This window comes from Oncorhynchus mykiss, chromosome 23 (genome assembly GCF_013265735.2).
Source record: "Oncorhynchus mykiss isolate Arlee chromosome 23, USDA_OmykA_1.1, whole genome shotgun sequence".
Taxonomy (NCBI): domain Eukaryota; kingdom Metazoa; phylum Chordata; class Actinopteri; order Salmoniformes; family Salmonidae; genus Oncorhynchus; species Oncorhynchus mykiss.
In genome coordinates this window covers 48,030,206-48,102,294 of record NC_048587.1, presented here as the reverse complement: position 1 = coordinate 48,102,294, position 72,089 = coordinate 48,030,206, and the positions used below count along the sequence as shown (strand labels likewise).

General features: G+C 43.5%; 2 protein-coding genes across 2 annotated transcripts; one reads left to right on the top strand and one right to left on the bottom strand.

Annotated features, from left to right (window-relative positions):
• Positions 1–13,282: 13,282 nt before the first annotated feature.
• On the bottom strand, positions 13,283–17,557 carry LOC110502895 (forkhead box protein J1-B). The gene is made up of 3 exons (XM_036960653.1): positions 17,270–17,557; positions 16,360–17,000; positions 13,283–15,394 (listed from the first exon to the last, which is right to left on the bottom strand). Exons 2-3 carry the CDS (start codon positions 16,927–16,929, stop codon positions 14,552–14,554), a joined length of 1,413 nt encoding a protein of 470 aa, XP_036816548.1. The 5' UTR covers positions 16,930–17,000; positions 17,270–17,557; the 3' UTR covers positions 13,283–14,551.
• A 5,252-nt stretch (positions 17,558–22,809) lies between these two features.
• Positions 22,810–61,707, top strand: LOC110502894 (UBA-like domain-containing protein 1). Its single transcript, XM_021581241.2, has 3 exons — positions 22,810–23,118; positions 23,762–23,821; positions 59,458–61,707. Exons 1-3 carry the CDS (start codon positions 23,011–23,013, stop codon positions 59,782–59,784), a joined length of 495 nt encoding a protein of 164 aa, XP_021436916.1. The 5' UTR covers positions 22,810–23,010; the 3' UTR covers positions 59,785–61,707.
• The last annotated feature ends 10,382 nt before the right edge of the window (positions 61,708–72,089 follow it).

Genomic DNA, 72,089 nt, shown 5'->3' with positions numbered 1-72,089 from the left:
CAGCCAGCAAGTTGTCCAGCCTGATGGATATGTCGATCAGTTGGTCCAGAGTGAGGGTGGTGTCTCAATAAGCTAGCTCCCTGCGGACGTCCTCTCGCAGGCTACACCTATAGTGATCTATCTACTCCAGCACGGAATCCTGTGCGCTCCTCGTCTTCTGCCTCAGATGGAACAGTCGTTCACCCGCCACTCTGCCCTCTGGTGGGTGATCGAACATAGCCCGGAAGCGGGTGAACTCTGGGTAATGGTCCCTCGCCGAATCTGGACCCTCCCAGACCGCGTGGCCCACGAGGACGTTGACACTCTCCCCTCCCGAGGGAGTCGGGTGAACGGTCGCCAGGCAAAGCTCCAGCTGGAGCAGGAACCCCTTGCACCCGGAAGCCATCCCATTGTACTCTCTCAGGAGAGCGAGCCGAATCCTGCTGGGGCCGGACGCCGCCGGAGAAGGTGGAGGTGCAGGCTGGAGAGTGGCTGAAGACGGGGTAGGGAGGCTGCTCCTCTCCCATCTCTCAATTCTCGCCAACACTTGATCCATGGCTGTCCCCAGGCGTTGTAGCACGGCTGTATGCTGGAGGACATTATTATGGATTATGGAACTAAACTGGCTGTTCAGGGAAGAGAAGGGAGGGGGGAGGTTATGGAACTAAACTGGCTGCTCAGGGGACAGAATGGGGGGAGGGTCTATGGAACTTAAATTGCTGCTCTAAACACACTGCAAAATTCCAAACACACTGCACCATTCCAAACACACTGCCCCATTCCAAACACACTGCCCCATGCCAAACACACTGCCCCCTGCCTAACACACTGCCCCATGACAAACACACTGCCCCATTCCAAACACACTGCCCCATTCCAAACACACTGCCCCATGACAAACACACTGCACCATGACAAACACACTGCCCCATGGCAAACACACTGCCCCATTTCAAACACACTTCCCCATTCCAAACACACTGCTCCATTCAAAACACTGCACCATTCCGAACACACTGCCCCATGCAAAACACACCGCACCATGCCAAACACACTGTCCCATGCAAAACACACCGCACCATGCCAAACACACTGTCCCATGCCAAACACACTGTCCCATGCAAAACACACCGCACCATGCCAAACACACTGTCCCATGCCAAACACACTGTCCCATGCAAAACACACCGCACCATGCCAAACACACTGTCCCATGCAAAACACACCGCACCATGCCAAACACACTGTCCCATGCAAAACACACCGCACCATGCCAAACACACTGTCCCATGCAAAACACACCGCACCATGCCAAACACACTGTCCCATGCAAAACACACCGCACCATGCCAAACACACTGTCCCATGCAAAACACACCGCAACATGCCAAACACACTGTCCCATGCAAAACACACCACACCATGCCAAACACACTGCACCACGTAATTTAGTGTGGCGGCAGAAGTCGTTTCTGATGAATATACAACACATTGGTATATCCATCCATGGTGGATATATTGTCATGGTGGATATTGTCACGGCGGATATTGTCACGGCGGATATTACCACGGCGGAGAGTACCTCAGTGGATATTACCACGGTGGAGATTATCACGGTGGATATTATCACGGTGGAGATTATCACGGTGGATATTACCACGGTGGAGATTATCACGGTGGATATTACCACGGTGGAGATTATCACGGTGGATATTACCACGGTGGATATTATCACGGTGGATATTACCACGGTGGAGATTATCACGGTGGATATTACCACGGCGGAGAGTACCACAGTGGATATTACCACGGTGGAGATTATCACGGTGGATATTACCACGGCGGAGATTACCATGGCGGATATTACCACGGTGGAGATTACCACGGTGGAGATTACCACGGCGGAGATTACCACGGCGGAGATTACCACGGTGGAGATTACCACGGCGGAGAGTACCACGGTGGAGATTATCACGGCGGAGATTACCACGGCGGAGATTACCACGGTGGAGATTACCACGGCGGATATTACCACGGCGGAGAGTACCACGGTGGATATTACCACGGTGGAGATTACCACGGTGGAGATTATCACGGTGGAGATTACCACGGTGGAGATTATCACGGTGGATATTACCACGGTGGAGATTATCACGGTGGATATTACCACGGTGGAGATTACCACTGTGTCACGTTCTGACCTTTATTTTCCTTTGTTTTGTCTTTATTTAGTATGGTCAGGGCGTTGGGGTGGGCAGTCTATGTTTTGTGTTTCTATGTTTAGGTTTCTGTTTTGGCCTAGTATGGTTCTCAATCAGAGGCAGGTGTCGTTAGTTGTTTCACTGTTGGTTTGTGGGTGTTTGTTTCTGTGTCTGTCACCACACGAGACTGTTTCGGTTTGGTTTTCGTTCATGTTCACGTTTATTGTTTTGTATTTCTTAGTGTGTTCAGTTTATGTTTTATAATAAATGATATGGACACTTACCACGCTGCGTTTTGGTCCGATCCCTGCTACACATCCTCTTCAGACGAAGAGGAGGAAATCTGCCGTTACACACGGTGGATATTACCATGGTGGATATTACCATAGTGGATATTACCATGGTGGATATTACCATGGTGGAGATTATCACGGTGGATATTATCACGGTGGATATTATCACGGTGGATATTGTCACGGTGGATATTGTCATGGTGGATGTTATCATGGTGGAGATTATCACGGTGGATATTACCACGGTGGATATTACCACGGTGGATATTATCACGGTGGATATTACCACGGTGGAAGTTATCACGGTGGACATTACCACGGCGGAGATTACCACAGTGGATATTACCACGGTGGAGATTATCACGGTGGATATTACCACGGCGGAGATTACCATGGCGGATATTACCACGGTGGAGATTACCACGGTGGAGATTACCACGGCGGAGATTACCACGGTGGATATTATCACGGTGGAGATTACCACGGCGGAGATTACCATGGCGGATATTACCACGGTGGATATTATCACGGTGGAGATTACCACGGCGGAGAGTACCACGGTGGATATTATCACGGTGGATATTACCACGGCGGAGAGTACCACAGTGGATATTACCATGGTGGAGATTATCACGGTGGATATTACCACGGCGGAGATTACCATGGCGGAGATTACCACGGTGGAGATTACCACGGTGGAGATTACCACGGCGGAGAGTACCACAGTGGATATTATCACGGCGGAGATTACCACGGCGGAGATTACCACGGTGGAGATTACCACGGTGGAGATTACCACGGCGGATATTACCACGGCGGAGTGTACCACGGTGGATATTATCACGGTGGAGATTACCACGGTGGAGATTACCACGGTGGAGATTATCACGGTGGATATTACCACGGTGGAGATTACCACTGTGTCACGTTCTGACCTTTATTTTCCTTTGTTTTGTCTTTATTTAGTATGGTCAGGGCGTTGGGGTGGGCAGTCTATGTTTTGTGTTTCTATGTTTAGGTTTCTGTTTTGGCCTAGTATGGTTCTCAATCAGAGGCAGCTGTCATTAGTTGTTTCACTGTTGGTTTGTGGGTGTTTGTTTCTGTGTCTGTCACCACACGGGACTGTTTCGGTTTGGTTTTCGTTCATGTTCACATTTATTGTTTTGTATTTCTTAGTGTTCAGTTTATGTTTTATAATAAATGATATGGACACTTACCACGCTGCGTTTTGGTCCGATCCCTGCTACACATCCTCTTCAGACGAAGAGGAGGAAATCTGCCGTTACACACGGTGGATATTACCATGGTGGATATTACCATAGTGGATATTTCCATGGTGGATATTACCATGGTGGAGATTATCACGGTGGATACTATCACGGTGGATATTATCACGGTGGATATTGTCACGGTGGATATTGTCACGGTGGATATTATCACGGTGGAGATTATCACGGTGGATATTATCACGGTGGATATTATCACGGTGGATATTATCACGGTGGATATTGTCACGGTGGAGATTGTCACGGTGGAGATTATCACGGTGGATATTATCACGGTGGATATTATCACGGTGGATATTGTCACGGTGGAGATTGTCACGGTGGATATTGTCACGGTGGATATTGTCACGGTGGATATTCTCACGGTGAATATTATCACGGTGGAGATTATCACGGTGGATATTATCACGGTGGATATTATCACGGTGGATATTATCACGGTGGATATTGTCACGGTGGATATTGTCACGGTGGATATTGTCACGGTGGAGATTGTCACGTTGGAGATTATCACGGTGGATATTATCACGGTGGATATTATCATGGTGGATATTATCATGGTGGATATTGTCATGGTGGAGATTGTCATGGTGGATATTGTCATGGTTGAGGTTGTCACAACAAAGATATGAATGCTTAATAGTTCTTGAGACTCTCGGAAAAAGTATTTTTCAGTAGAATGTGTGTGTGTGTGTGTGTGTGTGTGTGCGTGTGTGTGTGTGAGGGGAGGGCAGGGCAGGTAAGGGGAGGGTTAGTGCAGGTGAAGGGAGTGGGGGCATAATGAGGGGAGTTAGATTAGGTGAGGAGAGTAGGGTAGGTGAGGGGAGGGCATCGTGAGGGAAGTTTGGGCAGGTGGGGGAGGGGAGGGGAGTGTTAGGGCATGGGGATGTTCTGGTCTCCATCCCAGATACCTCTGCTACGGTCTGAATGGATCCTCTTTAAGCCGTCTGCATGCTTCCTATCCAAAACAGTTTGTGCATTATGATGATATTTTGTCACGTTTTTGTTCGTTTTGTTGTTCAGCAAGGGTTTTCTCGACTGTTTGTAGAACGATATTTTATCCTGAGGCATGCCGAAGTTCGTTGATTGGTCAACAGTAGGGATTCTTCAATTAAGTGTTTGTTGTCATTCAACGCATTTTTTCACTTGAGAAATACTGCATCAAGAGGGCTGGGAGGTGGAACGAACAGAACCCTATCTGGACGCCTGCGAGCAGCCAGCAAGTTGTCCAGCCTGATGGATATGTCGATCAGTTGGTCCAGAGTGAGGGTGGTGTCTCAATAAGCTAGCTCCCTGCGGACGTCCTCTCGCAGGCTACACCTATAGTGATCTATCTACTCCAGCACGGAATCCTGTGCGCTCCTCGTCTTCTGCCTCAGATGGAACAGTCGTTCACCCGCCACTCTGCCCTCTGGTGGGTGATCGAACATAGCCCGGAAGCGGGTGAACTCTGGGTAATGGTCCCTCGCCGAATCTGGACCCTCCCAGACCGCGTGGCCCACGAGGACGTTGACACTCTCCCCTCCCGAGGGAGTCGGGTGAACGGTCGCCAGGCAAAGCTCCAGCTGGAGCAGGAACCCCTTGCACCCGGAAGCCATCCCATTGTACTCTCTCAGGAGAGCGAGCCGAATCCTGCTGGGGCCGGACGCCGCCGGAGAAGGTGGAGGTGCAGGCTGGAGAGTGGCTGAAGACGGGGTAGGGAGGCTGCTCCTCTCCCATCTCTCAATTCTCGCCAACACTTGATCCATGGCTGTCCCCAGGCGTTGTAGCACGGCTGTATGCTGGAGGACATTATTATGGATTATGGAACTAAACTGGCTGTTCAGGGAAGAGAAGGGAGGGGGGAGGTTATGGAACTAAACTGGCTGCTCAGGGGACAGAATGGGGGGAGGGTCTATGGAACTTAAATTGCTGCTCTAAACACACTGCAAAATTCCAAACACACTGCACCATTCCAAACACACTGCCCCATTCCAAACACACTGCCCCATGCCAAACACACTGCCCCCTGCCTAACACACTGCCCCATGACAAACACACTGCCCCATTCCAAACACACTGCCCCATGACAAACACACTGCACCATGACAAACACACTGCCCCATGGCAAACACACTGCCCCATTTCAAACACACTTCCCCATTCCAAACACACTGCTCCATTCAAAACACTGCACCATTCCGAACACACTGCCCCATGCAAAACACACCGCACCATGCCAAACACACTGTCCCATGCAAAACACACCGCACCATGCCAAACACACTGTCCCATGCCAAACACACTGTCCCATGCAAAACACACCGCACCATGCCAAACACACTGTCCCATGCCAAACACACTGTCCCATGCAAAACACACCGCACCATGCCAAACACACTGTCCCATGCAAAACACACCGCACCATGCCAAACACACTGTCCCATGCAAAACACACCGCACCATGCCAAACACACTGTCCCATGCAAAACACACCGCACCATGCCAAACACACTGTCCCATGCAAAACACACCGCACCATGCCAAACACACTGTCCCATGCAAAACACACCGCAACATGCCAAACACACTGTCCCATGCAAAACACACCACACCATGCCAAACACACTGCACCACGTAATTTAGTGTGGCGGCAGAAGTCGTTTCTGATGAATATACAACACATTGGTATATCCATCCATGGTGGATATATTGTCATGGTGGATATTGTCACGGCGGATATTGTCACGGCGGATATTACCACGGCGGAGAGTACCTCAGTGGATATTACCACGGTGGAGATTATCACGGTGGATATTATCACGGTGGAGATTATCACGGTGGATATTACCACGGTGGAGATTATCACGGTGGATATTACCACGGTGGAGATTATCACGGTGGATATTACCACGGTGGATATTATCACGGTGGATATTACCACGGTGGAGATTATCACGGTGGATATTACCACGGCGGAGAGTACCACAGTGGATATTACCACGGTGGAGATTATCACGGTGGATATTACCACGGCGGAGATTACCATGGCGGATATTACCACGGTGGACATTACCACGGTGGAGATTACCACGGCGGAGATTACCACGGCGGAGATTACCACGGTGGAGATTACCACGGCGGAGAGTACCACGGTGGAGATTATCACGGCGGAGATTACCACGGCGGAGATTACCACGGTGGAGATTACCACGGCGGATATTACCACGGCGGAGAGTACCACGGTGGATATTACCACGGTGGAGATTACCACGGTGGAGATTATCACGGTGGAGATTACCACGGTGGAGATTATCACGGTGGATATTACCACGGTGGAGATTATCACGGTGGATATTACCACGGTGGAGATTACCACTGTGTCACGTTCTGACCTTTATTTTCCTTTGTTTTGTCTTTATTTAGTATGGTCAGGGCGTTGGGGTGGGCAGTCTATGTTTTGTGTTTCTATGTTTAGGTTTCTGTTTTGGCCTAGTATGGTTCTCAATCAGAGGCAGGTGTCGTTAGTTGTTTCACTGTTGGTTTGTGGGTGTTTGTTTCTGTGTCTGTCACCACACGAGACTGTTTCGGTTTGGTTTTCGTTCATGTTCACGTTTATTGTTTTGTATTTCTTAGTGTGTTCAGTTTATGTTTTATAATAAATGATATGGACACTTACCACGCTGCGTTTTGGTCCGATCCCTGCTACACATCCTCTTCAGACGAAGAGGAGGAAATCTGCCGTTACACACGGTGGATATTACCATGGTGGATATTACCATAGTGGATATTACCATGGTGGATATTACCATGGTGGAGATTATCACGGTGGATATTATCACGGTGGATATTATCACGGTGGATATTGTCACGGTGGATATTGTCATGGTGGATGTTATCATGGTGGAGATTATCACGGTGGATATTACCACGGTGGATATTACCACGGTGGATATTATCACGGTGGATATTACCACGGTGGAAGTTATCACGGTGGACATTACCACGGCGGAGATTACCACAGTGGATATTACCACGGTGGAGATTATCACGGTGGATATTACCACGGCGGAGATTACCATGGCGGATATTACCACGGTGGAGATTACCACGGTGGAGATTACCACGGCGGAGATTACCACGGTGGATATTATCACGGTGGAGATTACCACGGCGGAGAGTACCACGGTGGATATTATCACGGTGGATATTACCACGGCGGAGAGTACCACAGTGGATATTACCACGGTGGAGATTATCACGGTGGATATTACCACGGCGGAGATTACCATGGCGGATATTAACACGGTGGAGATTACCACGGTGGAGATTACCACGGCGGAGATTACCACGGTGGATATTACCACGGTGGAGATTACCACGGCGGAGAGTACCACGGTGGATATTATCACGGCGGAGATTACCACGGCAGAGATTACCACGGTGGAGATTACCACGGTGGAGATTACCACGGTGGAGATTACCACGGCGGATATTACCCCGGCGGAGAGTACCACAGTGGATATTACCACGGTGGAGATTATCACGGTGGATATTACCACGGCGGAGATTACCATGGCGGATATTACCACGGTGGATATTATCACGGTGGAGATTACCACGGCGGAGAGTACCACGGTGGATATTATCACGGTGGATATTACCACGGCGGAGAGTACCACAGTGGATATTACCACGGTGGAGATTATCACGGTGGATATTACCACGGCGGAGATTACCATGGCGGAGATTACCACGGTGGAGATTACCACGGTGGAGATTACCACGGCGGAGAGTACCACAGTGGATATTATCACGGCGGAGATTACCACGGCGGAGATTACCACGGTGGAGATTACCACGGTGGAGATTACCACGGCGGATATTACCACGGCGGAGTGTACCACGGTGGATATTATCACGGTGGAGATTACCACGGTGGAGATTACCACGGTGGAGATTATCACGGTGGATATTACCACGGTGGAGATTACCACTGTGTCACGTTCTGACCTTTATTTTCCTTTGTTTTGTCTTTATTTAGTATGGTCAGGGCGTTGGGGTGGGCAGTCTATGTTTTGTGTTTCTATGTTTAGGTTTCTGTTTTGGCCTAGTATGGTTCTCAATCAGAGGCAGCTGTCATTAGTTGTTTCACTGTTGGTTTGTGGGTGTTTGTTTCTGTGTCTGTCACCACACGGGACTGTTTCGGTTTGGTTTTCGTTCATGTTCACATTTATTGTTTTGTATTTCTTAGTGTTCAGTTTATGTTTTATAATAAATGATATGGACACTTACCACGCTGCGTTTTGGTCCGATCCCTGCTACACATCCTCTTCAGACGAAGAGGAGGAAATCTGCCGTTACACACGGTGGATATTACCATGGTGGATATTACCATAGTGGATATTTCCATGGTGGATATTACCATGGTGGAGATTATCACGGTGGATACTATCACGGTGGATATTATCACGGTGGATATTGTCACGGTGGATATTGTCACGGTGGATATTATCACGGTGGAGATTATCACGGTGGATATTATCACGGTGGATATTATCACGGTGGATATTATCACGGTGGATATTGTCACGGTGGAGATTGTCACGGTGGAGATTATCACGGTGGATATTATCACGGTGGATATTATCACGGTGGATATTGTCACGGTGGAGATTGTCACGGTGGATATTGTCACGGTGGATATTGTCACGGTGGATATTCTCACTTTGAATATTATCACGGTGGAGATTATCACGGTGGATATTATCACGGTGGATATTATCACGGTGGATATTATCACGGTGGATATTATCACGGTGGATATTGTCACGGTGGATATTGTCACGGTGGATATTGTCACGGTGGAGATTGTCACGTTGGAGATTATCACGGTGGATATTATCACGGTGGATATTATCATGGTGGATATTATCATGGTGGATATTGTCATGGTGGAGATTGTCATGGTGGATATTGTCATGGTTGAGGTTGTCACAACAAAGATATGAATGCTTAATAGTTCTTGAGACTCTCGGAAAAAGTATTTTTCAGTAGAATGTGTGTGTGTGTGTGTGTGTGTGTGTGCGTGTGTGTGTGTGAGGGGAGGGCAGGGCAGGTAAGGGGAGGGTTAGTGCAGGTGAAGGGAGTGGGGGCATAATGAGGGGAGTTAGATTAGGTGAGGAGAGTAGGGTAGGTGAGGGGAGGGCATCGTGAGGGAAGTTTGGGCAGGTGGGGGAGGGGAGGGGAGTGTTAGGGCATGGGGATGTTCTGGTCTCCATCCCAGATACCTCTGCTACGGTCTGAATGGATCCTCTTTAAGCCGTCTGCATGCTTCCTATCCAAAACAGTTTGTGCATTATGATGATATTTTGTCACGTTTTTGTTCGTTTTGTTGTTCAGCAAGGGTTTTCTCGACTGTTTGTAGAACGATATTTTATCCTGAGGCATGCCGAAGTTCGTTGATTGGTCAACAGTAGGGATTCTTCAATTAAGTGTTTGTTGTCATTCAACGCATTTTTTCACTTGAGAAATACTGCATCAAACATCAAATTTAGATGTAAAATTACGTGACTAAGCAGCTAAAATGTCAAAATTAATAACAGATTCATTCAGACTATTTTGAGGAAGCATATACTGGCTGCAGCGTCTCAAGAGGGACAAACAGTACTATTGCCGCTTTTTTCTAGTTTTTCAAGCGAACGTTTAAGGGCGTATGCGAGGCACAGACGTTCACTTCGCCTAGCCGAGTTCTGCTAGGAGCAAACCGAACCTAGTATGCAGACGCCACCATGTCCCTAATTGTCTCCTGGCTAGGGGAGGAGGGGTGGGGGGTGCATGAGTAAATTAAATTAGCACATCAAAAACAAATGAAAATGTGTGTGTACATGTGCGTGTGTGCATGTGTGTGTGGGGGGAGGCACACACACACAACTTATAAGGTACAGCCACTGTTAATCATAGCCACATAGACATAATGGTTAATTGCTGGGGGAAAGCTTCTGGGTTTAGCTTAACAATAACATCACTAAACCCCATTCAACACAGGCTGCTGAGAGCTTTTACATGTAAAGTGTTCTGAACAGACGGACATATTGACACACGTAGCAGGCACACACACACACACACACACACACACACACACACACACACACACACACACACACGAACACAAACAATGTAAACCATTGTATCACTGGTACATAGTACACTGAGAAGCACAAGGATGAAAAGAGCAAATATTGTCAAATGGAACAGACCCTCAAATGGAACCTGATTTACATGTCATGCATAAACATCAACATTTTAGAAAGGTCATTGAGGTGTATTTCCTTAGCCACTCCCCTTCCACTCCTCAGATTCCCTTCTCATGTCCTCTATGTGTTATAGGGGTCTGTATGCACCCCGCTAATCAGGGTTTGGCCATAACCCCCCCCCCCCCCCACACACATACACACACACACACACACACACAGTGATAAAGTTGCGTAGCATAAGCCCACTGTGACAGGCCGGTCTTGTTCCTGGTCCTGTAGTCACAGCGTCTGCATTCTGAGCAGCGCTGGTCTTAGAGACAGAGTGAATAGAGCTGCAGGGACCTGCCCCATGGAGATAAGGTTATCTATTCAACCATGGGGACAAGATTTAAACCTCACATACAAACACATTTACAAACAAACACACATGCACACACACACACGCATACACACACAGAGACACACATGCACACAGAAAGACAGAAAGACAGACACACACACACACCGGGTGACACAGAGACACACAGGCACACAGAAAGACATACACACACACACTGACTCTCCTCAATGTGCCCCTCAACAACAAGCGTTAGTGATCCCTTGACTTGACAATGATATTAGGCACACTGTCAAACAGTAACAACAAGAAGCTGGTCTCCTTTTTTTGAGACTGGAACATAACAACTGGTACAGGCTGGTACAGAGCTGATGAACCATAGTGTTCATCAGCTCTCAGGATGAATATGGAAACAAGTAGCGTCACAATTCTGTCTCTGTGCATTGTCCCTGCTGTTTCTAGGAATCTGAGTTATTTGGTCGATCCCAAGAGATCTTTACTCCTGACCTCCAACCCCATGGAGGGAGAACCAATGGGATAATCCTCATTTTTATCCCCTTTTGCTGCCTTTTTCAATTAAAAAGAGATTTGAAGGGAGAAAATCATGTTTGTATTTATTACACAGATGTAATATCCTTGAAACCTGTTACTCTTAGTTCAAACCAACCTGGTTTGAGAGAATTTTCTCTGGATAGAGACTTGATCAAGACAAATGCTTCAGACCCTTAATCTTTCAAGTAAAAGGGGCATGTCAAGAGACAGCAAAATGAGACAACTGGAAATAGAAAATAATATTAATGCCGTTCTTCATGCTCCAACCCCACAATATGCTCCTGTACTACCTTGAACAAGTACACTTCAGCACATGGCGTATCCAACCTCTAACAGGTGAATGAAACACTCTGTGCCCGTGGCATGCCCATGCTTGCCCGGCATCCCCCCAATCTTTGACCCTCTCTTCCCTCTCACTCTCTATTCCACCAACTCATACCCTCTCTCTTGTGATGTTGAGAGACCAGGTTAGTCTAAGAGACCAGGCTTGTCTGAGAGACCAGGTTAGTCTGATAGACCAGGTTAGTCTGAAAGACCAGGCTAGTCTCAGAGACCAGGCTAGTCTGAGAGACCAGGTTAGTCTGAGAGACCAGGTTAGTCTGAGAGACGAGGCTAGTCTGAGAGAACAGGTTAGTCTGAGAGACCAGACTAATCTGAAAGACCAGGTTAGTCTAAGAGACCAGGCTTGTCTGAGAGACCAGGTTAGTCTGAGAGACCAGACTAATCTGAAAGACCAGTTTAGTTTGAGAGACCAGGTTAGTCTGAGAGACCAGGCTAGTCTGAGAGACCAGGCTAGTCTGAGAGACCAGGTTAGTCTAAGAGACCAGGCTTGTCTGAGAGACCAGGTTAGTCTGGGAGATCAGGTTAGTCTGAGAGACCAGGCTTGTCTGAGAGACCAGGCTAGTCTGAGAGACCAGGTTAGTCTGAAAGACCAGGCTAGTCTGAGAGACCAGGCTAGTCTGAGAGACCAGGTTAGTCTGAATGATGAGGCTAGTCTGAGAGACGAGTCTGAGAGACCAGGTTAGTCTAAGAGACCAGGCTTGTCTGAGAGACGAGTCTGAGAGACCAGGTTAGTCTAAGAGACCAGGCTTGTCTGAGAGACCAGGTTAGTCTGAGAGACCAGGCTAATCTGAAAGACCAGGTTAGTCTGAGAGAGCAGGTTAGTCTGGGAGACCAGATTAGTCTGAGAGACCAGGCTAATCTGAAAGACCAGGTTAGTCTGAGAGACCAGGTTAGTCTGAGAGACCAGGTTAGTCTGAGAGACCAGGCTAGTCTGAGAGACCAGGCTAGTCTGAGAGACCAGGTTAGTCTAAGAGATCAGGCTTGTCTGAGAGACGAGTCTGAGAGACCAGGTTAGTCTGAGAGACCAGGCTAATCTGAAAGACCAGGTTAGTCGGAGAGAGCAGGTTAGTCTGGGAGACCAGGTTAGTCTGAGAGACCAGGCTAATCTGAAAGACCAGGTTAGTCTGAGAGACCAGGTTAGTCTGAAAGACCAGGTTAGTCTGGGAGACCAGGTTAGTCTGGGAGACCAGGCTAGTCTGGGCCTGACTATGAGTGAGATATATTGTCTTCCCAACTATGAACAAGCTGTTCTTGACCCTTATTGACCAATGGATTGCATCTTTGACTTTCATATGCAGTATGGCAAACGAATGAGATAAAACATCTAAATTGCCATTTATTGCATTGAGGCATGATTGCATTTTGAACAATTTATGAATTACACCAGAATTACATTGAAGACATTGTATCAAGTTTGAGCTGAACTTCACGATTGACTCAAGAAGTACAAGCATTTCATTGGTTCATCAGTTTTCCCAAACAAGATACATTTTAAAATAAATCATCCTTTTAAAAACATACAAAATGATAGTAACTTGAAGTAATCAATCAGAAATCAATATCACTAAAAGGAAGCCGATCACCCCAGAGAGAGAATTTAGATTTCCTCAGTATATCAATGGGTAGCCTAAACCTGAACATACTCATCGACAGAGTTCAATCAAATGCAAGATTGGCAGAATAAATCATGGAAAACTTGAACAAAAGCATCTGTGCCTGCCAAGGCTGTGGTATTGTTGTCAAACAATGGAGTGTTCAATCTGTGTCATTGCATGTTTTATGGAACAAGGGCAAATAGCATTCTGACGGACAGTAGAGCATTAGAAATTGAAATGTTTTCTATCCTCAAACATACCCATTGTCTCTCATGCTTGGATATTCTGATTGAGGCATTTCAGTTCATTTATGTCCCTCTCTCCACTTTGCCATGGCCTAGGACTCAAAAGACTAGTGCCCAGCCAGACTCTTATCATAGACTCTAATGGATATATATTAAATTGACTACTTGAAAAGCATATTGAAATCTGATCTCTAGGTCCGACTACGACCCAACACCATAAGTGCATCTCAACTTCATTGACTCCTCTAGTCCTCCAGTCTGTGATCAAACCAGAAACATAGATCATCTTAAAGTCCTAAACATACAGTATAGATCTCTCAAAACATGATGACTTTATGATGCTAATGTAGCAAAATAACAGTCTGTATGTAGGTCTCCTGGCCCACTGGTGATGCCTGACTTTCCTGTCCCAGCATTCACTGTAAGAAAGCCGTGGCTAGGGCCTGAATCCCTTGGTTAATGGCTGGCGCAACAGTAGTTGGTCTGTCACAGGTAGGCCTCAGCCCTCTCCCAGGGTTGTATCTCTGAGAAGAATCCTTCACACAGCCCAAAGCCCTGATCCAGAGGGATAGCCTGAGCCTCCTCCTTCATCTCCTCCCAGGGATGCACCTCCTGCTGCTCTGGAAACAGAGTCACCTCCTCGAACTGGTGCAGGTGGCTCTGTAACAACTGATCCTGGCTCAGCTGTTGCTGTTGAACATGATGGTCCTCCATGTTACTGCTGTCATATCCCACTGAGCCACTCAGCTCCATGTAGTCGTAAGAGTAGTGGGTCTGCTGGGTCTGGTTGTCCCCCTCTCCACACCACCTTCCCAGCCCAGCGGAGTGCCTCCCCTGCAGGGTCAGGTCCAGAGAGCAGCCCAGGGAACTCAGAGCAGTGTCGATGTCCAGTTCTTCGAACATACTGCAGTTACCACTGAGGACGTCATCAAACACAGACACCAGGTCAAAATCTCCCCTCAGAACTATATCTGCGTTGTGGGCCTCCATGGCTAACAGCGGGGATTTGTGGGTCCGCGCCATCTTGCCGTGTTGCCTTGGAGAAGGTTGTTTTCGCTTACCGCTGGCTCCAGCTCCTAGGTAGTGGTAGCCATCTTGGCTCCCCTGAGTGCCTCTATGGTAGTCAGTTTCCTGGTTGTGCAGGAGCTTGCTCTGCCTGTTGGTGTTGTAAAGGTTGGAGGACATTCTCCTTCTCTTGAAGACTCCGTTAACGAACATGTCAGCGTACTGAGGGTCGATCTGCCAGAAGCCTCCTTTCCCTGGTTCATCCTTCTGCCGCGGCACCTTCATGAAACACTTGTTGAGCGAGAGGTTATGGCGGATAGAGTTCTGTTAGGGGAGGGGAGAGGAGAAGGGGAGGGGGAGTGGAGAATGGGAGAATGGGAGGGGGTGGGGAGAAGGGGAGGGGAGATGGGAAGGTGAAGGGGAGAAGGGGAGGGGAGAAGGAGAGGGGGAGTGGATAAGGGGAGGGGAGAAGGGGGGAGTGGAGGGGGGGAAGAGGGGAGGGGGAGTGGAGAAAGGGAGGGGCAGGGAAGAGGGGGAGGGGAGAAGAAACAAATGTGTTAAATCCATGTTGCATGTGATGTAAATAATAATCTAATTTGATATAGTGTGTGCATGTGTGTTCATATGCGTGTGTGTGTCAAATAGAGAGAAAAAAAGAGAGGGCCTTCTAAGGGGGAGGAGGAGTTATTGTTGTTGTTTGTGTAGGAAATGTACCTAATGAGGCTTTCTAGTGTAGAGCTCTGTGCATTTCAAACATGATCAACTATGCTTAGCTGCCAAGGGAGATCTCATAGGGATACTCATTAACACACACACACACACACACACACACACACACACACACACACACACACACACACACACACACACACACACACACACACAACCCCCTCCCTAGAGCAGTAAAGCACTTGTGTCTGACCCCCTGAGATAGAAGCCTGACAGATATCTCTCGGAGGGTAGAAATAGCAGAGATGTCCTCTTATTTGAGACACCTTGGTTTATAAATTATAAATGTAAATTAAAATAAATATCACTAGGATCTAATAAAATACAGTATAAGTTACTGTTGGTGATTATAAGTTTCTGGATGATTATAATAAATAACAGGAACAATGTGTTTTAAATTGATTTTTGTGTATTAATATTCTTACAACAAAACAACAGGTTTAGTATGCATATTGCAACCCTTCTGCTAGCCCTTATCTGGTCTCTCTCTTCTCTCTTCTCTCCCTGTCGCCATTTAGCTCATCAATAATAGAGTGACAGAGGAGAGCCTGGTAATTTACCTGCCAGCTAGGATCTGCGTGTCTGTAGTAGCAGAAGTTGTCTGTGATCCAGTTATAGATGGTGGACAGAGTCACCTTGGGCTTCTTGCTGGCCTGCATGGCCATACAGATGAGAGAGGCGTAGGAATACGGCGGTTTGACTTTGGGGTTCGTTTTATAGTCAATCTCCTCCGGTGGGATGATCTGCGCCTTGATGTGGTGTTCGTGGTGAGGATAATTCACCAAACGCACATCGGTGGAGTTACTGCCAGAGGTAACCGGGCTCCCGAGGCAGCGAGGCATCCCGCAGGCGGCGGTGTCCCCCGCTGGAGGGCTGGACGGGGAGTCGGTTCCACGGGGGTACAGGCGCTGGTGGTAGGAAAGCAGGTGATGTGATGGGCAACCGGAGCCAGTGCCGGTGGGTCTTTCCTGGTTAGCGCTGAGGATGGAGAAGTTCTGCAACCAGTGGAGGCTGGTCAGGCTGTCGTCCAGGTGCACTGAGCCGGCTGCGCTGTCCTGAAGCTCCGGCTGGAGGTTCAGCCATTTCTCCTTAAACTTGGAGGCGATCTCCGGACTCATCAGGACAGGCATTCTAAGCGTGACGCACGGGACGTTCAATCGCGAAGATGTGGAAATTTTGAAGGACTGTTCAATGAGATGTCCTGCAGCAAAACAAATATTGAAATCGACCGAAACCACATAAAAACAGATCGCATTTGAGCCACTACCCCCATTACTGTAGCCTATTAAAAACACACTATATAAAAAAGCCTATGTGTCTCAACAGTCGAATTCGAGTCACTACTCCCATTACAATAGTCTATTAAAAACATTCTAAATAAAAAAAAAACATTTTTTTCTCAACATGCCAACATGTCAAAACATGAAAATTAAACAAGTGATTATAACACAGTAGCCTATATACCCTTACCTCAAAAACAGGTCAGCGATAATGCTCGGGAACAGTGTACACCTGTTGCAGTGGTCGGTGATCGGTCGGTCCCTGTGCTCTATTCTCCTAGGACTCCGGAGAAGCAGCATCTATCTTCTGCGCAACAAGTGCAGAGGGGGAGGGCTCACCTTAGTATGATCCAGCAGTTTATATAGAAATGTAGAAGATGATTTAATCAATTTCAGTCGTTTTTAATAATCCATAATATTTCAATCCCGGCCAATTGCTCACCAGAATGATACATGAAAAGGTCTGGGTGCTGGAAGGTTCTTGGATGCTCATAATAAAGGTGGAGAGACTTCCCACGAGCCCTTTAAACGTCTTAGAGGTCTCTGATTGGTTGTCTGCTCTCCAGGTTTCACTTGTCTTGACAGACAAAGCTGGTGTGCATGAGGATATGAGGAGCGCGCTCAACTGCTCAACCAGGAATGTATCATTATACCGACATTAGGCTGGCCTATGTTAAGATTACATTGCGGAATACAAGGATAACCACAAAATCAACAACAATTGACATCTCTTTCTAAAGGCTATTGTTGTCCCGAGCCCAATCCTGATCCAAGACCTGTTGAGAGCAATATGGCGCGACAATGCCCCCACGGAGCGCTGAAATGTCGCGCCACAAGTCCCGCGCGTGTGCTACACTTTACTCTCAGCATTCCATACCTTTTGTCAACATTTAGCTAACCCCTTATTAACTGTAGGCTATCAAATAGCATCATCCAACTGCAGAGAGGGGAAATATGAGAGGGAATTCCTACACAATAGCGCCATAGGCTATAGTAGACCTTAGGCCTACTATAACATATTACGGTATCTGAATTATTTCATTTTAAATAATGTAATGTATATTCAATTTGTCACCAACTATAATGCTTGTGAAATAGAATACAAAATGACTCAAGTTGCACAACTTCACTCCTAGGGAATTAGCGTAATATTGGGGGATGACCTAACAAATGTGCCTACTCCAACAAATTATTGCAATTTTGAGGGATTTTGGACATCTCGTTTTTCTATTTACTACAATCCACAGTTTAAATGACACAAAAAAAAACCTGCCTCCATCTGTTGCCAATGGAAAGCTATCTCAGCTCCTCACATAGGGATGCACTGCCGCTCTGTGGAGATATAGTGTACTGCATCTTAATTTGAGTCAATTTGCGACAGCAGGAAAATAATCCTCCAGCAACAAGACATGTGAATTATTATGTGGATTATAATTCATATACATTTTTGTAGTGAATGGTACATTTTTCATATCGGAAAATCAAGTCTGAAATTTCAAAGTGAAAAAACTCAAATGCCAACAAATATAAATGTCCTGTATTTCAGGAAAGTTCTCCTGCTACAGGGTGATCACATTAAGATCCTACACACTGTACCTAGAGAGCTGAATCAATTTGTACTGATATGAGAAAACTGGACAGGTGAAAGCAACCAACAGCAGGTTGGTGCATGTAGATCAATGCAAATGAAGGATAGGGCATGAGCAGAGCAAACCACATAAGACATTGAGATGCTGCCCATGGTGGTTTTAGCATCTTCAAACAGATGGCCCCAGACCTGAGCCAGTAATAGATCAAACATTTTCTAGAGGTTCGCAAAGATTAAGGATCCTAACCTGACCTCACTCTCCCTCACACACAGTGACCTGTCCTGCAATATTTTCCCTTTCACAAGCCTCATTTAACCTCTGTTGCAGTTGCTCTGAATCCATAGTCGTGGGAGGTAGGGGTGCTGAGGGTATTAATATATTAATATGATAAAAATAAAATAAAAATCTCACAAAAGTAGTGCACTGGGTCTTTACTAGTATTAACGGACCGATATAGCAGGCATCTCTGATTTGGCAAGAAAGGTGGTTGTATGATGAAGAACAGTATCTTGCAGGATTCAATAGTTGGAATTGTAAGAGTTGTTGCCCTGACCCCTTCTCTTCTAAATCCATTCTAATAGGATCCAGAAAGAACAAAACCCTGTCTGTCCTCAAATATTTACATCAAAAGGTGTAAAGTTATGGGCAAAGACACAAACAACCACATCAAATTAAATATTTTTCTTGATCAAATAACAATAATCCACCACTTTTTGTGCAGTATTATTTTACCATTCTTACAAACCACTTAATGTAAATGTACATTACTGTATTGTACATAGGCTGGTCATCTAGGTTTATACCTGTAGACTTTCTGTCACCAAAAACAATGCACAATATAGTAAGTGAGTACATTGAGACATCAAGTGGTTTGCAATGATGTGATGATGTGGTGCAGTTGGTAGACCATGGTACTTGCAATGCTAGGGATGTGGGTTTGATTCCCATTGGGGATCAGTACGAAAAAGTATGTAAATGCAACTTATTTCTATGTGAAAACTGAAATGTTCTATTCATTCATTTTCCATTTTAGTAGACACCCTTATCCAGTGAAACCTACAGTACTGAGCACATACATTTTCAAAGTGGAAAACATATATCAACCAAGTATTTTTATATCCACAAGTATTATCAGATAATTATCAGACTCAAGTTACAAATGCTTGTAAACACTCAAATACATTTAGGTTTTTAAAAATCACAAATGTAGTGCATCCCCCAATACATTTTTCTAATTAACTGCCAACATGCCTACATTCCATTCAAAGAATGCAGTCAAGCCACAGCCGGTCACTGGCTGAAATCAGTTGATGATAGGACTTAGACAAGTTGCAAATGCAACAGGTACTGACATTGTTTCATATAATAGCACTCATAGTTTTCCCCCACTTTTATTTTTTATTTTGACATTTATGGTCTGTTTACATACATTTTAGAGGCTATTTATCCAGAAAATTGGTATAAAACCTGTATAAACTATATTTATAATTATATGACAATATTCTAGGTTTACAAACATGTTATTACGCAATTTCTGATATATTACATAACTTACGCTACTTTTATTTTCCTGCTTTAAGTAAAATCAGGATTATGCCTCTACTGCCATTCATTCTAATTAGACTGGTTAGGATTTCTCCCTGACCAATATGGCTGCCATTTTCACCCATTCTGGAACTTTTAGGGTTTATGACATAGTCCCTCTAGTAATTTAATAGAATCTCTATTGTGCTTGCCCTGTAACTTGAGGGGTGGTGGTTGGAGCGCCGAGCTGGCTGTTCCCTCTCAGTTGTTACATTGGTGGCAGTAGTGGGAAAATACTGCAGTCTCTCAATCATTACACTGTTAATAGTGGGCATACTAAAGAGCCTTTGGTCCATGCGCTTGTAGAAGAGCAGGTTCACAAACAGTAGGCCTAGTTGCCTGAACAGATCTGGGGCAAAGCAGAGCTGTGAATGCTGGGACAAAGAAGAAGTGGGTCATTTTATGAGAGTGTAGCATGAATGACTGCATGTAAAAACTTAGATAAGCCAGTCCAGCTGTTGCGGGCTACTGTCTGTCACAGGAGGCACCAAATTGTTTCAAAATCCCACTGGGCACAGATGTCAATTCAACGTCTACTCCACGTTGGTTCAATGTCATTTACTTGAAATGACGTGCAATTCACGTTGATTCAACCAGTGTGTGCCCAGTGGGATGTTTCCAGGTTTGTTTCTGGTCAATCACGAAGGGCCCTGGTGAAACAGGGTAAGTGTTTGACCAGCTGTTCTTATGGTTGCTAGAGGCAACAGCAGTGTTTGTCAAGAGAGGCCTATGGCATACAGTACGTCTACAGACGGGGGTCTGTTGTAATAGGGGATGTCTTGTAAGCTATCAGTATTCACCTGTTTTGCATGACGTCTAGCCCACTTTACATGAGGACACTGAAATCAGGCCACGGTATATGGTCTAGCTATGATGTCCTTTAAGGGTGATTATAAAGGTCATCAGACTAATCAAAAAGGGGATTATAGTACTAAAAGCAACAACATTGGCCATATTCATAGAGAGTCCAAAACTAGAATTTGGCAGTTTGGTTGTGCCCTGAGGATAGCTATATTATATTGATATAATGCACTTTTCAAAGGGACCATTTCACCAGCAGGTGTCTCTATTTCCAAAACCTAACACAAACCCACGAACACACACCCACGGAGAGATTGCGCATAAGAGAGGCTGCACACAGATAACAGGATGTTTACAGTATCCAGTTTCCCACACTCCTTGTAGGTTTATTGACGGTATTGAGGGTTCGTTTTACACACAGTCTACTCCAGGGATCATCAACTAGATTCAGCAGCGGGACGATTTTTCTTGAGCAGATGGTCAGGTGGCCGGAACGTAATTGCAAATAATTTGTCAACTGCAAATTGACCGCAAGAAGCCCAAACAGATATAATATTATACTAAAACAGAATAATTTCAACCCTTGCTGATATTTGTATATGGTCACATACTGTATATCTCTGTATTATGCATGGGAATACTTTGGAACAGATTTCCTAAATTAAAATCACTTGGAGCTGATTTGCTGGTGTTTTTACAGTATTTGACGTTCAACAATAAAATAAACAAATATATATATATATTTTTTTTAAATCTCGGAAAACGCCAGCTGGGGAACCGTTGTCTACTCCCTGTGGCTGCAGTGTTATTTTCCTTTCACCCTGCATCCACTTCAATGCAATTTAGGCATTGGGGGCTGTTGTTAATATGGGTCTCATTGGGGCCATTAAATGAAAAATTGTCTTTCTTATGAGAGCTAATTGAGATTAAACAGTCTGCCAAGTAGAGGCTCAGGACATAGGGTGTATGGACAAAGAGAGAAAACGATGGCAGATTCTCAAATCTGCACGAGCAGAATGAGAACAAGTCACGCATGCAGTAGTCTCGCGTTACCATACCTCCAAAATCACGTCGTTGTAACGCCTCCCTTGGAGAAGCCTGGTTCTCGACGAGGCTACGCGTACAGTAATAGAGTCGTAGACAGTTTGAAACATATACATGTATTATAAAGAATTCATAATACAAAACACAGATGTAATTGGTACATGACAACATTTAACAAGTAATTTATAAACATGTAATACATTATTTAATGACTGCATATAGACAATCTAGGCTGTGCTGCATGGTTTTGACTGCAATATTGACTTAAGTGATCTCACTAAAGAAATGCCCAGACACGACGCTTCTGAATGTGGGCTAAAATACACCCGTGAATAGACTGTCCCTAATGTAATTGTGGAAGTTTTGTTTACCATATTTGGCAAGATAGTGACACAGCGCGCATGGGAATTGGACAGGACCGGCCGTCATTCACAAAATCCCACCCCCTAGAACTTTACAAACAAAGCATTGACTCACGGGACTTGTAGTCCAAAACAAACAAATATAATAAATCCTCATTTTTGGGAACATAATCCTCTCATATTTGACGTTACTATTTTATATTTTCATGAACACGTGAACTGTCTAGATTCTAAGCATTTCCATATTATTTTTTGCAATGTACTGACAATTCCTGTCTTGTGATTCGAGAACATGGAATAATTCATCAAGGCCCCCCTAGTTATGGCAGGACTTTTGCGGCATACAAATCCCATTTGCAGTGCTTTGTCTTCACTGGCTGCCGGCTGGCGTCACTCAAGGGGCACTACTGCTCCTACAGTAAATATTTGTGTTTTCTCAACCGGTTGTGATGGTGAACGACTGAAACTGAAAAGAGAGGAATAAAACCACGAATATCGAAGTTTAGACACAATACTACGAGACGCGAGTAGGAATAAAGCTTCAGCGCAAAATGGATGAGCTCAAACACCAAGTAATGATAAACCAGTTCGTCTTGACAGCGGGTTGTGCTGCAGATCAGGCAAAGCAGCTTTTGCAAGCAGCACATTGGCAATTTGAGGTAAGGGGTTAGCTACGATCAGTAGCGAGATGGCTTGCTAATGTTTATGTTTGACTGCGTATGTGACAGACAGTAAATGTAGTTTTGACCGGGCTGCGAAGTTCATTGTTGTTGGTCATGGCCGAAATTTGATGTTTCACAAGAACATTCGAAAAGAAAGATCAGTATCAACACTTAAACTCAACTTCTAACATGTATTTATTTGTATTTTTTTATCGAATTGTGCTATTGTATCTGTGCTTTATAAATATCCGTAGTATCCATTAAGTACGGCTGAAATGGGAAACGTTTACCCAGTCAATATCCAATTATAATTTACTCTAGAGATTAAATTAACCTGTTCCCATGCAGTGGTTAGGCGAGGCTAGAAAATGCAATTATGCAATGAAGACAACCGTACGGTTTGTTTTGACTGCACATGATTGTTTAGTCTGCACAGAAAAGTGAAATAGATTTTCCACATCACATTTGATTCAGCTCCATTGTTTATGTGCTGAATGTTTTGTAAACACACACTGTGATGACATAAATCTCTAAACATCATGTATTTATAATGATTTATTTAAAAAATAATACATGTTCTGTGTTCTATGTAGTAGAGTCTAAATATAATTGATCAAATTATATTTTATTTTTGTTTTAGACTGCCCTCAGTGCCTTTTTTCAAGAAACGAATATTCCATACGGTCACCATCATCAAATGGTGAGTATGGGCTCCGAATCAGAATGCAGTCCACTCTTCACCTTAACCTTTTTTTAATATGGTGGTGTAATTTATTTTTAACGGTGTCAATCGTAGTATAGTAGAACTTCTCTTAGTAATTACTTGGAAAACGATAATTATGATGTAGCAACAATAACAAAGCACATGTCGGCCATGTTGCGGAGTCGGGGTCTCTGTAAACAGAGGCATGCTTGCAGCAGCCACGTTCCGTTCAGCTAGCACCGGCTGCGTTCGATCAGAACGTTGGTGATCATGGAATGGACAGAGGAAAGCTGCAGATGGATTCGAAGAACATGTCGGTGATATGTGGACAGCATAGTGGTGGATACACGTGGACGGATTTCACATTCTGTGTGCCACAAACACCATATAATGTAACATAGTCCGATAAATGGAGACACCAGGTAATGTCACTTCCCAGAAAAGGACAGCCAGTCCCTGCTGCTGCAGTTGTCTCCATTTGTCGGACTATGTTACATCATTATGTGTTGTTCTAAGTGTATTACATGTGTAAAGCAATAGAGGAAACGAAATCTCAAGCATAACATTGTCAGTCAGTCAGTCACTTGTTATGGTTTTGTAAGCACTACACTGCCCACTCAGTGGCACATAGGCCTTTGTGTTGAGCTGCATGTCGTGTCACGTTCTGGGACACACCATAGATGAGGATTTGTGGAAATGTTGATCAGTTTGGAGCTGAGCAGAAGCCCATCGCTGTGTTTGTCCAGATTCTCTCTCTGTCAGGTAGCCTCACCATGCTAGTGGACATTTTAGTGTTCATGCTGCTGTGTCAATGCAATGATTGGTAGCAGATATACGTTTTATTGGGGTGCATGGCATGATGCTTACAGTGCAGTGTATTCATACAACGCTGTTTATTTAAGCTGGAGAATATGCTGTTTTACCTGAAGCTTTTGTGTTTGAAAGTACAACACTGTAGCAGTGATTCAACCGAGACCTGATGACATCTATTAGCTGTGCAGAAACAGTACTTCCACCTTCCAACCTTTTTTTTAGCCTATATGTGTGTCACCATGAAATGACTTTTTTATTTAGTAAGTCAACATTCACGCAGATTTAGGTGAACCTGGGTCGTACACTTGTATTTGTGTACAGTAGCCTGTCATATCAGTAGGGGTTTCCTATCCATAGACACAGAATAATGAACCTCCATCTCATTGCAGAACAGTTTGCTCTGTGTCTGTGTGTGTGGTAGTCTACTTCATGGCAGGCTGCAGCCATTGCCAACCCCCTGGAGCCTGTATGTGTGGCTTGGCTATAGAGACTTAATCCACTTTGCTCCAGTCTTTCCTCTAACTGACACACTTTATAGTGATTGACAGACCTGATGGAATCAGCTAAAGCTCCGTAAAGGAAACCGGCATAAACCAGGTCCTGAGCAACTGTACTGAATATTAACCATGTCAATGCTCTACAGTACAATACACATGAATATAAATCTACCCCTAACATGAGTGGTAAGATACTTAGCTATGTGTTTGCATGTAGTGTTGTAATGTACGCTAACCTCTTGTCCTCAAGCAGGTGGGATTTCTCTATTCTATGCTCATGAATTCACATAAATGTTTATCCTCAGTACAATGAGATGATGACTGTTCCAGAGTATACTATAAAATATTATCTTTATTCATTTTGACTTTCCTTTAGCTAAGTCTAAATAATATTTACCCTAGCATCAACACATTCCACCTATGAGCTTTTTCCAGCTGGAGATTGATCACCAATTAAATATGGACTGGTCCCAGTAGCGGCATGCAGCAGCCCCTGCCTCTTCTTGCATAATGTTGTGAAAGGTGGGAGATTTAGCCTAACTTAAGCTTTTTAATATTTTTTCAGCAGCTATTGCGAAGCTAGAGGAGTGCCGTGGCCTTTCCCTGGCACAACATAAACAAACGTTAAGCTTTGCACAGACACGGATTTGATGGGTGTGTGTTTGTGTGTGTGTTTGTACACAATCTTTTTTCAGAGAGCATAACAGGCTTCAAATGAGTCGTGTTTATTGGACAGAATACTAATGAAGCATCCTCTGTTTGACAACACAAAGACTAATGGGCGTGAAGCAGACCCTTTACTGTGGACTTCAGTTCTGTGAGCCTGTTACTGATGTAAGGGCCTTAGTTAAAGCCTGTAGTTAAAGTGAGACTTAGCCTAACCGTGGTGGAGTTAGGAGCCTACTACTCAGTAAGGAGCTTAGGACCGAAGTAGCCTTTCTGGTACAGATCTAGGATCAGCTTTCCCTCCCTAAATCCTAACCTTAACCATCAGATGGACGAGATAGACCTTCCAAATCAGTGGCGAGGGGACAAATCAGTGGCGAGGGGAAATGTACTCCTAAACTCCTGCCGGCTGCCTGGGTAGATTCCCTCCCTCCCCTCCACCCTGTTGCCCTGCCCCTCCCTGCCCTCCACTCTGCTTCCCCAGCCCCTCCCTACTCTCTTCCCTGCTCCGCCTGCCCCTCCCTACCCTCCAGCCTCCTGCCCCCCTACCCTCCACTCTGCTCCTCCGGTCCCTCCCTACTCTCTTCCCTGCTCCGCCTGCCCCTCCCTACCCTCCAGCCTCCTGCCCCCCTACCCTCCACTCTGCTCCTCCGGTCCCTCCCTACTCTCTTCCCTGCTCCGCCTGCCCCTCCCTACCCTCCAGCCTCCTGCCCCCTACCCTCCACTCTGCTCCTCCGGTCCCTCCCTACTCTCTTCCCTGCTCCGCCTGTCCCTCCCTCCCTACCCTCCAGCCTCCTGCCCCCCTACCCTCCACTCTGCTCCTCCGGTCCCTCCCTACTCTCTTCCCTGCTCCGCCTGCCCCCCCTGTCCCACCCTGGCTGTCTCTTCCCCCCGCCCTTCCCTATGCTCAGCCATGTTTAGGTTTTCCTCTTTGTTGTGTCTGCTCGGCTCTCCCCTCCGCGGTTTCCCTCTCCACACACTATCTGCCCATACAAACAGTGCCACCGCAACACATTCCAATAGGAAGCCAGACTCCGGCTGTTCCAAATGGACTCTTTCAGAGCAGCAGGGGCCAGCTAGGCTGCAGACACAGAGCTACCTATCTGGCTGTGTTTTGGGCCTAGACCGAGGTCTCACTGCACCTCTATGAGGGTGTGAGCTGGGGGACTTTCTGAATAGGAGGTGGTGGTGAAACCACCCACACTTTGGTGTGTGTGTGTGTGTTGTTGACTGGCGGCTTTGTTGGAGAGGGGAACTGAAAGTAACTTCTCTTATCTCTATCTGGGCCTTACAGCTGTAGTAAAGTGAATGGAGCATCATGTGACCTGGGAGAAGGAAGTGGGCTGACTTTCACTACAGCACATGTGACTAATCACTAACCTAGAGAACCAGCTACAGTAACAACCAGGAAATACAGTTTATAACGCTTAGACTGATACAATATGCCTGTAGATTTGACTAATTTCATGTCACTATTGTATTATCAAAACCAGGGGATGTGATTCACTCCAACACAAATATACAGTTTGTGGATATGGATGTCATTGTTCATTCATGCCTGGTGTGATATTGTAGGTCTAGATGATCAATGAACCAACCATTAGACTCCATGTGTCGTCTTGTGGTCCAATGAACTTCTCTTTACAATGCTGGCATTCACAGTAGCTGGCTAGCTGTCGTCTGGATACGGTGATGTAGTCAAGAAAGGATTGGACAGCAGAGCAAGTTAATAAGAGTGGGAGAGAGGGAGGAGCAGTGTGGAGGGGGTGGGAAGGAGAGATGGGGAGAGAGGGATGGGGAGAGGGGTGGGGGTGGGAGGGAGAGATGGGGGAGAGAGGGAGGGGCGGTGGGGAGGGGGGTGGGAGAGAGAGAGGAGCGGTGGGGAGGAGAGAGGGAGGAGCGGTGGGGAGGAGAGAGGGAGGGGCGGTGGGGAGGGGGTGGTAGGGAGAGATGGGGGAGAGAGGGATGGGAGAGAGGGATGGGGAGGGTGGTGAGATAGAGAGAGGGAGGGGCGGTGGAGAGAGGGGGGGTGAGGGAGAGATGGGGGAGAGAGGGGTGGGGAGGGGGGTGGGAGAGAGGGATGGGGAGGGGGTGGGGCGGTGTGGAGGGGGTGGGAGGGAGAGATGGGGTTGGGAGGGATGGGGAGGGGGATGGGAGAGAGGGATGGGGAGGGGGTGGGAGAGAGGGAGGGGCAGTGGGGAGGGGGTGGGAGGGAAAGATGGGGTTGAGAGGGATGGGGAGGGGGATGGGAGAGAGGGATGGGGAGGGGGTGGGAGAGAGGGAGGGGCAGTGGGGAGGGGGTGGGAGGGAGAGATGGGGGAGAGAGGGATGGGGAGGGGGGGGAGAGAGGGATGGGGAGGGGGGTGGGAGAGAGGGATGGGGAGGGGGGTGGGAGAGAGGGAGGGGCGGTGTGGAGGGGGTGGGAGGGAGAGATGAGGGAGGGGGTGGGAGTAGTTTCTGGTAACTATAAGCTTGTGATTTTGTTTCTGGGTGTGGCTGAAAAGACTGTTAGAAGAACTCTGATCAGCTAACACACAAACAAACACTCTTTCACACACGTACATTGTAATGTAATATTGTGGTATTATACATTTTGTATTGCAGATATGTTGTGGTAGAGTAGTGTGTAATAGTGTGTTGTATTGTAGATATGTTGTAGTAGAGTAGTGTGTAATAATGTGTTGTATTGTAGATATGTTGTGGTAGAGTAGTGTGTAATAATGTGTTGTATTGTAGATATGTTGTGGTAGTGTGTAATAGTGTGTTGTATTGTAGATATGTTGTAGTAGAGTAGTGTGTAATAATGTGTTGTATTGTAGATATGTTGTAGTAGAGTAGTGTGTAATAGTGTGTTGTATTGTAGATATGTTGTGGTAGTGTGTAATAGTGTGTTGTATTGTAGATATGTTGTGGTAGAGTAGTGTGTAATAATGTGTTGTATTGTAGATATGTTGTGGTAGTGTGTAATAGTGTGTTGTATTGTAGATATGTTGTAGTAGAGTAGTGTGTAATAGTGTGTTGTATTGTAGATATGTTGTGGTAGTGTGTAATAATGTGTTGTATTGTAGATATGTTGTAGTAGAGTAGTGTGTAATAATGTGTTGTATTGTAGATATGTTGTGGTAGTGTGTAATAATGTGTTGTATTGTAGATATGTTGTAGTAGAGTAGTGTGTAATAGTGTGTTGTATTGTAGATATGTTGTGGTAGAGTAGTGTGTAATAGTGTGTTGTATTGTAGATATGTTGTGGTAGAGTAGTGTGTAATAGTGTGTTGTATTGTAGATATGTTGTGGTAGTGTGTAATAATGTGTTGTATTGTAGATATGTTGTGGTAGAGTAGTGTGTAATAGTGTGTTGTATTGTAGATATGTTGTGGTAGTGTGTAATAATGTGTTGTATTGTAGATATGTTGTGGTAGAGTAGTGTGTAATAGTGTGTTGTATTGTAGATATGTTGTGGTAGTGTGTAATAATGTGTTGTATTGTAGATATGTTGTGGTAGTGTGTAATAGTGTGTTGTATTGTAGATATGTTGTGGTAGTGTGTAATAATGTGTTGTATTGTAGATATGTTGTGGTAGAGTAGTGTGTAATAATGTGTTGTATTGTAGATATGTTGTGGTAGTGTGTAATAATGTGTTGTATTGTAGATATGTTGTAGTAGAGTAGTGTGTAATAATGTGTTGTATTGTAGATATGTTGTAGTAGAGTAGTGTGTAATAATGTGTTGTATTGCAGATATGTTGTAGTAGAGTAGTGTGTAATAATGTGTTGTATTGTAGATATGTTGTGGTAGAGTAGTGTGTAATAATGTGTTGTATTGTAGATATGTTGTGGTAGAGTAGTGTGTAATAATGTGTTGTATTGTAGATATGTAGTGGTAGAGTAGTGTGTAATAATGTGTTGTATTGTAGATATGTTGTAGTAGAGTAGTGTGTAATAATGTGTTGTATTGTAGATATGTTGTGGTAGAGTAGTGTGTAATAGTGTGTTGTATTGTAGATATGTTGTGGTAGAGTAGTGTGTAATAGTGTGTTGTATTGTAGATATGTTGTGGTAGTGTGTAATAATGTGTTGTATTGTAGATATGTTGTGGTAGAGTAGTGTGTAATAATGTGTTGTATTGTAGATATGTTGTGGTAGTGTGTAATAATGTGTTGTATTGTAGATATGTTGTGGTAGAGTAGTGTGTAATAGTGTGTTGTATTGTAGATATGTTGTGGTAGAGTAGTGTGTAATAATGTGTTGTATTGTAGATATGTTGTGGTAGAGTAGTGTGTAATAATGTGTTGTATTGTAGATATGTTGTGGTAGAGTAGTGTGTAATAGTGTGTTGTATTGTAGATATGTTGTGGTAGAGTAGTGTGTAATAGTGTGTTGTATTGTAGATATGTTGTAGGAGAGTAGTGTGTAATAATGTGTTGTATTGTAGATATGTTGTGGTAGTGTGTAATAATGTGTTGTATTGTAGATATGTTGTGGTAGAGTAGTGTGTAATAGTGTGTTGTATTGTAGATATGTTGTGGTAGAGTAGTGTGTAATAGTGTGTTGTATTGTAGATATGTTGTAGTAGAGTAGTGTGTAATAATGTGTTGTATTGTAGATATGTTGTGGTAGAGTAGTGTGTAATAGTGTGTTGTATTGTAGATATGTTGTGGTAGTGTGTAATAATGTGTTGTATTGTAGATATGTTGTGGTAGAGTAGTGTGTAATAATGTGTTGTATTGTAGATATGTTGTAGTAGAGTAGTGTGTAATAATGTGTTGTATTGCAGATATGTTGTAGTAGAGTAGTGTGTAATAATGTGTTGTATTGTAGATATGTTGTGGTAGAGTAGTGTGTAATAATGTGTTGTATTGTAGATATGTTGTGGTAGAGTAGTGTGTAATAATGTGTTGTATTGTAGATATGTAGTGGTAGAGTAGTGTGTAATAATGTGTTGTATTGTAGATATGTTGTAGTAGAGTAGTGTGTAATAATGTGTTGTATTGTAGATATGTTGTGGTAGAGTAGTGTGTAATAGTGTGTTGTATTGTAGATATGTTGTGGTAGAGTAGTGTGTAATAGTGTGTTGTATTGTAGATATGTTGTGGTAGTGTGTAATAATGTGTTGTATTGTAGATATGTTGTGGTAGAGTAGTGTGTAATAATGTGTTGTATTGTAGATATGTTGTGGTAGTGTGTAATAATGTGTTGTATTGTAGATATGTTGTGGTAGAGTAGTGTGTAATAGTGTGTTGTATTGTAGATATGTTGTGGTAGAGTAGTGTGTAATAATGTGTTGTATTGTAGATATGTTGTGGTAGAGTAGTGTGTAATAATGTGTTGTATTGTAGATATGTTGTGGTAGAGTAGTGTGTAATAGTGTGTTGTATTGTAGATATGTTGTGGTAGAGTAGTGTGTAATAGTGTGTTGTATTGTAGATATGTTGTAGGAGAGTAGTGTGTAATAATGTGTTGTATTGTAGATATGTTGTGGTAGTGTGTAATAATGTGTTGTATTGTAGATATGTTGTGGTAGAGTAGTGTGTAATAGTGTGTTGTATTGTAGATATGTTGTGGTAGAGTAGTGTGTAATAGTGTGTTGTATTGTAGATATGTTGTAGTAGAGTAGTGTGTAATAATGTGTTGTATTGTAGATATGTTGTGGTAGAGTAGTGTGTAATAGTGTGTTGTATTGTAGATATGTTGTGGTAGTGTGTAATAATGTGTTGTATTGTAGATATGTTGTGGTAGAGTAGTGTGTAATAGTGTGTTGTATTGTAGATATGTTGTGGTAGTGTGTAATAATGTGTTGTATTGTAGATATGTTGTGGTAGAGTAGTGTGTAATAGTGTGTTGTATTGTAGATATGTTGTGGTAGTGTGTAATAATGTGTTGTATTGTAGATATGTTGTGGTAGTGTGTAATAATGTGTTGTATTGTAGATATGTTGTGGTAGAGTAGTGTGTAATAGTGTGTTGTATTGTAGATATGTTGTAGGAGAGTAGTGTGTAATAATGTGTTGTATTGTAGATATGTTGTGGTAGTGTGTAATAATGTGTTGTATTGTAGATATGTTGTGGTAGAGTAGTGTGTAATAATGTGTTGTATTGTAGATATGTTGTGGTAGAGTAGTGTGTAATAATGTGTTGTATTGTAGATATGTTGTGGTAGAGTAGTGTGTAATAATGTGTTGTATTGTAGATATGTTGTGGTAGAGTAGTGTGTAATAATGTGTTGTATTGTAGATATGTTGTGGTAGAGTAGTGTGTAATAATGTGTTGTATTGTAGATATGTTGTGGTAGAGTAGTGTGTAATAATGTGTTGTATTGTAGATATGTTGTGGTAGAGTAGTGTGTAATAATGTGTTGTATTGTAGATATGTTGTGGTAGTGTGTAATAATGTGTTGTATTGTAGATATGTTGTGGTAGAGTAGTGTGTAATAATGTGTTGTATTGTAGATATGTTGTGGTAGTGTGTAATAATGTGTTGTATTGTAGATATGTTGTGGTAGAGTAGTGTGTAATAATGTGTTGTATTGTAGATATGTTGTGGTAGTGTGTAATAATGTGTTGTATTGTAGATATGTTGTGGTAGTGTGTAATAATGTGTTGTATTGTAGATATGTTGTGGTAGAGTAGTGTGTAATAATGTGTTGTATTGTAGATATGTTGTAGTAGAGTAGTGTGTAATAATGTGTTGTATTGTAGATATGTTGTGGTAGAGTAGTGTGTAATAATGTGTTGTATTGTAGATATGTTGTAGTAGAGTAGTGTGTAATAATGTGTTGTATTGTAGATATGTTGTGGTAGAGTAGTGTGTAATAATGTGTTGTATTGTAGATATGTTGTAGTAGAGTAGTGTGTAATAATGTGTTGTATTGTAGATATGTTGTAGTAGAGTAGTGTGTAATAATGTGTTGTATTGTAGATATGTTGTGGTAGAGTAGTGTGTAATAATGTGTTGTATTGTAGATATGTTGTGGTAGTGTGTAATAATGTGTTGTATTGTAGATATGTAGTGGTAGAGTAGTGTGTAATAATGTGTTGTATTGTAGATATGTTGTAGTAGAGTAGTGTGTAATAATGTGTTGTATTGTAGATATGTTGTGGTAGAGTAGTGTGTAATAATGTGTTGTATTGTAGATATGTTGTGGTAGAGTAGTGTGTAATAATGTGTTGTATTGTAGATATGTTGTGGTAGAGTAGTGTGTAATAATGTGTTGTATTGTAGATATGTAGTGGTAGAGTAGTGTGTAATAATGTGTTGTATTGTAGATATGTTGTGGTAGAGTAGTGTGTAATAATGTGTTGTATTGTAGATATGTTGTGGTAGTGTGTAATAATGTGTTGTATTGTAGATATGTTGTGGTAGAGTAGTGTGTAATAATGTGTTGTATTGTAGATATGTTGTGGTAGTGTGTAATAATGTGTTGTATTGTAGATATGTTGTGGTAGTGTGTAATAATGTGTTGTATTGTAGATATGTTGTGGTAGAGTAGTGTGTAATAATGTGTTGTATTGTAGATATGTTGTAGTAGAGTAGTGTGTAATAATGTGTTGTATTGTAGATATGTTGTGGTAGAGTAGTGTGTAATAATGTGTTGTATTGTAGATATGTTGTAGTAGAGTAGTGTGTAATAATGTGTTGTATTGTAGATATGTTGTAGTAGAGTAGTGTGTAATAATGTGTTGTATTGTAGATATGTTGTGGTAGAGTAGTGTGTAATAATGTGTTGTATTGTAGATATGTTGTGGTAGTGTGTAATAATGTGTTGTATTGTAGATATGTTGTGGTAGTGTGTAATAATGTGTTGTATTGTAGATATGTTGTGGTAGAGTAGTGTGTAATAATGTGTTGTATTGTAGATATGTTGTAATAGAGTAGTGTGTAATAATGTGTTGTATTGTAGATATGTTGTGGTAGAGTAGTGTGTAATAATGTGTTGTATTGTAGATATGTTGTGGTAGTGTGTAATAATGTGTTGTATTGTAGATATGTTGTGGTAGAGTAGTGTGTAATAATGTGTTGTATTGTAGATATGTAGTGGTAGAGTAGTGTGTAATAATGTGTTGTATTGTAGATATGTTGTAGTAGAGTAGTGTGTAATAATGTGTTGTATTGTAGATATGTTGTGGTAGAGTAGTGTGTAATAATGTGTTGTATTGTAGATATGTTGTGGTAGAGTAGTGTGTAATAATGTGTTGTATTGTAGATATGTTGTGGTAGAGTAGTGTGTAATAATGTGTTGTATTGTAGATATGTTGTGGTAGAGTAGTGTGTAATAATGTGTTGTATTGTAGATATGTAGTGGTAGAGTAGTGTGTAATAATGTGTTGTATTGTAGATATGTTGTGGTAGAGTAGTGTGTAATAATGTGTTGTATTGTAGATATGTTGTGGTAGTGTGTAATAATGTGTTGTATTGTAGATATGTTGTGGTAGAGTAGTGTGTAATAATGTGTTGTATTGTAGATATGTTGTGGTAGTGTGTAATAATGTGTTGTATTGTAGATATGTTGTGGTAGTGTGTAATAATGTGTTGTATTGTAGATATGTTGTGGTAGAGTAGTGTGTAATAATGTGTTGTATTGTAGATATGTTGTAGTAGAGTAGTGTGTAATAATGTGTTGTATTGTAGATATGTTGTGGTAGAGTAGTGTGTAATAATGTGTTGTATTGTAGATATGTTGTAGTAGAGTAGTGTGTAATAATGTGTTGTATTGTAGATATGTTGTGGTAGAGTAGTGTGTAATAATGTGTTGTATTGTAGATATGTTGTAGTAGAGTAGTGTGTAATAATGTGTTGTATTGTAGATATGTTGTAGTAGAGTAGTGTGTAATAATGTGTTGTATTGTAGATATGCTGTGGTAGAGTAGTGTGTAATAATGTGTTGTATTGTAGATATGTTGTGGTAGTGTGTAATAATGTGTTGTATTGTAGATATGTTGTGGTAGAGTAGTGTGTAATAATGTGTTGTATTGTAGATATGTTGTGGTAGTGTGTAATAGTGTGTTGTATTGTAGATATGTTGTGGTAGAGTAGTGTGTAATAATGTGTTGTATTGTAGATATGTTGTGGTAGAGTAGTGTGTAATAATGTGTTGTATTGTAGATATGTTGTGGTAGTGTGTAATAATGTGTTGTATTGTAGATATGTTGTAGTAGAGTAGTGTGTAATAATGTGTTGTATTGTAGATATGTAGTGGTAGAGTAGTGTGTAATAATGTGTTGTATTGTAGATATGTTGTGGTAGAGTAGTGTGTAATAATGTGTTGTATTGTAGATATGTTGTGGTAGAGTAGTGTGTAATAATGTGTTGTATTGTAGATATGTTGTGGTAGTGTGTAATAATGTGTTGTATTGTAGATATGTTGTGGTAGAGTAGTGTGTAATAATGTGTTGTATTGTAGATATGTTGTAGTAGAGTAGTGTGTAATAATGTGTTGTATTGTAGATATGTTGTGGTAGAGTAGTGTGTAATAATGTGTTGTATTGTAGATATGTTGTGGTAGTGTGTAATAATGTGTTGTATTGTAGATATGTTGTAGTAGAGTAGTGTGTAATAATGTGTTGTATTGTAGATATGTTGTGGTAGAGTAGTGTGTTGTATTGTAGATATGTTGTGGTAGTGTGTAATAATGTGTTGTATTGTAGATATGTTGTGGTAGTGTGTAATAATGTGTTGTATTGTAGATATGTTGTGGTAGTGTGTAATAATGTGTTGTATTGTAGATATGTTGTGGTAGAGTAGTGTGTAATAATGTGTTGTATTGTAGATATGTTGTAGTAGAGTAGTGTGTAATAATGTGTTGTATTGTAGATATGTTGTGGTAGTGTGTAATAATGTGTTGTATTGTAGATATGTTGTGGTAGTGTGTAATAATGTGTTGTATTGTAGATATGTTGTGGTAGAGTAGTGTGTAATAATGTGTTGTATTGTAGATATGTTGTAGTAGAGTAGTGTGTAATAATGTGTTGTATTGTAGATATGTTGTGGTAGAGTAGTGTGTTGTATTGTAGATATGTTGTGGTAGTGTGTAATAATGTGTTGTATTGTAGATATGTTGTGGTAGTGTGTAATAATGTGTTGTATTGTAGATATGTTGTGGTAGTGTGTAATAATGTGTTGTATTGTAGATATGTTGTGGTAGTGTGTAATAATGTGTTGTATTGTAGATATGTTGTGGTAGTGTGTAATAATGTGTTGTATTGTAGATATGTTGTGGTAGAGTAGTGTGTAATAATGTGTTGTATTGTAGATATGTAGTGGTAGAGTAGTGTGTAATAATGTGTTGTATTGTAGATATGTTGTGGTAGAGTAGTGTGTAATAATGTGTTGTATTGTAGATATGTTGTGGTAGAGTAGTGTGTAATAATGTGTTGTATTGTAGATATGTAGTGGTAGAGTAGTGTGTAATAATGTGTTGTATTGTAGATATGTTGTGGTAGAGTAGTGTGTAATAATGTGTTGTATTGTAGATATGTAGTGGTAGAGTAGTGTGTAATAATGTGTTGTATTGTAGATATGTTGTGGTAGAGTAGTGTGTAATAATGTGTTGTATTGTAGATATGTAGTGGTAGAGTAGTGTGTAATAATGTGTTGTATTGTAGATATGTTGTAGTAGAGTAGTGTGTAATAATGTGTTGTATTGTAGATATGTTGTGGTAGTGTGTAATAATGTGTTGTATTGTAGATATGTTGTGGTAGAGTAGTGTGTAATAATGTGTTGTATTGTAGATATGTTGTGGTAGTGTGTAATAATGTGTTGTATTGTAGATATGTTGTGGTAGAGTAGTGTGTAATAATGTGTTGTATTGTAGATATGTTGTAGTAGAGTAGTGTGTAATAATGTGTTGTATTGTAGATATGTTGTGGTAGAGTAGTGTGTAATAATGTGTTGTATTGTAGATATGTTGTGGTAGTGTGTAATAATGTGTTGTATTGTAGATATGTTGTAGTAGAGTAGTGTGTAATAATGTGTTGTATTGTAGATATGTTGTGGTAGAGTAGTGTGTTGTATTGTAGATATGTTGTGGTAGTGTGTAATAATGTGTTGTATTGTAGATATGTTGTGGTAGTGTGTAATAATGTGTTGTATTGTAGATATGTTGTGGTAGTGTGTAATAATGTGTTGTATTGTAGATATGTTGTGGTAGAGTAGTGTGTAATAATGTGTTGTATTGTAGATATGTTGTAGTAGAGTAGTGTGTAATAATGTGTTGTATTGTAGATATGTTGTGGTAGTGTGTAATAATGTGTTGTATTGTAGATATGTTGTGGTAGTGTGTAATAATGTGTTGTATTGTAGATATGTTGTGGTAGAGTAGTGTGTAATAATGTGTTGTATTGTAGATATGTTGTAGTAGAGTAGTGTGTAATAATGTGTTGTATTGTAGATATGTTGTGGTAGAGTAGTGTGTTGTATTGTAGATATGTTGTGGTAGTGTGTAATAATGTGTTGTATTGTAGATATGTTGTGGTAGTGTGTAATAATGTGTTGTATTGTAGATATGTTGTGGTAGTGTGTAATAATGTGTTGTATTGTAGATATGTTGTGGTAGTGTGTAATAATGTGTTGTATTGTAGATATGTTGTGGTAGTGTGTAATAATGTGTTGTATTGTAGATATGTTGTGGTAGAGTAGTGTGTAATAATGTGTTGTATTGTAGATATGTAGTGGTAGAGTAGTGTGTAATAATGTGTTGTATTGTAGATATGTTGTGGTAGAGTAGTGTGTAATAATGTGTTGTATTGTAGATATGTTGTGGTAGAGTAGTGTGTAATAATGTGTTGTATTGTAGATATGTAGTGGTAGAGTAGTGTGTAATAATGTGTTGTATTGTAGATATGTTGTGGTAGAGTAGTGTGTAATAATGTGTTGTATTGTAGATATGTAGTGGTAGAGTAGTGTGTAATAATGTGTTGTATTGTAGATATGTTGTGGTAGAGTAGTGTGTAATAATGTGTTGTATTGTAGATATGTAGTGGTAGAGTAGTGTGTAATAATGTGTTGTATTGTAGATATGTTGTAGTAGAGTAGTGTGTAATAATGTGTTGTATTGTAGATATGTTGTGGTAGTGTGTAATAATGTGTTGTATTGTAGATATGTTGTGGTAGAGTAGTGTGTTGTATTGTAGATATATTGTGATAGAGTAGTGTGTAATTGCCTTCATCTTGTTTGGACCACAGGAAGAGTAGCTGTGCCTTGGCAGGAAGTAATGCGTATCCTTAATAAATACAAATACACGCACACATTTATTTTGAAGTCTCCATTAGGCTATAACTGGTCATGTGTTAGATGGGAAGATATTTATAATCACAGTCATAAATGACAACATGGCTGACTGACTGCACTTCTGCAATGGCTGCTAGGAGAGAAATGGTTCTATCCCTCTCTGTCTGACTGGCCCTGGACAATGACCATGATCTGTTCATCACCAGGGCAGAGGGAGGCAGGGAGGGAAGAAGGGAGAGAAAAGAGTAGTGAGGCAATAAGGAAGGAAGGAAGATAAAGTCAGAGTATTGGTTTTACTGCAGGGTAGAATAGGGTAATAACAGGGTAATGATGATGAAGTATTTGGAGATGAGAGATGATTCTCCTCAGTTACTAACACATATCATCTTTGTGTCTGTGGCAGTCTGTCTGGCTTGTGAAAAAACTTCCACTTTGTCTCTGGATAAATACCATTGGAGTAAACTGAAATCCACTGTATGTTTCCCGTATTGAGAAAGACAGGTGTGTGTGGGTGCATGACTGGGTGTGTCTGCGTGTGTATTTTTGCTCATAGTTCCAAGTTTACCATCTGTTTAGGCCACGCAGAGTGTATAGTATTTCCCAGTATGGTGTGTGTGGGGTGTCACAGTACCAGGCAGGCTTGGTACACACACACACACATACACACACACGCACACACGCACACACGCACACACACGCACACACACACAGGTACAACACACACACAGGTACAACACACACACACACACACAGGTGTGTTTACAGCACACACACACAGGTACAGCGCACACACACACACACACACACACACACACACACACACACACACACACACAGACAGGTACAGTGCACACACCCACACACAGGTACAGTACACACACACACACACACACACACACACACACACACACAGGCACAGTATACACACAGGCACAGTACACACACAGGCACAGTATACACACAGGCACAACACACACACACATACAGTGCCTTGCGAAAGTATTCGGCCCCCTTGAACTTTGCGACCTTTTGCCACATTTCAGGCTTCAAACATAAAGATATAAAACTGTATTTTTTTGTGAAGAATCAACAACAAGTGGGACACAATCATGAAGTGGAACGACATTTATTGGATATTTCAAACTTTTTTAACAAATCAAAAACTGAAAAATTGGGCATGCAACATTATTCAGCCCCTTTACTTTCAGTGCAGCAAACTCTCTCCAGAAGTTCAGTGAGGATCTCTGAATGATCCAATGTTGACCTAAATAAATACAATCCACCTGTGTGTAATCAAGTCTCCGTATAAATGCACCTGCACTGTGATAGTCTCACACACACACACACACCCACACACCCAGGTACAGTATACACACACACACACACACACACACACACACACACACACACACACACACACACACACACACACACACCCAGGTACAGTATACACACACACACACACACACACACACACACACACACACACACACACACACACACAGGTGCAGCACACACACACACACGCACACACAGTTACAGCACATACACACAGGTACAGCGCACACACACATACACACACACAGGTACAGCACACACACACACACACACAGGTACAGCACACACAAACACGCACACACACAGTTACAGTACAGCACACACACACACGCACACACACAGGTACAGTACACACACACACACACACACACACACACACAGGTACAGCACACACACACACGCACGCACACACACAGTTACAGTACACACACACACCCACACACCCAGGTACAGTACACACACACACACACACACACACACACACACACACAGGTACAGCACACACACACACACGCACACACACAGGTACAGCACACACACACACGCACACACACACCCAGGTACAGTACACACACACACACACACACACACAGGTACAGCACACACACCCACGCACGCACACACACAGTTACAGTACACACACACACCCACACACACACACACAGGTACAGCACACACACACACGCACACACAGGTACAGCACACACACACATACACACAGGTACAGCGCACACACACATACACACAGGTGCAGCAAACACACACACACAGGTACAGCACACACACATACACACTAGAGGTCGACCGATTAATGGGAATGGCCGATTATTTAGGGCCGATTTCAAGTTTTCATAACAATCTGTAATTGGCATTATTGGACACCGATCATAGCCGATTACATTGCACTCCACGAGGAGACTGCGTGGCAGGCTGTCTACCTGTTATGCGAATGCAGCAAGGAGCCAAGGTAAGGTGCTAGCTAGCATTAAACGTATCTTATCTTATCTTAAAAAACAATCAATCTTAACATAATCACTAGTTAACTACACATGATTGATGACTTTTCTAGTTTAACTAGCTTGTCCTGCGTTGCATATAATCAATGCGGTCCCTGTTAATTTATCATTGAATCACAGCTTACTTCGCCAAATGGGTGATTTAACAAGCGCATTCGCGAAAAAAGCCCTGTCGTTGCACTAATGTGTACCTAACCATAAACATCAACGCCTTTCTTAAAATCAATACACAAGTATATATTTTTAAACCTACATATTTAGTTAATATTGCCTGCTAACATGAATTTATTTTAACTAGGGAAGTTGTGTAACTTCTCTTGCGTTCTGTGCAACAGAGTCAGGGTATATGCAGCAGTTTGGGCCGCCTGACTCGTTGCGAACTGTGAAGACCATTTCTTCCTAACAAAGACAGCCAACTTCGCCAAACGGGGATGATTTAACAAATGCGCATTTGCGAAAAAAGCATAATCGTTGCACGAATGTACCTAGCCATAAACATCAATGCCTTTCTTAAAATCAATACACAGAAGTACAGTGCCTTGCGAAAGTATTCGGCCCCCTTGAACTTTGCGACCTTTTGCCACATTTCAGGCTTCAAACATAAAGATATAAAACTGTATTTTTTTGTGAATAATCAACAACAAGTGGGACACAATCATGAAATGGAACGACATTTATTGGATATTTCAAACTTTTTTAACAAATCAAAAACTGAAAAATTGGGCGTGCAAAATTATTCAGCCCCTTTACTTTCAGTGCAGCAAACTCTCTCCAGAAGTTCAGTGAGGATCTCTGAATGATCCAATGTTGACCTAAATGACTAATGATGATAAATACAATCCACCTGTGTGTAATCAAGTCTCCGTATAAATGCACCTGCACTGTGATAGTCTCAGAGGTCCGTTAAAAGCGCAGAGAGCATCATGAAGAACAAGGAACACACCAGGCAGGTCCGAGATACTGTTGTGAAGAAGTTTAAAGCCGGATTTGGATACAAAAATATTTCCCAAGCTTTAAACATCCCAAGGAGCACTGTGCAAGCGCTAATATTGAAATGGAAGGAGTATCAGACCACTGCAAATCTACCAAGACCTGGCCGTCCCTCTAAACTTTCAGCTCATACAAGGAGAACACTGATCAGAGATGCAGCCAAGAGGCCCATGATCACTCTGGATGAACTGCAGAGATCTACAGCTGAGGTGGGAGACTCTGTCCATAGGACAACAATCAGTCGTATATTGCACAAATCTGGCCTTTATGGAAGAGTGGCAAGAAGAAAGCCATTTCTTAAAGATATCCATAAAAAGTGTCGTTTAAAGTTTGCCACAAGCCACCTGGGAGACACACCAAACATGTGGAAGAAGGTGCTCTGGTCAGATGAAACCAAAATTGAACTTTTTGGCAACAATGCAAAATGTTATGTTTGGCGTAAAAGCAACACAGCTCATCACCCTTAACACACCATCCCCACTGTCAAACATGGTGGTGGCAGCATCATGGTTTGGGCCTGCTTTTCTTCAGCAGGGACAGGGAAGATGGTTAAAATTGATGGGAAGATGGATGGAGCCAAATACAGGACCATTCTGGAAGAAAACCTGATGGAGTCTGCAAAAGACCTGAGACTGGGACGGAGATTTGTCTTCCAACAAGACAATGATCCAAAACATAAAGCAAAATCTACAATGGAATGGTTCAAAAATAAACATATCCAGGTGTTAGAATGGCCAAGTCAAAGTCCAGACCTGAATCCAATCGAGAATCTGTGGAAAGAACTGAAAACTGCTGTTCACAAATGCTCTCCATCCAACCTCACTGAGCTTGAGCTGTTTTGCAAGGAGGAATGGGAAAAAATGTCAGTCTCTCGATGTGCAAAACTGATAGAGACATACCCCAAGCGACTTACAGCTGTAATCGCAGCAAAAGGTGGCGCTACAAAGTATTAACTTAAGGGGGCTGAATAATTTTGCACACCCAATTTTTCAGTTTTTGATTTGTTAAAAAAGTTTGAAATATCCAATAAATGTCGTTCCACTTCATGATTGTGTCCCACTTGTGTCACTTCTCTTGCGTTCAGTGCATGCAGAGTCTGGGTATATGCAACAGTTTGGGCCGCCTGGCTCGTTGCGAACTAATTTGCCAGAATTTTACGTAATTATGACATAACATTGAAGGTTGTGCAATGTAACAGGAATATTTAGACTTAGGGATGCCACCCGTTTGCCAACAGCTCTTCGCAATGCTTCAAGCATTGCGCTGTTTATGACTACAAGCCTATCAACTCCCGAGATTAGGCTGATGTAACCGATGTGAAATGGCTAGCTAGTTAGCGGGGTGCGCGCTAATAGCGTTTCAAACGTCACTCGCTCTGAGACTTGGAGTAGTTGTTCTCCTTGCTCTGCATGGGTAACGCTGCTTCGAGTGTGGCTGTTGTCGATGTGTTCCTGGTTCGAGCCCAGGTTGGGGCGAGGAGAGGGACGGAAGCTATACTGTTACACTGGCAATACTAAAGTGCCTATAAGAACATCCAATAGTCAAAGGTATATGAAATATAAATGGTATAGAGAGAAATAGTCCTATAATTCCTATAATAACCTCAACCTAAAACTTCTTTCTAACCTGGGAATATTGAAGACTCATGTTAAAAGGAACCACCAGCTTTCATATGTTCTCATGTTCTGAGGAAGGAACTTAAACGTTAGCTTTTTTTACATGGCACATATTGTACTTATACTTTCTTCTCCAACACTTTGTTTTTGCATTATTTAAACCAAATTGAACATGTTTAATTATTTATTTGAGGATAAATTGATTTGAATGATGTATTATATTAAGTTAAAATAAAAGTGTTCATTCAGTATTGTTGTAATTGTCATTATTACAAATAAATAAATAATTCGGTGTTGAAAAATCATAATCGGTCGACCGCTAATACACACACATACAGGCACAGTACACACACACAGGCACAGTACACACACAGGCACACACACAGGTACAGCACACACACACACACACACACACACACACACACACACACACACACACACACACACACACAGGTACAGTACACACACAAACACACACAGGTACAGTACAGGCACAGTACACACATACACACACACACACAGATGTACAGTACACACACACATGTACAGTACACACACGCACGCACGCTTTGGTTTCACACACACTCTACTTTGTCTCAACTGATAACTGAGAGTGTTGTCCCGCTTGTACACTACATGACGAAAAGTATGTGGACACCTGCTCGTCAAACATTTCATTCCACTCTTCTGGGAAGGATTTCCACTAGATGTTGGAACATGGCTGCGGGGACTTGCTTCCATTCAGCCACAAGAGCATTAGTGTGGTCGCCACTGATGTTGGGAGATTAGGCCTGGCTCGCAGTCGGGGTTCCAGTTCATCCCAAAGATGTTCAATGTGGTTGAAGTCAGGGCTCTGCAGGCTCGTCAAGTACTTCCACACCGATCTCGACAAACCATTTCTGTATGGACTCGCTTTGTGTACGGGGGCATTGTCATGCTGAAACAGGAAAGGGCCTTCCCCAAACTGTTGCCACAAAGTTGGAAGCACAGAATCATCTAGAATAACATTGTATGCTATAGCGTTAACATTTCCCTTCACTGGAACTAAGGGGCCTAGCCCAAACCATGAAAAACAGCCGCAGACCATTATTCCTTCTCCACCAAACTTTACAGTTGGCACTATGCATTGGGGCAGGTAGCGTTGTCCTGGCATCCGCCAAACCCAGACTCGTCTGTCGAACTGCCAGATGGTGAAGTATGATTCATCACTCCAGAGAACACGTTTCCACTGCTCCAGAGTTCAATGGCTATGAGCTTTACACCACTCCAGCTGACACTTGGCATTGCACATGGTGATCTTATGCATGTGTGCGGCTGCTTGGTCACGGAAACCCATTTCATGAAGCTCCTGACGAACAGTTCTTGTGCTGACATTGCTTCCAGAGGCAGTTTGGTAGTGAGTGTTCTAACAGAGGACAGACACATTTTACATGCTACTCGCTTCAAAACTCGCCGGTCTTGTTCTGTGAGCTTGTGTGGCCTACAACTTTGCGGCTGAGCCATTGTTGCTCCTACACGTTTCCACTTCACAATAACAATCACAGCAGCAAGATTTGTGACCTGTTGCCACAAGAAAAGGGCACCCCTCTGTCTCTCTTTCTGTCTCGGTCTCTTTATCTTTCTATTTCTGTCTCTCTCTGTCTCGGTTTCTGTCTTTGTCTCTCTCTCTCACACTCTGTCAATCTTTTTCTCTCTCTGTCTCTCTGTCTCTCCGACAGTTCAGACACTGCTGGGAGTCTGTGCATCATCATGCGTCTTATCAGGTTGCTTTACAGTGGAACACAGAGACTCATCAATTATTCCATTACCTACCATATTAACATATTAACTAGCATATTATTATATTAATTGCAGGACATCCTAGTCACCTAGCCCCAAGGGTCCCTGATAGTCAGAGGAAGTGTCCCAATAGTCTAAAGTTGATTGTTTTGCTTATCTCCTCTCCTGTATTTGCACAGACTGTATTTGCAAAGGACTGGATCTAGTCAGTCACTTTCTCCCTCTGTCACAACACAGGTCGATAACTTTGGAACAGACCTCCTCATTGGACAGAATGGATTTTGAAAACAATCCTGCACAATTCTACATTATGCTCCGGTACATTCCACATTCAACCAGTTAAGACAGGTGCAGCTTTTTCATGGCTCTCTCAAAAAACTGTAAATACTTCCCTACCCTGTTTATTGAGCAAGGGACGTCATTGGACAGGGATTCATGCCGCGTTCATGTGCTAGTCGGAACTAGGAAACTCAGAAGTTTTCGACTAACTGGTTGAAGTTATACACATGCTGCGTTCAACCAGTTAGCAAGTCGGAAATCAGTCAGCAAATGAACACGAGACTAGAGGGAATGTTGGTGGAGATATAATGTTGGCAAAATAAAAATCAAATCAAATTTCATTGGTCACATACACATGGTTAGCAGATGTTAATGCGAGTGTAGCGAAATGCTTGTGCTTCTAGTTCCGACCATGCAGTATAATCTAACAAGTAATCTAACAATAGAAAGTTACACCTAAAAACTGATCTAAGGTCAGTTATGTGTTTCGCCCACATAATGGTTAGCGTTAAGATTTGGGGAGGGTAAACTGATCCTAGATCATCTGTGCCTAAGGGCAACTTCTACCCAGATCTTTGTGGTTCTCTAGTTAAACTCTCATGGGTCTGTCTGCAAGGGGTGACACGAAACAGCCACCGGAAGTAGAGACAGACAGAGACAACTAACATGTGGTTGAATAAAATGCAGGGCTACAGCATTCATGTAAACGTTTGAACCTCTCCAGGCTGGATAGTGATCGGGAGGAATATCTGCTCCCCTTACAAATTCAACACGTTGCTCCCTGTAAACAGGGTTTTATTCAGGAATGTCGTCGGTCAGAGACATTAGTGAAGAGTGAGGACTGGGGCTTAAGCCTCACCACAGTGGAGGGCTGGTTGGACAGAGAGACAGAAAGGCAGGGTGAAACGTCAGATTGGAGTCCACAGTAAACTTAATGACAGACGTCCTACAGCCTCACCACAGTGGAGGGCTGGTTGGACAGAGAGACAGAAAGGCAGGGTGAAACGTCAGATTGGAGTCCACAGTAAACTTAATTACAGACGTCCTACAGCCTCACCACAGTGGAGGGCTGGTTGGACAGAGAGACAGAAAGGCAGGGTGAAACGTCAGATTGGAGTCCACAGTAAACTTAATGACAGACGTCCTACAGCCTCACCACAGTGGAGGGCTGGTTGGACAGAGAGACAGAAAGGCAGGGTGAAACGTCAGATTGGAGTCCACAGTAAACTTAATGACAGACGTCCTACAGCCTCACCACAGTGGAGGGCTGGTTGGACAGAGAGACAGAAAGGCAGGGTGAAACGTCAGATTGGAGTCCACAGTAAACTTAATGACAGACGTCCTACAGCCTCACCACAGTGGAGGGCTGGTTGGACAGAGAGACAGAAAGGCAGGGTGAAACGTCAGATTGGAGTCCACAGTAAACTTAATGACAGACGTCCTACAGCCTCACCACAGTGGAGGGCTGGTTGGACAGAGAGACAGAAAGGCAGGGTGAAACGTCAGATTGGAGTCCACAGTAAACTTAATTACAGACGTCCTACACACACAAAAAATTATGGTTCCTCAAGGGTTCTTTGGGAATGGTGATGGTTCTACGTGGGTAAACCTTTGAGCCCTTCAATGGTTCTTTACAGTTCACAAAAGGCTATTTGTTCTTTTAGTGATCATTCAAATGTAGGGCCGGCAGCTCATTAGCATATTTTGAGGTGTGATTTGCTCACAGCTCTTTTTGTGCATCCCTGAGTGAGAGTGTCATTCCAGTTGATCTAATGTTGTTGTGTAATGTCAGGACATATTAGTGATGGAAAATCCGGCTCTATTTGCGACTTCAGCTGTTTGACTGCTGCGAGAGAGATTTGCACAATAGGCTATCGTTTGTGAAATGTAGCAGCCGCACAAACTATTGGTTGGAGTGTTGAGCAGAGGCAGGCTGTGTATGTTCTGGTTCTACAAAGCTGTGTCCATCCATAACATTCAATAATCAATTCATTCTTGCACCATGTAATCATTTCCCAGTTATTTCCCTTGTCTATGCTGCCTGCAGCATGATCTATATTATTACATGATAGACAGTTGGTGGTCGGAGCACGTCTCCGGAGCTGCTGACCCAGAGGAGCACATCTCCGGAGCCGCTGAACCAGAGGAGCACGTCTCCGGAGCCCCTGACCCAGAGGAGCACATCTCCGGAGCCGCTGAACCAGAGGAGCACGTCTCCGGAGCCTCTGACCCAGAGGAGCACGTCTCCGGAGCCTCTGACCCAGAGGAGCACGTCTCCGGAGCCGCTGAACCAGAGGAGCACGTCTCCGGAGCCCCTGACCCAGAGGAGCACATCTCCGGAGCCGCTGAACCAGCGGAGCACGTCTCTGGAGCCGCTGAACCAGAGGAGCACGTCTCTGGAGCCGCTAAACCAGAGGAGCACGTCTCCGGAGCCCCTGACCCAGAGGAGCACGTAGTAATCCTGCTTTAGAATTTAGATCAAACAAACAATTAAAATGAAAGAGTCACTCGGAAATACAAATCATGACTCACGAGTCAGTTAAAAAGAGTCTGCGAACTGCACACCACTACTGCAGGTTATACTGTATATGACTATGGCCAGTGTCTTGTGAGAGACCCACTTATGGCCTTCTGTCATTTGAAAATGGTTGACAAAATCAGTCACTAGTTGTCAATTCTCCCCTCAGGGACCCCCAGCTGTTCCAGAGGTAACTGACTTGATTCAACTTGTCAATTCATTCAATAATAACACCTATGGAATTTAACAATATAATATGGCTGACCAGAATAAAACAACCATTATGGTTCTTCAAAACGATTTTCAGATTAAGAAAGGTTATTTTATAGAACCGTTCTCCATAAAGATTCTAGATAGAACCATACAAACGTGTTCTATATAGCCCCAAAAAGGGTTGTAGCCATAGCGAAACTCTTTTTTGGTGCTGAATAGAACCTTTTATTAATGGTTCTTTATAGAATTTTAGGACAGGGTTCTTTATAGTACTATACAGGTTCCATTTAGAACCTTATCAGCATGGTTCTTTATATCAAAAAGGGTTCCGCTATGGTTACAAGCCAAAGAACCCCTATCTGGTACATTTTAGAACCTTTATTTTTGTGTGTATCCATCACCACCAGATCTGTCTTCATCATAACAATGGGCCATCCCCATGACAACGCCTCAGTGTTTGCCTATTTTAGAACACTCTCCTTCTAGAACAAATACACTCTCTCTCTAAATAATGGATGCTGTGGTTGGTAACATGCATTTCTCTTAGTGTGTACATACATGCATTTATGCAACCTTTCTCATTTCAAGTGCACATGCCCCCACTCATCCAATCGGATTTGATGCTTTGCCCTCACGCACTGTCCCAGCACCCATTTCAGCATTACCTGGCTGTGTCCTTCACAGACAGACAGGTCCTCATTTTTATCTTCTGCCAGCCTGATCAAGCTACTATGGCTTTACAGCAGGACGTAATGCTGTAGTCTGCAGTCTGCACAGCCCAGTGTGTGCTGCCTGGCTATGACTGAAAATAAACTGTACACAGACTATTCCTCTGAGCATGTGCTTCCTTCGAGTCTGGATAAACATCAGCACCCTGTCAATGACTGCAAGGTTGAGGACAGACAGACAGACCTCTACAGACACTGACTGCAAGGATGAGGACAGACAGACCTCTACAGACACTGACTGCAAGGATGAGGACAGATAGACCTCTACAGACACTGACTGCAAGGATGAGGACAGACAGACCTCTACAGACACTGACTGCAAGGATGAGGACAGACAGACCTCTACAGACACTGACTGCAAGGTTGAGGACAGACCGACCTCTACAGACACTGACTGCAAGGATGACAGACCGACCTCTACAGACACTGACTGCAAGGTTGAGGACAGACAGACCTCTACAGACACTGACTGCAAGGATGAGGACAGACAGACCTCTACAGACACTGACTGCAAGGATGAGGACAGACAGACCTCTACAGACACTGACTGCAAGGTTGAGGACAGACCGACCTCTACAGACAAGGAGTGTGTTGCAGCCTCTACACTGAGCACCTGTCCTTTTCCCTGTGTGTGTGTGTGTGTGTGTGTGTGTGTGTGTGTGTAGGAGTGAATGTATGTGAGTGAGAAGGGCATATGTGAGCTCAGCAGTAAGACAATCTGGGGTGGTCCATTTAGCGTAGCAGTGTTACATACTAGTGGTGCTAGGGACAGCTGTATGTTCACCCGCAATAGCTAATAACCCATCCACAACCGCCTGACTATATGTGATAAAGTGAAAATCTCAGGCCCACTCCCGACTCTAAACCGCTAATATAGAAAATGCGCTGTAGGCTACAGTCAGACGGCGGATTCTTTTTTTTTGACAGGGTGCAGGATTTAATTTTTCTTAATATATAATTTCTGACATTTTGGTAGGCTATTTGTTAGTCAGCTTGTCTATAATTAGATACATGCAGCTTCTCTCCTGTCATTATATGTTGCCCTAGAAGACTAAATAAACTCTCACGAGAATAATGTTATAAATTGATATAATGACCGCTTCAATCTAGTTGAAATCAGTAAAGTTTTTTCTGTCATCTCAGCTTCTTTGGGGCTCCCAAGTGGCACAAGGGTTTAAGGCACTGCATTTCAGTGCAAAAGCAACACAGTCCCTGGTTCAAATCCAGTTTGAATCACATCTGCCTGTGATTGGGAGTCCCATAGGGTGGCATGCAATGGCCCAGTGTTGTCTGGGTTTGGCTGGGGTAGGCTGTCATTGTAAATAAGAATTTGTTCTTAACTGGCTTGCCAAGTTACATATAGGATAAATACAATTATTTCTTGGAGCAAAGATGTTTAGGGACCAGGGGGAAACAGGAAAGATTTTTCTGCGCAAAATGTCCAAATAACTTCAGTTTGACGGTTGTAAGGAAATAGAAAGCTGTGAAAACGACCCAACATGTTTCTGATCAGATTTCATTTCGGCTTGGATGCATATTTTATGTGGATGAAATACTATCAGCTTTTATGATGCTGATAAAGACAGCACCTCTAACTGCACATTCACATTCTCTCAAGATGCTGATACAAAGAAATCATATTTCTCCACTCCTGTTCCCAAGTCAAAATTTTGCCTACATTTTGGTGTATAATTTTACTGCATGAAAGGGCTATTAATTCTGCAGGAGTTAATATTAAGGCTATGTGAGCGGTTATAGGCCTATAGTCAGTGTCCAGATTTCAGTTTCCATTTAACCCATCTCAACAATAGACTACAGCTCGCTTGCCATCCCATAGGCCTATTTGAAGTCCCCATCTTGTGACTGTGAAATTGGTATAGCGCCTCACAATCATCACCAAATCTTTCCCAAACATTACTTTTCTGGCCCTCACTTCTCTTTTTTTGTCAACTCTCCATTTTGCAGCTTTTTGCCTCCGTGAATCGACGTTAACCTTTTCTGACTGGCGATTGGTGTGTAGGCTATTTGGTGGGAGTACAGTTAGCCCCTAAAGCTTAGGGTAATGCACTAATGCCAGATAGCCTAAAATAAAGAAAAACCTAAATGTAGCCTATAGATATAAATTGCACAACAATGATACATTTATGGATTTTTCAAGGTATTGTTTTCTCTTTACTCAACCTGCCCTTCATCCTCCCTAAACTGTGGGTTATGAGTCAACACGCGTATCACTATTTCAATACCTAAGTAGAGGAAATAGGGAGGAAGTAGAGGGGTTAACCAGGAAGTAGAGGGGTAACCATGAAGGAAAGGGTGTTTCCTCTCGCTGCAGGGTGTCTGTACATACATGGCATGTATTTTGTTATAGGCTAAGAGTGTTGTGTAGACACAGTACTCGTGACCCATTCTCAAAATTAGCATTCATCGTCACAAGTTGGGCTATTCTTGTTTACCTCCGGTCCTGCTGTTGGGAGTTGAAGGCTGTGTAACGTCTTGTTGTAGTTCAGGAATAGATAGTAGCTACAGTGGGGCAAAAAAGTATTTAGTCAGCCACCAATTGTGCAAGTTCTCCACTTAAAAAGATGAGAGAGGCCTGTAATTTTCATCATAGGCACACTTCAACTATGACAGACAAAATGAGCAGAAAAAATCCAGAAAATCACATTGTAGGATTTAATGAATTTATTTGCAAATTATGGGGGAAAATAAGTATTTGGTCACCTACAAAACAAGCAAGATTTCTGGCTCTCACAGACCTGTAACTTCTTCTTTAAGAGGCTCCTCTGTCCTCCACTCGTTACCTGTATTAATGGCACCTGTTTGAACTTGTTATCAGTATAAAATAAACCTGTCCACAACCTCAAACAGTCACACTCCAAACTCCACTATGGCCAAGACCAAAGAGCTGTCAAAGGACACCAGAAACAAAATTGTAGACCTGCACCAGGCTGGGAAGACTGAATCTGCAATAGGTAAGCAGCTTGGTTTGAAGAAATCAACTGTGGGAGCAATTATTAGGAAATGGAAGACATACAAGACCACTGATAATCTCCCTCGATCTGGGGCACCACGCAAGATCTCACCCCGTGGGGTCAGAATGATCACAAGAACGGTGAGCAAAAATCCCAGAACCACACAGGGGGACCTAGTGAATGACCTGCAGAGAGCTGGGACCAAAGTAACAAAGCCTACCATCAGTAACACACTACGCCGCCAGGGACTCAAATCCTGCAGTGCCAGATGTGTCCCCCTGCTTAAGCCAGTACATGTCCAGGCCCGTCTGAAGTTTGCTAGAGAGCATTTGGATGATCCAGAAGAAGATTGGGAGAATGTCATATGGTCAGATGAAACCAAAATATAACTTTTTGGTAAAAACTCAACTCATCGTGTTTGGAGGACAAAGAATGCTGATTTGCATCCAAAGAACACCATACCTACTGTGAAGCATGGGTCTGGAAACATCATGCTTTGGGGCTGTTTTTCAGCAAAGGGACCAGGACGACTGATCTGTGTAAAGGAAAGAATGAATGGGGCCATGTATCGTGAGATTTTGAGTGAAAACCTCCTTCCATCAGCAAGGGCATTGAAGATGAAACGTGGCTGGGTCTTTCAGCATGACAATGATTCCAAACACACCGCCCGGGCAACGAAGGAGTGGCTTCGTAAGAAGCATGTCAAGGTCCTGGAGTGGCCTAGCCAGTCTCCAGATCTCAACCCCATTGAACATCTTTGGAGGGAGTTGAAAGTCCGTGTTGCCCAGCAACAGCCCGAAAACATCACTGCTCTAGAGGAGATCTGCATGGAGGAATGGACCAAAATACCAGCAACAGTGTGTGAAAACCTTGTGAAGACTTACAGAAAACATTTGACCTCTGTCATTGCCAACAAAGGGTATATAACAAAGTATTGAGATAAACTTTTGTTATTGACCAAATACTTATTTTCCACCATAATTTGCAAATAAATTCATTAAAAATCCTACAATGTGATTTTCTGGATTGTTTTTCTCATTTTGTCTGTCATAGTTGAAGTGTACCTATGGTGAAAATTACAAGCCTCTCTCATCTTTTTAAGTGGGAGAACTTGCACAATTGGTGGCTGACTAAATACTTTTTTGCCCCACTCTATATGGGGCTGCCTGTGTAACGTCTTGTTGTTGAGGTCAGGAATAGACAGTAGTCTATAATAATAATATCGATGTGGAGTACAGGAAACTGGCCCTGGAACAACTAGGCCTCTGGGAGTGAGATGCTGTGTCTTGTTGCTACAACACTCTGAGGAGTGTGTTATGAAGACAGTGTTTACGCCTGCCTGGCTCGGCTCCTGAACTGCAGGGAGGTGATGGTTGGCTGGTGTTGTTTTTTGCAGGGTAGGGGGTTGTACTGTAGATGTTGTGACATTGTCTTCACCCCCACCACTATCACCTTCACTGAAGGAATTACTACCAGAGATGGCGCCGTGACAATGGGGAGGGAGGATGGTGAGGATGGGGGTTGGCAGAGAGATATGTCAGGGTACTGCTAACAGGATGTGAGGTCGTGGAGAGGCTGAACCCACACACAGGTTGTTAGGAACCGAACAGAGAAAAGTGTGGGAGGAATGTCGTCAGGATCCCCAGGGAGAGAAAGGATGGGATTCCCCTACATTCCCCTCTATGTTGGACTGACCATATACAGGCTTAGATACTGGCCTCCTCATCCTGGATGCAGTGATGGTGTGTAACATATAGTGATGGTGTGTAACATATAGTGATGGTGTGTAACATATAGGGATGGTGTGTAACATATAGTGATGGTGTGTAACATATAGTGATGGTGTGTAACATATAGGGAGGGTGTGTAACATATAGGGATGGTGTGTAACATATATTGATGGTGTGTAACATATAGGGATGGTGTGTAACATATAATGATGGTGTGTAACATATAGGGATGGTGTGTACCATATAGTGATGGTGTGTAACATATAGTGATGGTGTGTAACATATAGTGATGGTGTGCAACATATAGTGATGGTGTGTAACATATAGTGATGGTGTGTAACATATAGAGATGGTGTAGTGATGGTGTGTAACATATAGCGATGGTGTGTAACATATAGTGATGGTGTGTAACAAATAGGGATGGTGTAGTGATGGTGTGTAACATATAGTGATGGTGTGCAACATATAGTGATGGTGTGTAACATATAGTGATGGTGTGTAACATATAGGGATGGTGTAGTGATGGTGTGTAACATATAGGGATGGTGTGTAACATATAGTGATGGTGTGTAACATATAAGGATGGTGTGTAACATATATAGTGATGGTGTGTAACATATAGGGATGGTGTGTAACATATAGGGATGGTGTGTAACATACAATGATGGTGTGTAACATATAGGGATGGTGTGTAACATATAGTGATGGTGTGTAACATATAGTGATGGTGTGTAACATATAGTGATGGTGTGTAACATATAGGAATGGTGTGTAACATATAGTGATGGTGTGTAACATATAGGGATGGTGTGTAACATATAGTGATGGTGTGTAACATATAGGGATGGTGTGTAACATATAGTGATGGTGTTTTTACATATAGTGATGGTGTGTAACATATAGTGATGGTGTGTAACATATAGTGATAGTGTGTAACATATAGGGATGGTGTGTAACATATAGGGATAGTGTGTAACATATAGTGATGGTGTGTAACATATATAGGGATGGTGTGTAACATATAGTGATGGTGTGTAACATACAGTGATGGTGTGTAACATATAGGGATGGTGTGTAACATATAGGGATGGTGAGTAACATATAGTGATGGTGTGTAACATATAGGGATGGTGTGTAACATATAGGGATGGTGTGTAACATATAGGGATGGTTTGTAACATAGTGATGGTGTGTAACATATAGGGATGGTGTGTAACATATAATGATGGTGTGTAACATATAGGGATGGTGTGTACCATATAGTGATGGTGTGGAACATATAGTGATGGTGTGTAACATATAGTGATGGTGTGCAACATATAGTGATGGTGTGTAACATATAGTGATGGTGTGTAACATATAGAGATGGTGTAGTGATGGTGTGTAACATATAGCGATGGTGTGTAACATATAGTGATGGTGTGTAACAAATAGGGATGGTGTAGTGATGGTGTGTAACATATAGTGATGGTGTGCAACATATAGTGATGGTGTGTAACATATAGTGATGGTGTGTAACATATAGGGATGGTGTAGTGATGGTGTGTAACATATAGTGATGGTGTGTAACATATAGTGATGGTGTGTAACATATAGGGATGGTGTGTAACATATAGTGATGGTGTGTAACATATAAGGATGGTGTGTAACATATATATAGTGATGGTGTGTAACATATAGGGATGGTGTGTAACATATAGGGATGGTGTGTAACATACAATGATGGTGTGTAACATATAGGGATGGTGTGTAACATATAGTGATGGTGTGTAACATATAGTGATGGTGTGTAACATATAGGGATGTGTGTAACATATAGTGATGGTGTGTAACATATAGGAATGGTGTGTAACATATAGTGATGGTGTGTAACATATAGGGATGGTGTGTAACATATAGTGATGGTGTGTAACATATAGGGATGGTGTGTAACATATAGTGATGGTGTTTTTACATATAGTGATGGTGTGTAACATATAGTGATGGTGTGTAACATATAGTGATAGTGTGTAACATATAGGGATGGTGTGTAACATATAGGGATGTGTGTAACATATAGTGATGGTGTGTAACATATAGTGATGGTGTGTAACATATAGTGATGGCGTGTAACATACAGTGATGGTGTGTAACATATAGGGATGGTGTGTAACATATAAGGATGGTGTGTAACATATAGTGATGGTGTGTAACATATAGGGATGGTGTGTAACATATAGTGATGGTGTGTAACATATAGAGATGGTGTGTAACATATAGTGATGGTGTGTAACATATAGGGATGGTGTGTAACATATAGTGATGGTGTGTAACATATAGGGATGGTGTGTAACATATAAGGATGGTGTGTAACATATAAGGATGGTGTGTAACATAGTGATGGTGTGTAACATACAGTGATGGTGTGTAACATATAGTGATGGTGTGTAACATATAGGGATGGTGTGTAACATATAGAGATGGTGTGTAACATATAGGGATGGTGTGTAACATAGTGATGGTGTGTAACATATAGGGATGGTGTGTAACATATAAGGATGGTGTGTAACATATAAGGATGGTGTGTAACATAGTGATGGTGTGTAACATACAGTGATGGTGTGTAACATATAGGGATGGTGTGTAACATATAGGGATGGTGTGTAACATATAGAGATGGTGTGTAACATATAGGGATGGTGTGTAACATAGTGATGGTGTGTAACATATAGGGATGGTGTGTAACATATAAGGATGGTGTGTAACATATAAGGATGGTGTGTAACATATAGAGATGGTGTGTAACATATAGTGATGGTGTGTAACATATAGGGATGGTGTGTAACAAATAGTGATGGTGTGTAACATATAGGGATGGTGTGTAACATATAAGGATGGTGTGTAACATAAGGATGGTGTGTAACATATAAGGATGGTGTGTAACATAGTGATGGTGTGTAACATACAGTGATGGTGTGTAACATATAGTGATGGTGTGTAACATATAGGGATGGTGTGTAACATATAAGGATGGTGTGTAACATATAAGGATGGTGTGTAACATATAGAGATGGTGTGTAACATATAGTGATGGTGTGTAACATATAGGGATGGTGTGTAACATATAGTGATGGTGTGTAACATATAGGGATGGTGTGTAACATATAAGGATGGTGTGTAACATATAAGGATGGTGTGTAACATATAAGGATGGTGTGTAACATAGTGATGGTGTGTAACATACAGTGATGGTGTGTAACATATAGTGATGGTGTGTAACATATAGTGATGGTGTGTAACATAGTGATGGTGTGTAACATACAGTGATGGTGTGTAACATAACTGTATGTTACACACCATCACTGTATGTTACACACCATCACTATATTATATACAGTATGTACAAGAACAGTGTCAATAACAATATCAGTGATAGATGAGGTATATATATATATATGCATACAATCAGGGGTAAAGTGGCTGAGCAGCAGGATAACAAAATAAATCGAATCAACAACGTTTGGTGTGTGTTAGGAGAGAGTCATTTGAATAGAGGCACTGCAGATTGTGCTGATGACTGGTCCGTCCGAACCACGCATGAACAAGGAAAACTATATTTGGAGAGCCTGTTTCTGTCCTGCCCTTGACTTTGATGCAGGGCATCTGATGTCCATAGCCTCTTTGTTGCAAAACTCCCTGATTTTCTCAAAAATATAAGTTTGTCTAGCAGTGTCCAGTCCAGGTGGTGCTTGTACAGGCAGAACATCTATGGGAGGAAGGATGTCGGCGTTGCGCAGCAGCTAAAACCTGGTCCCGACTGAGTACAATGCTCCTTGGTGACAACAACACCAGGCTTCAGAGCATCGAAGCTGTAAAACAAGAAATAACAAAAAGACATTACAACCTTGAACTACATCAATTCACCTCCCAAGTTTAGATAGGAAGAATAAGCTCATACAATTCAATGAAAATGCTATTCACCTGAAGAGCTGGTACTGCTTGAACTGTGGCAGCGACCTAAAGTACGCAGTCAGGTGTTGTTGCCAGCCATAGCGTTCCACCAGCACCGTACCATCCTCCAGTCCAACCAGCTGTGGGATGTTGACCCATGTCACCGTGCTGTTCTTCACAACACCAGCAATCTCAGACAAAGTGTTCACTCTTGTCTTTCTGAAGTGCTGTTTGATGAGGCTGAAGCACCAGTCAGGGGCAACTTGGTGTGGCCTGGGATCAGGAAGTGAAGGTCCAGACTGTGAGCTTGTGCATGGTCCGCCAGGCACAATACCAGAGCACAAACTTGTTCTTGTTTTGGCCACTGCAGTTATCACAATTCAGGTCCACATGTGTTTCCCCAACTCCGTAGTTGGTGAAGAAATGGTGCATGCAGTTGATGACCGCGCTGCTGCCTTTGCTGGATGACATGCTTTCATCAATCAAGTAGTTGACTTGTTGTGGTATTCCTTCACCAGACACCAAACAAGCCACACTTGCGAGGAGTTATTAACAATTCGATGGGACTTGGCTGCATAGAGCCAGAAGAATAGTGCACCTGCAAACAACAAAATAACATTAAGATAAGTTCATGAAAAGAAAATGTAAAGTAAAACTTAATACCATTTTTTTAATGCATCATTGTCAGCTAAGTTTAACTTACCTACAAATGTGCAGAGCTGCAGAACTGCATACAGGAACATCATCTTGGAAACTGGACGTTGAAATAATAACACAAGTAATGACAATCATATTGGAGGTCAATTAAATAGTAAAGACGTGTTGTTTATGCTTTACATACCAAGGTGTAACCTGTGCTTGCTTGGTCTTTTTGATGGGAGGCATTAGACCATTCTCCTTGTATGACTGGTGGAGGAGAGTCAGGTGTGTTCTACAGGTCTTTTTGATGGGAGGCATTAGACCATTCTCCTTGTATGACTGGTGGAGGAGAGTCAGGTGTGTTCTACAGGTCTTTTTGATGGGAGGCATTAGACCATTCTCCTTGTATGACTGGTGGAGGAGAGTCAGGTGTGTTCTACAGGTCTTTTTGATGGGAGGCATTAGACCATTCTCCTTGTATGACTGGTGGAGGAGAGTCAGGTGTGTTCTACAGGTCTTTTTGATGGGAGGCATTAGACCATTCTCCTTGTATGACTGGTGGAGGAGAGTCAGGTGTGTTCTACAGGTCTTTTTGATGGGAGGCATTAGACCATTCTCCTTGTATGACTGGTGGAGGAGAGTCAGGCACACCGTCAGACACACCTGGCTAACTTGATGGGTTGTGTAATCATCTGGCAAAGTGGAGTCTTTTTTGTTCAGACATGCTAGCTAAACAATGTAGCATAATGCCAATCCATAGAGTACTAGCAATACAAACCGATTGTCATAGCTAGCTTGGCATTCTGAGATAACATTACTACACACAGATCATAGATGTAATGTTAGCTAGCGAGCCAGCCAGCCATCTAACATCAGCTAGCTAGCTAACAGTAAGCTTTAACTTGGTCTTTTATTTTTATACCTGAAGCTAGCTAGCTAAACAATGAACCATAATACCAATCCTTAGAGTACTAGCAATACAAACCGATTGTTGTAGCTAGCTAAAGTTAACCAAATAGGTTAATGCTTTTTTGCAGTGTTTACTGACACCAGCCATATTCAACCGGTGTTGAGCGTGTGTACATTCATCAGTTCTTCTGTGCTCTGGCACACTCGGACAGAGTGCTCTGACACAGTTGTTTGTGTTGACGTTCTATTGAAATGGATACTTGCATAGTGGAGTCTTTTGTTAAGTTTTACTACACAATACATTTTTTATAAGCAGCGTTAGACAGGATTACCTACACATACTGACCAGCTCAAATAGACAGAAGCATGCTATACGGCAGACCAGTCCAAACTCTCAGCGTATGGGGCAGCGGGTAGCCTAGTGGTTATAGCGTTGGTCTAGTAACCGAAAGGTTGAAAGATCGAATCCCCGAGCTGACAAGTTAAAAATCTGTTGTTCTGCCCCTGAACAAGGAAGTTAACCCACTGTTCCCAGGCTGTCTTTGAAAATAAGAATTTGTTCTCAGGTAACTTGCCTAGATAAATAAAAATTAAGGCAATTGAAAATTCACAAGGCATTTCTGCCCAAAAAACTATTTTGAGTTCAAACAGCTCTCCTGTGAAGTATTGACCATGACATACGCCTAGTTTCCTGAAACGTGTCACACACAGTGACGTTTATGAACAGTATGGGCTCCTCCTCTTCTGTCCCTCTAACATCTCTGTCTCTCTCCTCCAGATGTGCACCCCAGCTAACACACCGGCCACCCCACCCAACTTCCCTGACGCCCTCACCATGTTCTCCCGGCTGAAGGCCTCAGAGAGCTTCACCACCAGCAGCCCCATGGCCTCCATGGCCACCTCTCCCCCTCCTCCACACGATTGCTGGGGCGTGCCACCGCCCCCCATGCCCATGAGCGGCCCACAGGGTCAGGGACTCTGGATTCAGAGGGAGCCACCCTCCCACCCCGCAGCCTGGCCCACGGGGGTCACCATTAACCCCCACACCCACCAACACCCGGCCACCGAACAGAAGGCGAGTGTGGCCATGGAGGCCGAGAGATGAGGGGCCAGGACTGGACGGCCCTGGGGGGAGGAAGGGAGAGGAAGGGATGGGTGAGGAGGAAAGGAAAGGTGAAGGTGTCTCTTTCCAATTGAGGATGGGAGGGTGGAGACAAAGACAGCTACGTAAACCAAGAAAAACCAAGCAACTACATAATGTGGACATTTCAACAAGAGGTGGAGAAAATGATTCAAATAAGGAATCAAAAGGAAAACATTTTAATGGAAAAAGCAGTGCACACACTTAGCAATAAGAGAGCAACTGAAATCTTTGTTAGTTTGTTTTTCTTCTCTCTCAGTAAATGTATAGATAAGACAAAGAAATGTATGGCACTAAAGGTAATCACCATCATGCTGATGTTTTCTGACATTTAAAAGGCAGCAACTGTTCTCTTGTTCTTCTTCTTTTCTTTTTGTCTGTCCATCCAGTGTTTTCCCTCTACTGGGGACCTGTGATAAGATGTGTTTGTGTTGCATGGAGAGAGAGAATCTGTCCATCCAGTGTTTTCCCTCTACTGGGGACCTGTGATAAGATGTGTTTGTGTTGCATGGAGAGAGAGAATCTGTCCATCCAGTGTTTTCCCTCTACTGGGGACCTGTGATAAGATGTGTTTGTGTTGCATGGAGAGAGAGTATCTGTCCATCCAGTGTTTTCCCTCTACTGGGGACCTGTGATAAGATGTGTTTGTGTTGCATGGAGAGAGAGTATCTGTCCATCCAGTGTTTTCCCTCTACTGGGGACCTGTGATAAGAAGTGTTTGTGTTGCATGGAGAGAGAGAATCTGGCAGTGTAATGTTTTACTCTAGTATTCTCAACATGTGTCTGTGTGCAGTGTAACTGTCACGCACACTTACACACTCAACTAGCGAGCAGAAGAAACAGTGACATAGTTTTCATTACCCATCGGAAGGTGGAACTCTTCTTACCTCACCTGGTGGTCACCTGACTTTTTTCAGCCTATCAGGGATTCTCAACTGTTTGACAATGCAGAACATTTTTTTTAAACTGATTGTAATTTTTCAACTCTGGTATTTTGTCATGACGATGACACTGTTCACTGCTATAGCTTTTCTTTCCAACGAAGGGTGATGCTTTACTATTAACCTGTTCTGGAAGATAGAACTGGCCACTGCAATGGTTTTGCAGATTTGGGTATTATATAAAAATCATGGTTTGATATATTAAAGTTCATGTTTTTCTTGGTGGGAGGGATGGGTGGGGTTTTGGAGGATTCGAGAGTGGGCGGGAGTTGTTTATGTTGTGTTTGGGAAGAGCCAATCGGAGAAGCTAAAAATAAATCTACAGAAAAAACAGACTACTATAAATACATTGACCATTTGTAAAGCAGATCTTGACACTTTGCATGAGGGATACTGTCTTGTAGCAAACACTTGAAACCGAGACGTGTTTCTGGCTGTTGGCGCAGGGGATACTACATGGTTTATCCCTCTGATTTATCATTTGTATAGCAGCATAACATACAACTGGTTATGATCACACGTGTACTGTGATCCTGCCTACAGCAGATTATGTAAAGCATTGATTAAGACATTATTCACATGCAGGGTCAGCCCCGTTCAGTTTTGTTGTCCTTGGGTTATTTCAATTGAATAAAGAATATAAAATAAACCCAGCTAGAAATCTTTGTTTATGTAAGTTCTTTTTTTAGGCAGAACATTTTCAGGAAAATATAATTATAATTCTGAGTAAACCATCTTTAATTTTACTAAAATAATGTTTCAGTTCATCCCTTTTCCATCATTTTTGTTTGAATCTGGGAATCTTGGGATGGCCTATACCTGATTGGTTTCTCAGTGTATGTTTCCCCCTGTGTGACTGTATTACCATTCCCACAATATTTGTGGACTACCTGATAATTAACTTAGCATTTTTTGTGTTCCTAAATAAATAATGTATGTCAACCTACACAGTATTATCTCTCTTTAGTTGTGACTGAACTGAATGTAGCCATCAGTTGGTGAAAGATATAGAGATAGATTTAGAGAAGAGATGGGTAGATATAGATAGAGACCGTGTCTGTGCCTCGATCTAGGTTGGGCAAAACTAAACATGGCCGTGTTCACTTTAGCAATCTCACTGGAATAAAGACCTCCTCCATTCCTGTCATTATTGGAAGACGTTATGATATCTCACATCTAAAAATAGGGCTACTTAATGTTGGAACCCTCACTTCCAAGGCAGTTATAGTCAATTAACTAATCACTGATCAGAATCTTGATGTGATTGGCCTGACTGAAACATGGCTTAAGCCTGATGAATTTACTGAGTTGAATGAGGCATCACCTCCTGGTTACACTAGTGACCATATCCCCCACTCATCCCGCAAAGGCAGAGGTGTTGCTAACATTTACGATAGCAAATAAAACATCTTTAAAAACGACTGGGTTTTCATCTTCTGAGCTTCTAGTCATGAAATCTATGCAGCCTACTCAATTACTTTTCATAGCTAAAGTTAACAGGCCTCCTGGGCCATATACAGCATTCCTCACTGAGTTCCCTGGATTCCTATCGGACTTTGTAGTCATGGCAGATAATATTCAAATTTTTGGTGACTAATTTTCACATGGAAAAGTCCACAGACACACTCCAAAAGGCTTTTGGAGCCATCATCGACTCAGTGGGTTTTGTCCAACATGTCTCCAGACCTACTCACTGCCAGTCATACTCTGTCCTATGGAATAAATGTAGTGGATCTTAATGTTTTTCGTCATAATTCTGGACTATCGGACCACCATTGTATTGCGTTTGCAATTGCAACAAATAATCTTCTCAGACCCAAACCAAGGATCATCAAAAGCCATTCTATAAATTCTCGGACAACCTAATGATTCCTAGATGCCCTTCCAGACTCCCTCCACCTACCCAAGGACGTCAGAGTACAAAAATCAGTTAACCACCTAACTGAGGAACTCAATTGAACCTTGTGTAATACCCTAGATGCAGTCGCACTCCTAAAAGCAAAAAACATTTGTCATAAGAAACTAGCTCCCTAGTATACAGAAAAAACCTGAGCTCTGAAGCAAGCTTCCAGAAAATTGGAAAGGAAATGGAGCTACACCAAATTGGAAGTCTTCCGACTAGCTTGGAGAGACGGTACAGTATCGACGAGCCCTCACTGCTGCTACATCATCCTATTTTTCCAACTTAATTGAGGAGAATAAGAACAACTCAAAATGTATTTTTGATACTGTCGCAAAAAGCAGCATTCCCCAAGAGAGGATGGCTTTCACTTCAGCAGTGATAAATTCATGAACTTCTTTGACGAAAAGGTCATGATCATTAGAAAGCAAATTACGGACTCTTTAAATCTGCCTATTCCTCCAAAGCTCAGTTGTCCCGAGTCTACACAACACTGCCAGGACCTAGGATCAAGGAAGACACTCAAGTTTTTAATACTATATCTCTTAGTCATGGCCTCTAAACCTTCAAGCTGCGTACTGGACCCTATTCCAACTAAACTATTGAAAGAGCTGCTTCCTGTGCTTGGCCCTCCTATGTTGAACATAATAAATCAAATCAAATTTATTTATATAGCCCTTCGTACATCAGCTGATATCTCAAAGTGCTGTACAGAAACCCAGCCTAAAACCCCAAACAGCAAGCAATGCAGGTGTAGAAGCACGGTGGCTAGGAAAAACTCCCTAGAAAGGCCAAAACCTAGGAAGAAACCTAGAGAGGAACCAGGCTATGTGGATTGGCCAGTCCTCTTCTGGCTGTGCCGGGTGGAGATTATAACAGAACATGGCCAAGATGTTCAAATGTGCCTTATCTGGTCAAATAATAATAATCACAGGCAGAACAGTTGAAACTGGAGCAGCAGCACGGCCAGGTGGACTGGGGACAGCAAGGAGTCATCAGGTCAGGTCAGGTAGTCCTGGGGCATGGTCCTAGGGCTCAGGTCCTCCGAGAGAGAAAAAGAAAGAGAGAAAGAGAGAATTAGAGAGAGCATACTTAAATTCACACAGGACACCGGATAGGACAGGAGAAGTACTCCAGATATAACAAACTGACCATAGCCCCCCGACACATAAACTACTGCAGCATAAATACTGGAGGCTGAGACAGGAGGGGTCAGGAGACACTGTGGCCCCATCCGATGACAGGGCCAAACAGGAAGGATATAACCCCACCCACTTTGCCAAAGCACAGACCCCCACACCACTAGAGGGATATCTTCAACCACCAACTTACCATCCTGAGACAAGGCCGAGTATAGCCCACAAAGATCTCCGCCACGGCACAACCCAAGGGGGGGCGCCAACCCAGACAGGAAGATCACATCAGTGACTCAACCCACTCAAGTGACGCACCCCTCCTAGGGACGGTATGAAAGAGCCCTAGTAAGCCAGTGACTCAGCCCCTGTAATAGGGTTAGAGGCAGAGAATCCCAGTGGAAAGAGGGGAACCAGCCAGGCAGAGACAGCAAGGGCGGTTCGTTGCTCCAGAGCCTTTCCGTTCACCTTCACACTCCTGGGCCAGACTACACTCAATCATACTGAAGAGATGAGTCTTCAGTAAAGACTTAAAGGTTGAGACCGAGTTTGCATCTCTCACATGGGTAGGCAGACCATTCCATAAAAATGGAGCTCTATAGGAGAAAGCCCTGCCTCCAGCTGTTTGCTTAGAAATTCTAGGGACAATTAGGAGGCCTGCATCTTGTGACCGTAGCGTACGTGTAGATATGTACGTCAGGACCAAATCAGAGAGATAGGTAGGAGCAAGCCCATGTAATGCTTTGTAGGTTAGCAGTAAAACCTTGAAATCAGCCCTTGCCTTGACAGGAAGCCAGTGTAGGGAGGCTAGCACTGGAGTAAGATGATAATTTTTTTTGGTTCTAGTCAGGATTCTAGCAGCCGTATTTGGCACTAACTGAAGTTTATTTAGTGCTTTATCCGGGTAGCCGGAAAGTAGAGCATTGCAGTAGTTTAACCTAGAAGTGACAAAAGCATGGATTAATTTTTCTGCATCATTTTTGGACAGAAAGTTTCTGATTTTTGCAATGTTACGTAGATGGAAAAAAAGCTGTCCTTGAAACAGTCTTGATATGTTCTTCAAAAGAGAGATCAGGGTCCAGAGTAACGCCGAGGTCCTTCACAGTTTTATTTGAGACGACTGTACAACCATTAAGATTAATTGTCAGATTCAACAGAAGATCTCTTTGATTCTTGGGACCTAGAACAAGCATCTCTGTTTTGTCCGAGTTTAAAAGTAGAACGTTTGCAGCCATCCACTTCCTTATGTCTGAAACACATGCTTCTAGCGAGGGCAATTTTGGGGCTTCACCATGTTTCATTGAAATGTACAGCTGTGTGTCATCCGCATAGCAGTGAACGTTAACATTATGTTTTCGAATGACATCCCCAAGAGGTAAAATATATAGGGAAAACAATAGTGGTCCTAAAACAGAACCTTGAGGAACACCGAAATGTACAGTTGATTTGTCAGAGGACAAACCATTCACAGAGACAAACTGATATCTTTCCGACAGATAAGATCTAAACCAGGCCAGAACTTGTCCGTGTAGACCAATTTGGGTTTCCAATCTCTCCAAAAGAATGTGATGATCGATGGTATCAAAAGCAGCACTAAGGTCTAGGAGCACGAGGACAGATGCAGAGCCTCGGTCTGATGCCATTAAAAGGTAATTTACCACCTTCACAAGTGCAGTCTCAGTGCTATGATGGGGTCTAAAACCAGACTGAAGCATTTCGTATACATTGTTTGTCTTCAGGAAGGCAGTGAGTTGCTGCGCAACAGCCTTTTCTAACATTTTTGAGAGGAATGGAAGATTCAATATAGGCCGATAGTTTTTTATATTTTCTGGGTCAAGGTTTGGCTTTTTCAAGAGAGGCTTTATTACTGCCACTTTTAGTGAGTTTGGTACACATCCGGTGGATAGAGTGTGCGTCACTTGAGTGGTTTGAGTCGCTGATGTGATCTTCCTGTCCGGTTTGGCGTCCCCCCCTTGGGTTGTGCCGTGGGGGAGATCTTTGTGGGCTATACTCGGCCTGGTCTCAGGATGGTAGGTTGGTGGTTGGAGATATCCCTCTAGTGGTGTGGGGGCTGTGCTTTTGCAAAGTGGGTGGGGTTATATCCTGCCTGTTTGGCCCTGTCCGGGGGTATCGTCGGACGGGGCCACAGTGTCTCCCGACATAGTATGTGTTGGGGGGCTAGGGTCAGTCTGTTATATCTGGAGTATTTCTCCTGTCTTTTCCGGTGTCCTGTGTGAATTTAAGTATGCTCTCTCTAATTCTCTCTTTCTTTCTCCTTCCTCTCTCTCTAATTCTTTCTCTTTTTCTTCCTCTCTTTCTAATTCTCCCTTTTTCTTCCCCTCTCTCTCTCTCTCTCTCTCTATGAAAAGCCAACTGACATATACTCCTGAGGTGCTGACCTGTTGCACCCTCTACAACCACTGTGATTATTATTATTTGACCCTACATCTTGGCCATGTTCTGTTATAATCTTCACCCGGCACAGCCAGAAGAGGACTGGCCACCCCTCATAGCCTGGTTCCTCTCTAGGTTTCTTCCTACGTTCTGGCCTTTCTAGGAAGTTTTTCCTAGCCACCTTGCTTCGACACCTGCATTGCTTGCTGTTTGGCGTTTTAGGATGGGTTTCTGTACAGCACTTTGTGACATCAGCTGATGTAAGAAGGGCTTTATAAATTTATAAGTAGACTACTGTCTGTCTGTTGGTCCCTCCAGACTCCCAACTCTTGTTTAATCAGTAGACTACTGTCTGTCTGTTGGTCCCTCCAGACTCCTAACCCTTGTTTAACCAGTAGACTACTGTCTGTCTGTTGGTCCCTCCAGACTCCTAACTCTTGTTTAACCAGTAGACTACTGTCTGTCTGTTGGTCCCTCCAGACTCCTAACCCTTATTTAACCAGTAGACTACTGTCTGTCTGTTGGTCCCTCCAGATTCCTAACTCTAGTTTAACAAGATTAAAGGAGTGATAGAGAAAGTGACAATTGATTTGATAGAGGGTTGGATCAAGAAGGCAGTCATCCCCCTGTTTATCTCCCAGAATGAGAGTTGTTCATATAAACGCAAACACCAGCTGTTTCCAAAACAACCACGCCCCTCCCATCATCTTAGTAATGGAGGGGTCACTGGGTTCTGAGCGTGTCCTCAGCTCACCTCTGCCTGCCTCACACTCCTCAGCAGGAAATGAGAGAGAGCGGCTTTGATTCCTCTGTGCCCTGCCCCTCCCAACACAGCGGTGTGTGTGTCCTTGCCGCCATGTGTGTGTGTGTGATTGAAAACACTGCCAACTTGGCACTGGGCTGCGGCTCTGAGCCTGTGGAAGCAAACATGAGACCCAGCCTAACAGTACCCAGAGTATTCTGTCTAAAACACAAACACACACGCACACCGTAACACACACACACACACACACACACACACACTGTGGTGTCTACCGCATAGCGCAGCACAAAACGTCACAACCTGGTACAGTATGGTGCAGGGGAGGTTGCTGGCCAAAACACACTCACATGACGAGACCTGAAGACTTACATCAAGGCTTTAGCTCTGTGTGCTAACATGGCCCTGAGTCACGCGGACCAGACCACCCTGGTTGGATACCTTTTTAGTTGCTATAGAAGAGTAGGCTGTGGTGTAGATTTTCCATGACTCATCCAACAACATTACATGGGACTAAAGCAGTAACACTTCTCACAGAAACTCAGTACAGCATAGAGAATGTTAGAAAAAAAACAGGAAAGCTTATGGGAAAGCTTTTTATTTATTTATTATTGAACCTTTATTTAACTAGGCAAGTCAGTTTAAGAACAAATTCTTATTTACAATGACGGCCTACACCGGTCCAACCAGTGACCCTGTAAGGGATCTCGTCCTCCTCTTCTGAGGAGGAGAAGCGAGAAGGATTGGAGGACCAAAACGCAGCGTGGTAAGTGTCCATAATGTATTTATTCAAAAACACAACTGAACACTGGAACAAAATAATAATAAACGTGAAATATACAAAACCGAAACAGCCCAAACACTCACACGGAAACAAACACCCACAAACCAAAAGTGAAACCCAGGCTACCTAAGTATGATTCTCAATCAGAGACCACTAACGACACCTGCCTCTGATTGAGAACCATGCTAGGCCGAACACAAAAACCAACATAGAAAAACAAACAGACTGCCCACCCCAACTCACGCCCTGACCATACTAAAACAAAGAATAAAATAACAGAACTATGGTCAGAACGGAACAGTACCCCCCCCCCCCCCAAAGGTGCGGACTCCGGCCGCAAAACCTGAACCTGTAGGGGAGGGCCTCCGCCGGACAGGCGGGAGACTCCAGCAGCTCCTGGCTGACTGACGGCTCTGGCGGCTCCTGGCTGACTGACGGCTCTGGCGGCTCCTGGCTGGCTGACAGCTCTGGCGGCTCCTGGCTGACTGGTGGCTCCTGGGTGACTGGCGGCTCCTGGCTGACTGGCGGCTCTGGCGGCTCCTGGCTGACTGGCGGCTCTGGCGGCTCCTGGCTGACTGACGGCTCTGGCGGCTCCTGGCTGACTGGCGGCTCTGGCGGCTCCTGGCTGACTGACGGCTCTGGCGGCTCCTGGCTGACTGGCGGCTCTGGCGGCTCTGGCGGCTCAGGACAGACTGGCGGCTCTGGCGGCTCAGGACAGACTGGCGGCTCTGGCGGCTAAGGACAGACGGGAGACTCTGGCGGCTCAGGACAGACGGGAGACTCTGGCGGCTCAGGACAGACGGGAGACGCCGGCGGCTCAGGACAGACTCAGGACAGACGGGAGACTCTGGCAGCTCAGGACAGACGGGGGACTCTGGCGGCTCAGGACAGACAGGAGACTCTGGCGGCTCAGGACAGACGGGAGACTCTGGCTGCTCAGGACAGACGGGAGACTCTGGCGGCTCAGGACAGACGGAAGACTCTGGCGGCTCAGGACAGACGGGGGACTCTGGCGGCTCTGGGCAGGAGGAAAGCTCTGGCAGCGCTGGACAGGCGGGAGCACCTGTAGGGAGAAGACGGAGAGACAGCCTGGTGCGGGGGACTACCACCGGAGGGCTGGTGCGTGGAGGTGGCACCGGATAGACCGGACCGTGCAGGCGTACTGGAGCTCTTGAGCACCGAGCCTGCCCAACCTTACCTGGTTGAATGCTCCCCGTAGCCAGACCAGTGCGGCGAGGTGTAATAGCCCGCACTGAGCTGTGCTGGCGAACCGGGGACACCATGCGTAAGGCTAGTGCCATGTAAGCCGGCCCGAGGAGACGCACTGGAGACCAGATGCGTAGAGCCGGCTTCATGGCACCTGGCTCGATGCCCACTCTAGCCCGGCCGATACGAGGAGCTGGAATGTACCGCACCGGGCGATGCACACGCACCAGGGATACCGTGCGCTCCACCGCATAACACGGTGCCTGTCCGGTCCCTCTCGCTCTCCGGTAAGCACGGGGAGTTGGCTCAGGTCTCCTACCTGACTTAGCCACACTCCCCGTGTGCCACCCCCCAATACATTTTTGGGGCTGCCTCTCGGGCTTCCAGCCGCTCTGCCGTGCTGCTTCCTCATAGCGGCGCCTCTCTGCTTTTGCTGCCTCCAGCTCTGCTTTAGGGCGGCGATATTCCCCTGCTTGTGCCCAGGGTCCCTTGACGTCCAAAATCTCCTCCCAAGTCCAGGAGTCTTGTGTCTCTGTAGCTGCTGCCCGTTACCACGCTGCTTGGTCCTCTTGTAGTGGGTGTTTCTGTAAGGTATCTCGTCCTCCTCTTTTGAGGAGGAGAAGCGAGAAGGATCGGAGGAGCAAAGCGCAGCGTGGTAAGTGTCCATAATGTATTTATTCAAAAACACAACTGAACACTGGAACAAAATAATAATAAACGTGAAATATACAAAACCCAAACAGTACCGTGTGGCCCAAACACTCACACGGAAACAAACACCCACAAACCAAAAGTGAAACCCAGGCTACCTAAGTATGATTCTCAATCAGAGACAACTAACGACACCTGCCTCTGATTGAGAACCATACTAGGCCGAACACAAAAACAAAGATAGAAAAACAAACATAGACTGCCCACCCCAACTCACGCCCTGACCATACTAAAACAAATAATAAAATAACAGAACTATGGTCAGAACGTGACAGACCCAATCCCAATCACGGCCGTTGTGAAACAGCTTATAGGAAAGCTTATAGGAAACCTTATAGGAAAGCTTGGAGGAAACCTTATTGGAAACCTTATAGGAAACCTTATACGAAACCTTATAGGAAACCTGCATATAATCTAATAATGACAGTCAGAGTTTCATGCGTAGGCTTCTGTGATTCAGCACGCACACCATTTACAAGGCCACCAAAATGAGAAAGCAGCCTTTGAGACCAACCACTCTAGTCAGGAATGCTGGACTTTAGTGTACTCTTTCTTACACTGTAACTGGCAGCTGGTCCTGGACCACCCCCCCCCCCCCAAACACTTTCCTTTCCCAATCCTAGGATGGGAAAAACTAACCTTAGATCAATGTCTAGGGAGAATTTCATCCTCTGCTGAGTTGGCCAGGTAGGAGAGAGACAGGGAGATAAGGGAGTGAATTTTTATTTATAATAAGGGTTACATTGTGAAAATTGGAGAGGAGAGCACAGGAGAGGAGAGCAGGGGAGAGGAGAGCAGAGGAGAGTGGAGCAGGGGAGCGGAGAGCAGGGGAGAGGAGAGCAAGAGAGAGGAGAGCAGGGGAGAGGAGAGCAAGAGAGAGGAGAGGAGAGCAGGGGAGAGGAGACCAGGGGAGAGGAAAGCAGAGGAGAGCAGGGGAGAGTAGGGGAGAGCAGAGCAGGGGAGAGGAGAGCAGGGGAGAGGAGAGCAGGGGAGAGGAAAGCCGAGGAGAGGAGAGCAGAGGAGAGGAGAGCAGGGGGGAGGAAAGCAGAGGAGAGGAGAGCAGGGCAGAGGAGAGCAGGGGAGAGGAGAGCAGGAGTGAGAGAGGATAGGAGAGCAGGGGAGAGCACTGGTATTGGGTACATTGGTAACCTGTCCCCTATGTCTCTCTGGGTGAGGCTGAGGAAAGGTTTGTTGCTTAATGAATGGCCATGAGTTAGCAGGAAGTGTGACAAAGGTAACAATCTGGGTGGGAGGGACAGGAGGGAAGGAGGGAAAGAGAGAAATAAGATGAAGGAATGAGAGAAATAAGATGAAAGAAAGAGTGTGAGTGTCCATGGAATCCAAAAGAGTTCTATCTGGAACCCAAAATAGTTATTTCTGGAACCCAAAAGAGTTCTATCTGGAACCAAAAGGGTTCTCCTATGGAGACACTCTTTTTTCTTAGAGTGTAGTGTTTTGTAGTGTTGATACTCAGGCATACTGTAGAGGACACCTCACTGCCTTCATACTCACTAATGACCAAAATAGACATTCAGATGAACAGCAAATCACAGTTCCAAACACTAGCCAGGATAACATGAAAATGTACTGATACACAAATGAACAGATATATATAACTCAAACACATAATAAGTACAATAGGTACAGTGCTTTATTGTCCATGTTTGTTAAATAGATGGTGTGCCAGGTTTGAAGCGTCATACCCAAGAAGACTCGAGGCTGTAATCTCTGCCAAAGGTGCTTCAACAAAGTACTGAGTAAAGGATCTGAATACTTATGTAAATGTCATATTTCAGCTGTTTAAAAACCTGTTTTTGCTTTGTCATTTTGGGGTATTGTGTGTAGATGTATGAGGGGGAAAAACGATTTAAACAATTTCAGAATAAGGCTGCAATGTAACAAAATGTGGAAAAAGTCAAAGAGTTTGAGTAGTTTCCGAATGCACTGTATATAGCCTACCACGTGTATGAGCTGTTCCATCTATTCTCTACAGCAGCAGTAGCAGTAACTATAGTAGCCTGTACTAACTGACCTTGACACGCACCCTGTGAACCTACAGTAGGATGACAATGCCCCATGCAGCTTCAGCCCTTCCATGGTCCACTTCCTAAGTGGGGCACAAAAGGCTGGTTTACCATGCCTCTGTTCTGCGTGTCAGTGCTGCCTGAGTAAACACATTAGAAAGCCTCTTACACTGCAGATACAGGCTGGACATGGACACACACACACCAAGCACATACACAACAAACACGCACACACACACACCGAACACACACATACACGCAGTGTAGACCTGTGTAAAACATTATTTCATCTGCTTGAGTCTTCCTAGAAACAGGAAGAAGCCTCTGCCTCACTTTGGTGTGTCATTGGAACTTTTATGCTGAAATCTGGTGAAGTGTTTTGTACAACCTTAGTAGCTAATTGCTGTTGTTGTGTG

Excerpts from the sequence above, each read along its gene's own strand:
- LOC110502895 (XM_036960653.1), bottom strand. The coding sequence starts at position 16,929 with ATGCCTGTCCTGATGAGTCCGGAGATCGCCTCCAAGTTTAAGGAGAAA. Across the intron at positions 15,395-16,359 it reads ACGCAGATCCTAGCTGGCAG|AACTCTATCCGCCATAACCT; the intron begins GTAAATTACCAG and ends CTCCCCTAACAG.
- LOC110502894 (XM_021581241.2), top strand. The coding sequence starts at position 23,011 with ATGGATGAGCTCAAACACCAAGTAATGATAAACCAGTTCGTCTTGACA. Across the intron at positions 23,119-23,761 it reads CAGCACATTGGCAATTTGAG|ACTGCCCTCAGTGCCTTTTT; the intron begins GTAAGGGGTTAG and ends TTTTTGTTTTAG. Across the intron at positions 23,822-59,457 it reads ACGGTCACCATCATCAAATG|ATGTGCACCCCAGCTAACAC; the intron begins GTGAGTATGGGC and ends TCTCTCCTCCAG.